Here is a 72089-nt window from a genome sequence, read left to right as displayed (position 1 = left end):
AGTTCAAAATATACATAAAATGAGGAACTTGAAAGTGCTCTTATTCCTTCCATACCTCCAATTGCTCGTAAAATTAATTAGAATCTTTCTCTAGTTTGTCTGAGTTATCTTTTTTATCTTCATAGTTTGTAAGATGATTATTTGTATCTTGACTTAGAAATTGATGACACAAAAAGTGAAATATGTAGAGACTATGTTTCCTGTGATAAGACTTTTTCTGAACATGAAAATATGTCCATTAGCTTAGCTAGAGGCATATCTCCTCAATCAAAGATTGAAGAAACATGCATGGAATGTCAAATTGGAATCTCAAATTATAAGCATTCTACTAGGCTATGTGTATACATGTTTTCAGATCCTATTAATGATAAAGTTGATCTCTAATCTAGCATGGATGTTGAGACAGTCAATGATTGAGTGCTTGATGTTTCATTCTCTGATGACATTACTAAAATGAATCCTATTCACATGTATGAAGGTTTATCTAATAATTCAGTAGTAATATCAACAACATCAAATCATTGAGATATTGAATTGCATCTCAATTTACAAAGTTTTCAATTTCCTGTGTATTATGCCTGTATTCCATCAATAGAAAATAAGTAGTTTTCATGTGACATGTTGGGAAATAAGCCAATTTATAGGTCTCATAAATAAAAGGTAGTTGGTACTGTCCTTAAAAAAAATTAAATTTATGACGTTCTCATAAAGGATATTTTCGTTGATATTCTTTAAGCTAACCTTGCTAGTGTAGGGCATTTTATTTCAGCTTCTGGGCCTTCCTCATCAAATACCCATTGCCATGAAAGATCAATAAATAAATTTAAGAAAGATGAAACTAAAATTTTTTGTTCTTGAAGAATCTTCAAATGTTAGTTTCTCTACCATGTCCCTTGCTTTCATCCTTCATTCTAGACCTCTTATGGAATCTGCTATTACTAGATTAAATAGCTTTTATAGCACTGAAATAAAGACAAGGCTCCTTGCTAATGTCCATACTGAAAGGCTTCATGTTATTCCGTCTATGAGCTCTATTGTCAATATTATCCTTGATGATCACCCCAACAAGGAATCTATCATTAAGTATTCTAGTGCTGATCTTCAAAGCCATGATCTTGATGAACAACATTGGGGCAATGCAATAGAATGGTCAATCTCAAGCCTTGGAAATATCAACACACAAGGATATGATCTATCATCTTCCTGTCAAGATACAGACAAATAGTTCCCTCTCTTAGCCTACTATAATATCCTACCCACATGTTTTCTTTTCTAGGAGTGATTATTACCCTAAAAACTTGAGTCCAAAAAGAGGTTCGTATAATATAAAATATGATGATCTATCACCTTTTTGTTGTTGCCAAAATCATTGATTCCACTTGGGAAAGAATTGGAGGGAAAAGATTATTCTTATTGTACTTCTCTCTCATCAAATAATCTTGAGAAATCCTCTTATCCTATTATATTTGAAATGCAATCCTTAAAGTTGTCATATATAGCTAATGGTTGTGAAGGTGGACATCGAAGAAGTTATATGGAAAATTCTTCAATTTCATTTAGTGACCACTTCATGGAATCTACTACTGCTATAGTGTTCCCTGAAATGACCATGAGTGGTAATGGAAAGCTTGGCTCTTTAAGGATTTTGTTAACTTCTTCATTAACAAACTCATTGAGTTCATGTGAGCCTATAAGTTCAATCTTGACAATTCTTGACACAGTTAAATCCTGATAGCAATATCACAATTTGACTTGCTATGGAAATTATCTCCTACGTATCAATTGATGAGCTTAAGGGGCTTTCTAATGAATGGTTCATAAGGCACAACACTTGGTGAAGCTTTTGCAAATGGGGTTGCAAGTTTTTGGTTTAACCATGGAGGAAACTCTGTAGTTAAGCGCACTCAGGCTGGAGTAGTACTGGGATGGGTGACCTCTCGAGAAGTCCCGATGATTCACCCCTATGAGCATCACCTAGATCCAATGAGTGCTAAGTGTTCCATTTATTCTCATGAGAGATAGATTCATGTTGAATCACTACTCATGAAACATGGGTCAATGAGTTTGACTCAATATCACACAGTTAAATCCTGATAGCAATATCACAATTTGACTTGCTATGGAAATTATCTCCAACTTATCAATTGATGAGCTTAAGGGGCTTTCTAATGAATGGTTCATAAGGCACAACACTTGGTGAAGGTTTTGCAAATGGGGTTGCAAGTTTTGGGTTTAACCATGGAGGAAACTCTGTAGTTAAGCGCACTCAGGCTGGAATAGTACTGGGATGGATGACCTCCCGAGAAGTCTCGGTGCTTCACCCCTGTGAGCATCACCTAGATCCAATGAGTGGTAAGTGTTCCATTTATTCTCATGAGAGATAGATTCATGTTGAATCACTACTCATGAAACATGGGTCAATGAGTTTGACTCAAAATCACACAGTTAAATCCTGATAACAATATCACAATGAAAATTTATGTCACTTGCGCTTGAAGTCCAATCCTTACAGCCATGAAAATTGATGTCACCTGAATTTAAGGCTTAATATCACTTTTGACCAAGCCAATCTTAACCCAATCTTCCTAGCTCATCATCTGACAAATAAAAGTCATGAATTTTAGAGTAGCATCATTTTTTGTGATAGCATGAGTCCTTTCTCACTCGATTTTATTTTTTTCTTGTATAAATTATCTTTCCTACATTCAATTAATGTTCCTTATTAAAGCCCACACTTTGTCAACGTTTTCTTCCTCTCAAAAATTTAATAGCATATTTTCTACACGAGATAAAACATTTAAACCTCATAAAGACTTCTCATCTTATTGCTATGACAGACTTTGTGTAAGAAGTCAGTGATTATTATCTATTCCCCTCATTGCTTCTAATAATTTCTTATTCTATCATTATTTACAAACAAACATGTATCATTCTTGTTTAAGATGATGTATATAGATTGGTTCTTGTAATTGTTGTATGTGCACCAACCAGTATTCTTTTCAATGTGTGATGACTTTATTTTAGCAGCAATGATTCTTTTGTCTTCTTATCATCACTACCATATGCATCATTTCTTTAGCTTTGTAAAGCTATTGTCAATAAGTGTGGTCTTGTAGTCAACTTTAGAATACATGTTAACAAAAGAAGATGTATGTTCATAGCTTATATAGATATCATTTCCTTTCTATTGACATTTAAACATATGTTTGGACAGAAACTTCTCTCTGTCTGAATGGTTTAGTATCGAAACAAATGGGAAAATAGTAAGAGCAATGTTAGTGTTTTGAAGTCCCTGAGCACACATTCCATGACCATTTGTAATGACCAGAGTAGCCTACCACTCAAATTCACCTAGACTGCAGTCCAATTCACCTTTCACTCTTGTTCGTGATGATTATTTGTAGTGTTTGACAAGCCTAATGCATCCTGAAAAGATGAGTTAATGATGCCATTTTCAACCTCAGCTCCAACATTGATGGTTGTGACTCCTATTGTGTAGCCTCCCTAATCTTTTCATGCTCCTCCATATCCATGTCTCTTGTATTTGTTAGTAGAGTAAATTAATTATAGATACATCTATGCAGACCAAAGAGTTTTGCTCACTAGTATGCAGCCATTACAAATAGTGAGTTCCTTGTCATTATTTTGGATGCCAATATCTTTGTTGATCTAAAATCTTATGCTATAACCCTTTTTTAGATACACAACTTTCCAAATCATCAGCATATAGATTCTCATATTGAAAAATTATGTTAGTATAAATTTAGGCTCCATCATACCCGTCTCCAATCTTCCTTAAGGGCTACATATACCATCCACAAATCACGTTCCTCATCTCTAACTGCTGCTTCTACACCCTCTTCTTTACCTTCTTTAATCTGCTCACTACCCTCTTCTAACAAGGTTTCTTGTGCCTTCACTACTAGTTCTAATGCATTCATTTGTCTCCTACTTTGAATCAGCTTTTGAATAGGCCATACCACTTTTTTTTAACTGTTATATTCCAACTTGTGACTTGTTTGAGCAACTGATCTAATATATCCTATAGCTCTTTTATCTCTTCCTCAAACTCTATCTGTCTCTTCTCTTCCTCTTTCCTCTCTTCTCTTCTTGTCTCCTCTTCAACTTCTCCTTTGTTGGACCCTCAACTTGCAAACAATCTCTCAATGCATTAACCAACTCTTCTCTCTCTCTCTCTCTCTCTCTCTCTCTCTCTCTCTCTCTCTCTCTCTCTCTCTCTCTCTCTCTCTCTCTCTCTCTCTCTCTCTCTCTCTCTCTCTCTCTCTCTCTCTCTCTCTCTCTCTCTCTCTCTCTGGGTTCATCTTGCCCTTGCCTTACCTAGGTCTCTCCTCTAGTCTTTTGGCAACCAATCATCAGGTTATCCTCTTCAACCTGAACCATAAAAAACTTAGCAACACAAATATTTTAGTTGGGTCTTGGTATAGATCTCGAGTGTGTAGATAGAGCATCAAAGGAGGTAGCCTACACTAGGACCTAGCAAAATGATCTAAGTTGTTCTGGTTGTAGGTTGAGGAGATAATATGATGATTGGTTGCCAAAATACTAGAGGAGGGACTTACGTGAGGCAAGGGAAAGATGAAGGAAAGTGAGAGAGAGAGAGAGTTGGTGAATGTGTTGAGGGAGTATCTGTAGAGTAAGGATTCAATAAGGAAGAAACAAGAAAAGAAAAGGAAGGAGGAAGAGATGTGGCTATTAGAGTTTGAGAGATAGTTAAGAGAATTAAGGAAAACTCTAGAGGGCTTGGAGAGAAGGATTGAGAAGTAGGAGCAAGGTTGACACCTAAAGGATACAAATAATTTTGCGTGGCCTATTTAAAGGCTACTGAAAAGAAGAAGACAAATGAAGATGGTGGAATTGAAGCACAAGAACCCTTGATAGAAGAGCTAGTGAGCAGGCTAAAGAAGGTGAAGAAAAGGGTGTAGAAGCAACAAACAGAGACAAAGAACTTGATTTTAGGATGATATATGCATCCCTTGAGGAAGAATGGAGAAGAAATGGTGAAGTTGAACAAGTCGAGGTGGTAGATGAAGAAGTGTGTAGGTATGGTGATAGTGTTGGTAACATCAATGTTGCAGATAAACAAAAGGCAGAGAATATTGAGGTGTTTGAATAATACGATGGCAGATGGAAAGGGTTCCCAAGAAACCATGAGAAGAAGAGCATCGTTCCAATTGAAGATTTTCGTTGCAACCCATTGATTTTTGTGCGTGAAGTTGATGTTACATTCGTTATTGTGCAGGAACCAAGGAAAATAAGTTGGAAAAGGTTCAAATTTTTCTTCATAGGTCCATATGCTTGAGCAAGAGGATTGACAAATCAAGAGTGAAGATGAAGGCTATAAATGGTGAAAGATCAAGATTTGTTGCATACTTCAAGTACCTAACTGACTGGAAGGGGAAACCAAATGGAGAAACTTTTGAGGACATGAAAGGTGAAGAGAAGCTTTTACACCTTTCCTTTTAAGGGACTTGGAATTCTTTTTTTTTTTAGGGGCGGGTATGATGGAGGTGTATTAGAAACACTTGGAGGCACTGTGACCAATTTTGGTCAAAATTATGTAATAAGGCCAATGTAAGGCCATTCTATTGTTTTTGGGGATAAATGAGCTTATCATGTTCATGTGAAGTCATTTTTAAGAAATCATAAGCCATTTTGCAAAAGGAAAGCATAGAAGGCCCTGAGTTGGGAAAACAGGGTCAAAGGTTGTACACCTACCCAAAAAGGATAGGAATGATGTAATATAAGTCTAAATATCATATTTGACACGTCTAAGAGGTCTTAGAAAAGATTTTAGGTAAGTTTAACATAAAATGTAAAAGTTGCAAAAAATTGTGATATGCATAAAAATCCTCACACTTTTGTCACGTGTGTTAAAATATTCCAGGACTTGGGATTCAAATATGGGGTTTTGTACACTTGAATAATCTAATATGCCTAGATTAATGATATACCAGCCTTATTATACTTTGTTTTCTTGAAATTATAGTGTTAACAACCTAGACTTCATGAACAGGGGCTATAAAAAGGCTTGATTTGATGATTCTTTGATGTCTCCTTTCAACTCAATATGTTGTCATGCCAAAATTCAAGTCCCCAACCTAGGTCTGCAAGTAATTTTTTTCTTAGGGAGGTTTTCTTTCTTCAATCATGACTATATTTCACACCTCCAAATGGATCCAACCCTGTAGAAACCTCAGCTTCGTCTCCAAATCGTGCACTTAGTCTTCAGGCTCGAGTTGCCAAGATGTAACCCTTGCCCCTTATAAACTTGATCTGCCCTGTACTTTCAAATTAGACATTATTATGGAGGAATGTCAGCATTTGAGGTCATTTCCCTGTAAATATACATAGTAAACATTCAATTTATTTTCTCAACCAATAAACAAAGAATCCCCAGATTGCATATATGATAGATTATATGGTGATAGAGCTCTAGATCATGAACCCAGATTATTCATAGAGTACAACAAAAACTAGCAAAGAGTATGTAAAATGATAAGAAAATCTTATGCATTTTCTAATCACTACATTCGACAGTTACAAAAAATACCCATATTAAAAAAGAACTTCACGTAAATTCTTCCTTAGCAAATAATTATGTAAATTGTGACTTCGAAAATAATCCAAAAGGATCAGAAATAATTTTAGACCTTCCATGTTCTCAAGAAGCCTAAAAGGATTAACAGCTTCCCCAAATTCAAAAATTATTTAAAAAAATTAAGTTCCTTCGAGTTGACTGGGACCATTCAATCTAATTGATGTCTTGGATGGCTGAAAATTTTGCCTTAATCCAAAGAAAATGAAGCAGAAAATCCCAACATCAAAAAATTGTGGACAATTGATGTACATTCATAACAAAGTAATTACCTAGTGAAATTTTGAAGGAGCGCAAATATTTTTGAGGAAAAATATAAAAGCACTTGCATTGCAAAAATTATGTGCAAGAATAAGTGATGTGTATTTAAATAAATGAAATGCAATTTACACAAGATTTGTTTAGAGGAACTTTGGTCCATCTGCTACAAATCTGAAGTCGTACATGAATGTGGAAAAGTGAAGCACATATTGACAAGAAAGCTTTTAGTTGCTCTACCACCATATTAGCTTTTTTTCCATCAAAATCTTCAACTTTTGCTCCAAATCCTGCAAAAGGCAACAACAATGGAGCTCCTTCTAAAATTGATGAAGGTGCCACCAGTAACAAGCTAGAACGGTGTGATTTTTATGCAACTCTTACAAATCACATTGCAAACTTATTAAATCAGGCTAGAGATGAAAAATGTTATAAAATTGCTTCTCAACTTTTTGACAACTTTATGAACTTAGGATAGTTTCATGTTGATGAATATTTACTATTAATTAATACAATGAACATATTTACTATTACAACTAACTAATTTTATGCTTTCTGTGTGTGTGTGTGTGTGTCTGTGTTTGTGTGTGTGTGTGTGTGTGTGTGTGTGTGTGTGTGTGTGTGTGTGTGTGTGTGTGTGTGTGTGTGTGTGTGTGTGTGTGTGTGTGTGTGTTATGTGTCTTATGATTTGAAGGTATACAATATGTGACAAACCTGAAATATATTCTTTGTTAGAGTAAGGAATTTGTTCACATTGTTGAACTTATATATCATTATTGAGTTTGAAGATTATTTTCTCAAGAAAGAGCTATTAATGGGCATATATGAGAAAGGGTTTGAAAGGCCCTCCCCAATTTAGGAAGAAAGAATTCCTATTGCTTTAACAAGGAGTGATATTCTTGCTCATGCAAAGAATGGATAGGTAAAACTGTTGCATTTTGGATTCCTCTGTGTGTGTGTGTGTGTGTGCACGTGTATGTGTGTGTTTGTGTGCGCGCGCGCGCGTGTGTGTGTGTGCATGTGCGTGTGTGTGTGTGTCTATGTGTGTGTGGGTGTGGGTGTGTGCATGTGTGTGTGTGTGTGCGTGCGTATGCGTGTGTGTGTGTCTATGTGTGTGTGGGCGTGGGTGTGTGCATGTGCGTGTGTGTGTGTGTGTGCATGGGTGTGTGGGTGTGTGCATGGGTGTGTGCATGTGCATGTGTGTGTGTGTGCGTGCGTGCGTGCGTGTGTGTGTGTGTGTGTGTGTGTGTGTGTGTGTGTGTGTTATGTGTCTTATGATTTGATGGTATACAATATGTGACAAACCTGAAATATATTCTTTGTTAGAGTAAGGAATTTGTTCACATTGTTGAACTTATATATCATTATTGAGTTTGAAGATTATTTTGTCAAGAAAGAGCTATTAATGGGCATATATGAGAAAGGGTTTGAAAGGCCCTCCCCAATTTAGGAAGAAAGAATTCCTATTGCTTTAACAAGGAGTGATATTCTTGCTCATGCAAAGAATGGGACAAGTAAAACTACTGCATTTTGGATTCCTGCAATAGAGAAGATAGAATAAAATTAAAATGTTGTTCAAGGTATCATTTAAGCCTAAACTTGTTTGTGATTAATTTTATTCTTTATATTAGTTAATCCTTGACGGTAGACTCCATCAGACTTTTTAATTCTTGCATTCTACAGTATTGATATATATTGTAGCATCTACTTCAACAAAGGATATTGGTATGCTTTTTCTTCATAAGCCCTTTTTTTTTGTGTATTCCTGTTTATAGTATCATATGATTTATCTTTCGTTTGTCTTTATATATTTACCATGAATTATTATGAGAATGTGATAATTCTTTCCTTAGCTGACTTGAATTTGATAATTCTGGTTGTAGGCATTAAATTATTTAATTTTCCAGTTGGCAATGGCTTATTTTTGGGGAGACAGGATGGTGTCACTGACATTACCCCTATGTCCCAATCATTGTTATGAACTGCTGATGTTTATCAAGCATTGAATCCTCAATCTATAGGAATTGTATCTTCTACAAAATTGAGTTTGTTTCGCCAACAATGCAAGTAGCTCGAATTCAAGCCAAAGACATAATATGCTAGACCTTCCTATTGCAATCCCAAGTGATCAGAAAAGAATGATTGATAACATCAATTCTTTGATTGAAGAGGTAATAGTTTTGTTGCTTCCCATGATATGATTGCAAATTAGGGATACCTGCGAACCTAGATATTTTAGGTATATAGAATAATTTGGCTTTGTAAGAAACAAAATATGCAACAACTATGTTACTAACTCTTCAATCAAATTTGACCTTGCTTGAAAAGTGACACATTTAATATTTAGCAAGTGAAAAATATTTCAAAATTCTAATTATTTTCTCAATGTTTAGCTACTAAGTAATCAATTTCTGTGGCCCTGAATTTTTGGACATTGTCATGTGGATTCAAGCTATATCAAAGTTAATGATTTGATAATCTCTTGAAAACTAGTTATTGAACCTTTCAAAATTCATACTAATGAATGGTTTATTTGATGCACTTGGCAATGGAAAAATAATCTCTTGCAATGGCTCTAAGAACTGAATCATGAGAAGTTGCAAAGCTAAAAGTGAGTGGCAACACAAATTATTTATTTTGTTAAGTGTGTTATGTATGAAGGTTTAGACTATTTAGAACAAAAGGATTTTTAAAGGTAAATGTTTTATAACAAAAAAAGGTTTATACTATTTTGAGCTCTTTATTAGTTCAACTGTAAAGATAAATTATGTTATGGTAAATGTGACAGAAAATGGCCAATGTTTTTCTGCAATTTATTGCTAGTTCATGGAAAATAGGTTTCTAATGCCAAATAAATGGTGCCACTTTTCCATGGTTAAACAGTTGTCTATGACTCTTCTTCAGTTGAGTCAAGCTTGAAACCTTCAAACCCCTCATACCTAGTTAATTTTTTTCCTCTCACATAAATATTAAAAAGTGAATCCTTCTTATAAATAGTTATGAAATCACCAAAACATTATAGCCTTGCTCTGGACCATCTTTCACTCAATATCGACCTCTGCTCAGTCCCCCTCTAATAATCCTCTCCATAATACAATAGCCATAGAACTAAAAATTTCACTTCAAATTGATACTTAGCGAGAATCGATGATGTGTTTGTTCAATGACTTATTTTTACTTGATTATCCTTTTGAAAGTAACTATTTTATATGTTATAAAATTCTAATTGAATTCTCCTATTTTTGGCGTGTGATGACTTGAGGTTATAAACTGTAACTAATGTCTAGTGGGTGCTTCCCCAATATTCTCATCTGATTGGGTGACCACCCTAGAAAGATATGGCTTGAGTTCTACAAACAAACAATTTGCTATCCCTCTAAATAAGGCTCATGGCAAAGAGTGCTTGGGATCGTATAAGAAGATGTTGTCTCTATTAAGGACCCTCCTTGTATTCATATAGCTACCATCTGATGATACTGGGCCTACCAAGAATACACTTGATTCTTAGATCTTCCATTATCAATATTATTCCTCAATCTTGTATTTTTTGCCTCTGCATTTGATAATGGATAAAATCATAATTTCCAAGCCTTCAAATACATTTATAAGCTTTGATAAAGCACTTATTTTTAATGTCACTTTTCCTATCAAACTTTTTGATCAGTGGCTCATATCTTTTGGGAATGGATTTAATTTTTTCCAAGGCTAATTAGGGATCAAAATAGGATGAGTCATTTTCTTCCCAAAGTTCGGTAGATACATGATCGTTAAGTAAGGTGGAAGAATGATGAATTTCTTTCAAAACTATTGGAAACCCTTATACACAAGGGTTTGAAGATAAAATACTTACCTCTTAAATTCCCACCATTCATAATTTTGATTCTCGACTATTTGCTAGCATTTTGAACAATATTTCAAATGGCATTGGTTATAGCTAAAAATATTTTGTCCATATTGAGTAAGAGGGGGTCATAGGTGGATTGCATGTTGAGATTTTTATGTTTTTGATAGTTATTGTGATGGTTTGATTATTTGTAAAGATGGTTATATTAGACCACTCTACATTACACAAAAATTTGCAATCAAAATAGTATTCATCATTGATAAAGTTAAGGCATATTTTATTGACAACAAAAATATCTATAGAAGAATGAAACACAAAAAGAAAGGAAGAAGTACTAATTTCTAAGGTGGTCTATTACTAGAGAAAGCAACATGATATAGGAAATAAATGCACCATTAAGCATCAGTCTTGGTCACCATCATTGCTTACATGATTTAGGGGTAAAAATAATGCTTTTGGTTTTCATGAATTGTTTATTTGCTCTGCTACAACTTAACAAGCATGGACTCTGGTTTAACTTTCATCCTTAAATGCTATTACATGATGACCTTGTTCCTTCTCTAAGGGAGGTGAGAGAAAAATTGTCTTAAATTATAAACCTTGCAAATTTTCAATGCCTTGGTTAAGTTGCTCAAATTTACAACTTGTGATAATACTAGAGTAGCACAGAGGAAGTGAAAAGTGAGATAGATTTTTATAAAAAGATGCTAGAAGTTTTGGAGACCCCCTTTCACTTTGAGGAATCAAGTTGATCCTCCCAATTTAAGATTTTCTTGAGAGCAACCAATCGTAGGGAGGGTGGACTGTCATGTCCCCACCAAAATAAGAAGTTGCAGTAGTCTTGATTACGTATTTAGGTTCTTAGATTCATTTTATCCAAATATGCCTTTATGGTTTTCATACTTTTAACATGCTACTATAAATTACGCATTTTGTATTTACATATTTGTAAGCTTGCATCAACAATTTTTGATAAAAGAAACCTCTTGATATGCTTTGATGAATGTTGATACTCTATTCAAAAGATCCCATCTTCAACCTCATCAAGATAATAGCCTAGTGTGTCAACTTGTAATTTCTAAAACCCTTTCAACAAGTCCATCTTATACATTTCTTACAATCCATGAGATGACATCGCTTATGGAAATGTGTAATACAATTCTTGAGTTTAGTGTATACTAATGCATTACACAGTCATACAACATAAACCATCTATTATAATGTATTCGAGTCAATATAATTTATCTATGCCATATGAGACAAGTTGCAAATGGATAATTTGTGATTTTAGATATTGCATCAACTTGTTTTATCTATTTTTATATTGTCATCTTAAGCTCAAAACTTTCTTTTATTATGCTAGCATCTGTTAAATTGATGTCTTGTTGGTATTTTGTGGATATATGAGGAAGCTAGAAAGTTTGTCTTTCAATCTAGGATCAAAGTCATGGTTGTGTATGGAGGTGCACCTATTAATCAACAGGTTTGTTAACTAAACATCTCTATTAGAAACTAATTTTTTTTTGTAAAATATGTCAAATTGCACCGATGAAAAAGAAAATTATAGTGACAATTAAACCCAGAAGTAACAACATCCTAAAATGTTGCTACCATGGGAAAAGCCCACCAACTCCTATACAGAGTCCTTCCCCCACTGCCTCACTACTGAATAGAGTCCTATTTGAAAAAATTAGTTGGGCAGCACATGTTGCATTATATGATTTGCATGCCAAATAACATATCACAAAATTGATTATCACCATCCTTATCACATCTTTGAATAGTTATCCAACAAGCCAGATGCTTTGTTGTTGTTACACAATGCCCGTTATCCAAAATACCAAACAACATGTAGCTACTTGGTATCATCCTGATATAGTTTGGCATAACAACATCTATTTCTAATTGTTGTAGATTACTTGGTTTTCTTGGAGCACAGTGTTGACCAGTTACATCCCATACCATGACATCCCCATGCATTGAGAGACTTGAAAATAGAACACTTCTATTTTGGCAAGTATATTTTGCATAACCAAAGCACCTATAATCACAAACACCATTATTGCAAATACCTCCATGCAGGTTGCATTATTCATCACAACCAATAGTTGAATAGTCTACTCCTGTTAAACCCAATACATAGTCACAAACTCTAGTTGATTTGCATGTTCAATGCCCATTGCAATGTAGAGCAAGTTCTTCTTCCATGGTCATTGCCAATAAATTCTAGAAAGCAGTAACATTTTCCACCCATGTACTCCCCATTATACTTATATGAATTTGGGCATTGACCATGTAGAACCAAAGAATTATCCCCACGAAGCTCATTATAAGGGGGGCATAACAACTCCCCATTAAAACTAGTAAAGAGTACTGCTCCTCCAACTTTAGGATTCTTTCCATATACCATCAAAAATAATCTCCAATGTTTTGCTTCAACATTAATGCTGATAACAACCATTTTCTTATATTAGAGTCCCTCAAACAAATCTTGTTCAAACCAAGTATGTTGCCATGCACCTAGAATCAATTCCACACATTTCTCCCGAAATATAGTCACCTATTGATGCACTATTTGTATCAGTGCATGAATCATCAGAATATGCTACAAAATATGTACAAAATTCTATCAATGAAGATTTCCCACTTTATTGGGCTAAGGAAAGTAGCATTCCCATTGTGGAAAATTATCACTATAGCTTACAATAAGATAGTAACCTTCAACCTCCTTATTATAAGTACAACTTGAAGAATGTGAATAATTACAATGGTAAGCCACATTCCACTGATTATAGGGAGAACTAACAAAATCAACTCCTTATGTTGGCCCCAATCAAGTTGTTCATCTAGACTATAGTTTTCTTGATACCAACCACTATCCTCCAAAATATCTAGTGTCATTGGTGAAACAACAAAGCTTGTGTCAATAGAAGCAATCACTACCTCATTTATAAAAAAAAATTCTTCTCCCAATGTGATCATGCATCATGAGCTTAGGCTTTGTATCCTTGAAGTCTTGAGAAATTCTTGACTATGCTTCAAAATTTTCATTTCTCAATTGATTGTTATAATCAACTATTTCATCATCTTGGCCAACTGAGTGGCAAAACATTTTCCTACTCCTTGAAGTATTTGTATGGAATAATTTAGATACTTTTCAAAATTACCATAAATAGCAAGAGAAATATCTCCAAAGCATGGAAATATTGGGGGTTTCACTGATCGGTGAAGTTGGGCATTGTATAGATTCTTTAGAAGTTGCATCATAATACACTCATAATAAGGAAGAACATTTTCATCTAAAGCGTGATAAATATGCCTCAGAAACTGTTGGTTATTTTTGTGATATGTATGTTAGACTATTTGTTTTGCTTCCCTTTTTTTAATAGATATTCCTTAGATATTATTGCTTTCCGTGACATTCATTCTAGTCTATGCCTTTAAATTCTTTCTCTCTACATCTTTTGTAGTGTGAGCCTTATGTATTGGTTTACAAGTCTACCATAAAATATTATCTCCAACATGTCTCTATTGTCGCCTCCTCATCCTACACATTCCTATGTTTTAGGTTCCCAACAACAAGAAGATCAACACCACCACCAGCCACATGATAGTCATAAGGAGCAACAAAATCCTCAACACTACCAGCAGAGCACTCATAGAAGACTAAGGAAGAGAAACAACATCAGAAAGAGTAGAAAAATGTATGTCAAAATCAGCAGCAAGAGCCAAACTAACCCAAATGTCAACAAAAACAACCAGTCTTTCCATACCAAGAGCATCAACAACATTGAGAACAAAATCAACAATAGAAAAATACGTATCAGGATGAGCACCAACAACAATATCACTAAAATGAATGTAAGGAAGAAAAACCAAACTCATGCCAATATCAACATGAACATGAATTATAGAAAAAAAAAAAAAGAGCAGCAGGAGGCAAATTTGAACCTTTGTCAGCCAAAGCAATATCAAATATTCTATAATGACGAGCAAGGAGAACATCAACACCAACACCAAGATCAGCAAGGGAAACATCATAAGCCATGCAAACAACAATTGGCACCTCAACATCAACACTAGAATTGTGATCATCAACATCTGCCACACCCATATCAATCTCTTCAGTACCCGCTACATAATGATCAACACACCCCACATTATTTTCATCAACATCATCAACACCTACGTGTATATCAACAGAAACCATGCCATGATCATCCCACCTCACAACGACATCATTCACAACAGCAACATCCATTTCCATATCAGCAACAACATAATAAGAGGGGATTAGTATGCATTTATTCTGAAGGCAAAATAACCATTCCTCTCACCGTGCATTATCCCACCTCTGCTCCTATGCAACTAGGTGGTACAGTTGGTTCTTCACTAGGTAACATTCAACTATCTCAAAATCAATAATATGTGCAGGGGTCTATCATTCACGAGTCTCCCGTTCCTTAACATATTTATCATGCAACACTTGCAATCCATGGAGAAATCGTGGGCAACAAGGATTTGTTTTTTACTACACTCAACAAGTTTCATGCCGCACTTGGGACCAAATTATCGTGAATATTATGAATTTTGGTTTAATGCTTCTTCTTTGTATCCCGTTAATGCATGACTACAGTGTATTTTACAATCATTTACACGTTGTTTTATACATATGTAGCTTGTTTCTTACTATATATTTGTATTTATAATATGATACCTCTAAAGTTTAAACCTATAAAAATATACACACATGTATCACAATTCCAATGGTTGGTTATATGGAAATATTTAGGAACTTTATTATTTCAAAGATGATAGTAGAGCATTGCATGGTAGATTTAAACCCAAATAAAATCTTTTTTTATTTCATTCTTTGTTGCCATTTAGGAAAATTGTGTTTCGTTCAAAGTTAAGTGAATTGAATTTTATAGCCTTATACTCACGAAAAGTATCTGAAAAAAATAATTAAATAAGAGAAATTATTAAATAAGAAGTAACAAAAGTAGTTATTTAAACATGTAATTACTTTCTCTTATATTGTAAAATGTGTCATTCTTTCTCCAAAACTTTTCATTGATTTCATAGTTTGAGCATTCCTCTTCTCTAATTGTGTGTTTGGTCCTTTATGTTGAGACTAATAACCATAGTTTGTAGATTTATATATTATGCTAAGAATCAAGACAATGTAGAAAGTTACACATTGTATGATCATTCTTTTAAGGGTGCTAGCTCAATGGAAGAGCACCTGCTTTACAAGCAGATGGATGGTGGTTCGATTCCATCGTGCTCTATTATGACCTAATACACTATTAAATATTTGATCAAATATACTACTAGTTATGCTACTAAATATACCACTAAACATGTGAGTAAATATACTAAATACGTGACCAAATATACAATTAAATATGCTACTAAATATACTATTAAATATGTGACTAAATTAACTTTCAAATATACAACTAACTATGTCATTAAATATACTACTAAATATGTGACTAGAAACATGATTAAAGACACTGCTAAATCAATTACTAAATATACTATTTAATATACCACTATATATACTACTAAATATACAACTAAATCAATGATCAAAATCAAATAGATGACTAAAATTGCTTAGTAGTAAATTTAGTAGTGTTATAAATGATTGGATATTAACTACTATTAGTCACATGACTAAGTTTAGTCACATATATACAAATTTTAGTAGTTTTTTTAGTCACATATTGCTATTTTTGTACTAGTGATAGTTGCCCATGAGGCAAACCATACAACAAAGAAAAGTAAGGATAGGAAAATAATGCTCAAATTGGACATTAGGAAAGCCAATGATAGGGTTGATAAGGGTTTTCTTTTGGAACTGTTACAAAGGTTTGGTTTTGAAGACAAATGGCTACAATGGACTAAAAGTATGATCTCATATTTTAGAGCTTCAATGCTAGTGAATGGAAATGCACAGGGTTTTTTCAAAATTGGCAGAGGAATTTGACAGGGAGATCTAATTTCTCCTTTCTTGTTTATCATTTTGGCAAAAGCCTTGGGTAGATCTATTACAAGGAAAAGGGCACAAGGATCATGGAAAGGCATCTTGATTACCCAAGGAATAGAGGCAACCACTTCCCAGTTCATTGATGACACTTATTTCTTTGGGGTTGCATCCATGGTGAAGACTAAGTGTATGCAACAAGTTTTAACCAAATACAACATGGCTTCAAGGCAATCAGTCAATTGGGAGAAATCATAAATTTATTTTTTCAACACTAAAGTGGGATATCAAAGGGCAATTGCAAAATTTTTGGGAGTCAGAATTGGCACATTAACAAGGATATTTTTAGGCACACCTCTATTTGGTGGGGTAGGCAAAGGGCACATGTGGGACAAATTTATTGAAGATTGTAGGAAAAAGATGGAAAGTTGGAAGGGACAATGGTTAACATTGGCAGGAAGAATCACAATGCTAAGAGCAATAATTTTAGCTTTGCCGATAAACTCTATGGCTTGCTTTAAAATCCTTAAGAAAAATATTTTTCAATTGCATAAAGTATGGTAAAATTCCTTTGGAATGGGGCTAAGGAAGGTGAAAGGATCCCTCTCATGGCCTGATCGAAAGTTTGCAGACCAAGAGGGCGGGGGGGTGCACGGCTCAAGGACTGGTATTTCCTTAATTTGGCTCTTGGAGCCAAACTAGTATGGTAGATCTATAGTGCTAGAAACCAAAGATAGGTAAAGCTTCTCCGAGCTAACTATCTTGATAGCATGGAAGATAATCGCATCTTGACAGTGGAAGATCCCCCAAGGGGTTCGACTATGTGGAATTTTCTGATGGAGTGCAGATTTTTAATTACATACCATTTTACATGAAAAATTGGGGATGGGAAATAGGCAAATTTTTTGAAGGATTCATGGGATGGGGACCCTCAACTAGAGAAATCAAGAGTCTCAAAGTAGCTGATAGCCACTACTAGGCAGTAGTGGGGACACAAAGTTGAAAATTTCATTGAGATCTCGACAAACAACAAAGGTTCATAAGGAAAATGGAAAGAGTTGTCATTATTAAATTTGAATCTAGCAAACAAACTTAGTTTGCAAAAAAATTTCAAGGAAAGAATTCTTGCTCTTTCTAGAAATAGGGACCATTTGATCTAGAGTAGCTCAAAGAGTGGAAAATATATTGTCAAATTAGGATATTTGATCCTTGAAGGTAATCAAAATCTTGGGAACACAATTTGTGATGGGATAGCGCATGCCTTCCCAAGGCAAGAGCCTTCACATGGCTGGTAGGAAATGGAAAGATTCTCTCAAGGGAGAGATTGCTAAAAATGGGCTTCCAAGATCCATTTCTATGCCCTCTATGTGGAAGTGAGGAAGAAACTATATACCATATTCTTCTCCATTATAGTTTTGTGCAGAAGGCTTGGGACATGGTAAAATCCAAGCTGGGATGGGCAAGCCCAATATTACCCACCTTATAAGGATGGCTAGAAGCTTGGCCAGCAAAGAAGAACAAACAAGTGTTCAGTTCAGCATGGAGAGTCATTCCGTCAACAACCACCCATTCCCAGTTTGTTGATGACACTTATTTCTTTGGGGTTTCATCCATGGTGGAGGCTAAGTGTATGAAACAAGTTTTAATTGAATACAACATGGCTTCAGGGCAATTGATCAAGTAGGAGAAATCAAAAATTTATTTTTTCAACACTGAAGTGGGATATCAGAGGGCAATTGTAGAATTTCTAGGAGTCATAATTGGCACATTACCAGGGATATTTTTAGGCACACCTCTATTTGGTGGGGTAGGAAAAGGGCACATGTGGGACAAATTAACTAAAGATTGTAGGAAAAAGATGGAAAGTTGGAAGGGACAATGGTTAACTTTAGCAGGAAGAATCACAATGCTAAGAGCAGTAATTTCAGCTTTGCTGATAAACTCTATGGCTTGCTTTAAAATCCTTAAGAAAATTATTTTTCAATTGCATAAAGTATGAGAAAATTCCATTGGAATGGGGCTGAGGAAGGTGAAAGGGTCCCCCTCAAGGCTTGGTCGAAAGTTTGTAGACCAAAAGGGCTGGGGGTGCACAACTCAGGGACTAGTCTTTCCTTAATTTGGCTCTTGGAGCCAAACTAGTCTGGTAGATCTATAGTGCTAGAAACCAAAGATGGGTCAAGCTTCTCTAAGCTAAATATCTTGATAGCATGGAAGATAATCGCATCTTGACAGTGGAAGATCCCCCAAGGGGTTCGACTATGTGGAATTTTTTGATGGAGTGCATATTTTTAATCACAGACCACTTTACATGAAAAATTGGGGATGGGAAATAGGCAAATTTTTGGAAGGATTCATGGGATCGGGACCCTCAACTAGAGAAATTAGGAGTCTCAGAGCAGTTGATAGCCACTACTAGGTAGCAGTAGGGACACAAAGTTGAAAATTTCATTGAGATTCCTACAAATGGCAAAGGTTCACAAGGAAAATGGAAAGAGTTGTCATTATTAAATTTGAATCCAATAGACAAACTTAGTTTGCAACAAATTTTCGAGGAAAGAATTCTTGCTCTTTCTAGAAATAGGGACCATTTGATCTAAAGCAGCTCGAAGAGTGGAAAATATACTATCAAATTAGGATATCAGATCCTTGAAGGCAATCAAAATCTTATACCATGGGAACAAAATTTGTGTTGGGATAGTGCATGCCTTCCCAAGGCAGGAGCCTTCACATGGCTGGTAGGAAATGGAAAGATTCTCTCAGGGGAGAGATTGCTAAAAATGGGCTTCCAAGGTCCATTTTTATTCCCTTTGTGTAAAAGTGAGGAAAAACTATAGACCATATTCTTTTCCATTACAGTTTTGTGCAGAAGGCTTGGGACATGGTAAAATCCAAGCTAGAGTGGGCAAGCCTAGTATCATCCACCTTATAAGGATGGCTAGAAGCCTAGCCAGCAAAGAAGAACAAACAAGTGTTCAAATCAACATAGAGAGTCATTTTGTCCACAACAACCCATTCCTAGTTTGCTGATGACACATATTTCTTTGGGGTTGCATCCATGGTGGAGGCTAATTGTATGCAACAAGTTTTAACCGAATACAACATGGCTTCAGGGAAATTAGTCAATTGGGAGAAATTGAAAATTTATTTTTTCAACACTAAAGTGGGATATAAGAGGGCAATTGCAGGATTTATGGGAGTTGGAATTGGCACATTACCAGGGATATTTTTAGGCACACCTCTATTTGGTGGGGTAGGAAAAGGACACATGTGGGACAAATTGACTGAAGATTGTAGGAAAAAGATGGAAAGTTGGAAGGGACAATGGTTAACTTTGGCAGGAAGAATCACAATGCTAAGAGCAATAATTTTAGCTTTGTTGATAAACTCTATAGCTTGCTTTAAAATCCTTAAGAAAAATATTTTTCAATTGCACAAAGTATGAGAAAATTCTTTTGGAATGGGGCTAAGGAATGTGAAAGGGTCCCCCTCATGGCCTAGTCGAAAGTTTGTAGACCAAGAGGGCAAGGGGGTGCACGACTTAGGGACTAGTCTTTCCTTAATTTGGCTTTTGGATCCAAACTAGTTTGGTAGATCTATAGTGCTAGAAACTAAAGATGGTTCAAGCTTCTCTCAGCTAAATATCTTGACAACATGGAAGACAATCACATCTTGACAATGGAAGATCCCCCAAGGGTTCAACTATGTGGAATTTTTTGATGGAGTGTAGATTTTTAATCACAAACCACTTTACATGAAAAATTGGGGATGAGAAATAGGTAGATTTTTGGAAGGATTCATGGGATGGGGACCCTCAACTAGAGAAATTAGGAGTCTTAAAGTAGCTGATAGCCACTACTAGGTAGCAGTGGGGACACAAAGTTGTAAATTTCATTGAGATTCCTGCAAATGGCAAAGGTTCACAAGGAAAATGGAAAGAGTTTTCATTATTAAATTTGAATCTAGTAGACAAACTTAGTTTGCAATAAATTTTCAAGGAAAGAATTCTTGCTCTTTCTAGAAATAGGGACCATTTGATCTGGAGAGACTTGAAGAGTGGTACATATACTATCAAATTAGGATATCAGATCCTTGAAGGCAATCAAAATCTTATACCATGGGAACAAAATTTGTGCTAGGATAGTGCATGCCTTCCCAAGGTAGGAGCCTTCACATGGTTGGTAGGAAATGGAAAGATTCTCTTAGGGGAGAGATTGCTAAAAATGGGCTTCCAAGGTCCATTTCTATGCCCTCTGTGTAAAAGTGAGAAAAAACTATAGACCATATTCTTCTCCATTATAGTTTTGCGCAAAAGGCTTGGGACATGGTAAAATCCACACTGGGGTGGGAAAGCCCAATATTACCCACCTTACAAGGATGGTTGGAAGCTTGGCTAGCAAAGAAGAACAAACAAGTGTTCAGATCAACATAGACAGTCATTCCGTCCATAAGCTTATGGGAGCTATGGAAAGAGAGGAATAGAAGGATCTTTCAAGATAAGGAAGAAGCTTGGTCGATGTTTGGACATAGGCTTGAAAGGGTGATAGCAAAGGTAATATCCTTTGCATCATCAACACGCAATACCCAACATTTAGTATTCACTAGATATGATGCTCACTTACAATCCAACTTCCCACTTATTAAGTACCGGCCCATTCATGGGTGTATTGGGGTTAATCCAATCTCAAAAAGGGAGAAGGCATTATGGATACCTCTAGAGGAGGGAGGGATCAAAATTAATTTTGATGGGGTAGCAAGGGGTAACCTAGGTGTATTAGGGTGTGGATGTGTGGCAAAAGATCATAAAGGAAACATAATTGTGTTTATAGCCAAATGATTGTTGGATGGTAAAAATAATATTGTAGAATGTTTTGCTATAAAGGAAGCTTTGGGGTTAGGAATAAAAATTGGATGTCAATGTATACATTTCGAAGGAGACTCAAAAATCATTATCAATGGCATTAAGAAAGGAAATATGGAGGCATGGCATTTGGATCAAAGTATATGAAAAATCAAGGATTTTCTTTTGGACTTCGAGGATTTTAAAGTTTCACACTACTTCAAGGAAGTGAATAGAGTGATGAATCAACTAGCCAATTTAGGTACCAATTCAACATTGGGTTTATTGGTGTTCTGAAATATTATGGTTTCAAATTATCTCGATGAGAAGAGAATACATCTAGGGGCAGCTACTTCCCATCTGTAACATATCCTTTCATATACCAAGCCAACTATAAGGCTAGACCCTTCTTCTACTTTAGGTTCTGCAAAACCTAGGCAAGTATACCTATAGATTCTTCATATGGTACTAGTATTCAAAGCATACATTGAATCTAAAATAAAGCATATAGAACCCTTATATATTCTATACTTTAGCAAAGATCATAGACATGAAATATCTAATGGCATGACCTAAGAAATTGATAAGCTAAGTGAGGGCATCCTTTTAGCTCTTAAATGAAAAGGGAAATGGATGGTTATAATGTTGATTTTAGCAAATCCCCAAAATATGTAATAGTAAGAATAAGTTGATCCTGTAGCTGATCAATGCCTTATCTATTGGGTAATTCCATGAATTACATACATACATCTATGATATCAGTGACATATTCCATACATCAAGATATCATATCTATCTTATCACTTTGTGAATTAGACATCGGTGTTCATAAAGACCTCATTCTCATGAAATATCATTCTCAAATAACCAATAACCCTATCAAATACATCAAGCATTTGCTTGGCCATTTGTTCCAATAGAAAAACATATCAAACATACAACATATGGAGATGCAAATGGGTATAATTTCTTTGCCCCTAAACCTCAAAAAAGTGTAGATTAAAGAGATAGGAGATGAAAATCAAAATGAAACTAAGAAGATTCTTGCTCTTTTGTATTCATTTCTTTGAAACTATACATTTAGATGCAAACAACTCATGAAAATAACTTAATAGATTAGAATTGTCTAATTTAGCATGACTAATGTTGTTCATATAAGAGAAACAATGCTGAAGAGTATGGTAGAAACACAAATTTGGATCCAATAGTGTGGTCTCATAGACAAACTGGAACCAACCCCTGGTCTCACAATGAAAACTGTCGACCCTTACAATGAATCAGAAAGAGAAAGATATAAGAAAGGAATGAAATCCCAAATCTAATCTGCAAGTGACATGTGTCCACTTGTATCTTCATTCCATGTTGTTGTAAAGCATCTCTCATCTTTCTACCCCTAAAATCTAATATGATTATCATCACTGTTATGTAACAAACTTGAAATACCTCTTCTTCAATGATAAGAACCTTTGTGTTGCTAAAATATCTAAAATATATCTAAAATTTTGATAATACCTTGATTCAACTGACTTGGAGGGAACAAAATTTGCCCCTAATTGCATTCATCCTGCCTCTTATGCTTATTCAATTAATCATTTCACTAGAAATCGAAACTGAACTGCCCTAACTAAATGAAACCAAAAAATGGACACATGAGACAAATCCTTGTATAACTTGAACCAGTGGCTTCCTATGTGAAAAAAAAACTCCAAAAATAGAAATTTCATTCTCTCCCAATTTTGGAGATATATAATAGTGTCATATCCACTTACCAGAAGCCCAAAATCTCATTTTGAATTTTAGGCTCTTGTCATGGTGCTGAGACTGCATTTTGGCACATATTGAAGTTTTTTACCTAAAGTCAAAACTATAGGTTTAAATCAAAATTTATTTAAAATTTCTCTGCATGTTCAGAAAGGGAAAATAATAAAAAATTCTTATTTTAGACATTTTGATTTTTTCCCTCTTAATTTCCATCTAGGTCAAACATGTTTGACCGAGTTGTGATACATGTCACACTCTAATTGGCATGTCTTCTGCATAGTCATCTGACACTGGGCACTACATGACACCCTCTGATTAGTCCCATCTACCACACTGCCACGTGATAGCTTCTCATTGGCTCTTTAACTGTCTGATCAATGCCATGTCATCCTCTGTTTGTACTTGCCATGTCACCGTTGACTAGGGCCCATTGCTACATGTCGACTAGGCACTTCCCCACATGTATAGTCATCAACTACCACATCACATGTGGGAATACACCTTCACAACATGTGGCACATTGTGCCACATTGGCACCTCAGAATTCATGCTAAGTTGGGTTGCCCTTGACACATGTCAGATTGTGAGTTGTCCACCGTACCACCACTTGTCATGATTTGGTTGGTTATTAGATGCCATGTCATCATCTGACATCATCATTTGTCATGCACATCCATTCAAAATTTTGTTCTGGTGTGATCTAGTTGTTTGGGTTCCACCGTGAGCTTGCCATATTCGTCATAAAGTGTGGAGCTTTAGACATATAACATTATTGTGTTTGGACTTATAAACATCCTAAAATAACATGACCCAATGAATGTGGGACTAAGATTTTAATGTATATCCTTATGGTTGTTCACCTTATTATCCTTACATAGGCACAAACAAAATCTTGTCGATATAATAGAAGTTCCTCTCACTTTAAATGGCTACTTCACCTCTTTCAAGAAGTTGGCGTTACAAGAATCTCCATGAGATGTCTGTAATAAGGTCTTTAGGCATGCGAAAGTAAAGTTTTTTAACATCTTCCACAATCTTCTCTTTGAGAACCCGTGTTTGACAATCTCCTTCAGCCATGACCAACAAAATTCCAGCTATCATCTGTGCAGAAATGATAATGAGGATGATTGGTTAATGGAAACTCCTTGATGCGACATTTGGGTCATCTCCCACTACAACAACAAGACAATCCACTCAAGACATTCATGGCATCTCTAGTATTATGTCCTTCATTTCTTCCCCATTTATTTTATTTAAAAGTTCTACTCCCTCTACATGCATTTGGCCCATTGTTCTTGCTGATTTCTATTAAGAAGCATCATCGCCATCCATAAGTAAACATGGATCATCTCTATATACAAAAGTAATCAACCTTATACTCATTGACCAAACTGTTATGCTGCAATTCGCACCCTGTAGAGTAGTGGATGAAGGGCTAGTCATAAAGAAATTATTAGGAGCAGAAGAAAAGGTGGAGGACAACATTCTTGCAGGGGAGCTTCAAATTTGAATGCTAAATCTCCCAAATGAGATCCATCGTCTCAAGCATGGGAATGCCTTCCTTGGGCATGATGCGAATTGGGAAGTGAACACTCAAGAGAGACTCTTGCAATTTATTTGATATGGTGAAAAGTTATTTTATATGTTACATGCCATGTTCATGCTTTCCTTCCAACCTAGCTGCAGAGGAGATCAGTACCTTTGTTATAGCACTCATAAATGAGGAGAAAATATGCTATGTCTAGGTTGAATTGTTTCGATCACACCAATGATCGAGTGCATCATCACTTGTCAGATTGACTTGGACAGATTGAAGGAAAGGCTTTTTCTTGCTTCTTCAAAAAAAAAACTTTAAGTGAAGTTAGTATATTTGAAGACCAACCACCATCTCATTGTTTCCATAGGCCTTGAATCTCTTTTTGCAAATGGGACTTGAATGGGCCCAAGACGTCAATGAATTGCTCCTACCAAACTTGGCAACCTCTTTCTTCTTAGGGATCTAATCCACTGATAGAAAATTTGTAATACTTTATTTTATGAGGAACAAGGTTAGAAAATGTTATGAAGAGGTTTTGTGTTAATAGCAATAACCACTGCCCAACCATAAACTTCCAACATATGATCACCAAAAGTTTGTAAATGATAATATAAATGGTAGTAGATTCACCGGTTATTCCAAGGTGATTGAAAACTAAATGTACACTGGAGGCATCTTAGCTTTGGATTAAGGTCATGAAAATAGTGACATGACTGCTACTTGGGTCTCAAGTGGTAATATGCATATTGGAAATGCCCACCATGATGACTCCCATTTAAAATTTATCAATCTGATGAAGTTAGTCCGGTCCCAAATTGGGTTCGACTAAAAAAAAATTCATTTTCAAACAACTGAATGCTCAAAATGATCCATTAATTATTTGCCACTGATTTGATCAAAATTAAATCACTGAACTGCTAATTAAGAGTCATTTTCTCATTTTCTGCAAATTATAAATTTCGTGTCAAGGGGTCCTTTGACTAACCTAAAAAACTGACAAAAAAACTTGACCGGGCTCTGAAATCAAACCTACTAATCTTTTGTTCTGCATACTATTACCCTGCCAAATATCATCTCATGAAAAATTCTCAATCAAAAGATATTGACCATTAAAGTTGCCTCTTCAGAACTGTTTGCAACAAAACAAGTCAGAAAACCAAAATATTATTTTGGATTTGGCTTTGGAAACAGGTCAAATGGACACTTGGGGGAACAAAAACTAGGAGATTGGTTCAATGTCACAAGGAAAATATAAATCTAGGATTTGGGCTCATGACCAAAAATTGGGGGCATTTGGCAAGCGGTCAAAGAGGGCTACTTAGATTTGCAGGACTAGAAGCACTGGTAGGAAAGTGATTTTTGCAAATGGAATAGACCTGGGAAAGTGTGTAGACGAATTCATCAAGGCTTGTAAACTAGCACACTCAAAGAATTTTTAGAGTAGAATGCAATGGTACAATCCATTCAATCTCACCTATCATAGATTCAGAGTTATGACATCATGAATAGGGGTACCAATCAATTTGCATTTTATGGCACCGGTAAAACTTTACAAATTGTAAATAAAATTGCATTCGAAAATTGATCAAATGGATTCGTCATAAGCTCAAAATTGAAACATAATAAGTCTCTAACCTCTAGAATATAATGCAAAAGGAATTATCTCATTTTAGTCAACTAGGTCAAAGTTATGACAAGTCAAACATGGCCTCCCAGAATTCTGAACAATTTACATCAGCGTGACAACAATAAACAACCAACTTTGAGGGAATCAAAACCTAGTCAAAACATGTTGAAACAACTTGAAATTTGAAACATAGGTTCTTTGATATGCATATTAAATGTAGGCTCCACTACCCTTCTACCACCAGGCCACCACCCCCACTCCGCTCAAACAGTGGTTGTTATTTAAAAAAGAAAATTAATTATTTTTTGATGCATTTCCAGGAGCCCTGTTAATTTTTTCGCCTTATCTTGAGCATACGGGGGTATTTTTTTCTAATTTTGATGTAGTTTGTTTTCCTATTTAGGTAGTCAAAGCTAGATATTCTATTTTTCACTCCAGAGGGGCATATTTTGAGTATTCCAACTCTATTTTTCAAAAACGTTATATTTTTGGAAAGCTTGTTCAATTATTTTTCTAGAAATACTAGTTTGTCTTCCAGATTCTACTCCAAGCTCTTTCTATTATGGGTTTTTCTTTATTACACTATGGTGGACATTTTGGGTGTTTTAGGTCCGGGGATCATTTTCATGGCATGAGATTTCTTTTTTTGGGTTGTACTATTTGTTGTAATAGCTCTTTGCACTTTTTGATTATTGTTCATATCATTTGTAAGCACATTTATGCAAACACACTGAGATAAAGTGCCACTCCTTGCATTTTCAAGAGCTTTCTCATCATTGTGACTTATTGTACTTACACTACATTATAAAGTGCCATGGGGGGATAGTTGTTTGCCTTTTAGTGCCCTCTTCTTTTGTCAAGTGTATATCCCTTCCATGACATTAACCCCATGATGTGTTGATGATACATGCCTTTATAGGTGTCTATACCTCATCCTCACTCTCGATGTTCTTGGTTCTTTCTATTTTGCAAGAGTTATTGGTCCACTTTCTCAGTTGTTTGTCACCTCACCCTTGTCTACATTAGGGGGGAGTTCTTCTATTGTTTTTTTCATGCTTCCTTGGTTTGATTGATCAACTCTTCAGGCTTTGGTGTTTCATGCCATCTGTATCTTCAAGTTTAGTTGTTTGCCTTTGTATGCCTCCTGATTCGATGTAGATTATATTCTTCTCTACCTACTCAGGTTCTATTTTAGAGGAGGTTCTATAGATCAACAATTTATTTTTGATAGAGTTTGCGACTTCTTCATGCTTCACTGATGTTTCTTCATGATCGCTCTTTGTTCCTATTTTTTGGAACATTCCTCCAATTGGAGGCTTCTACAGTCCTTCGCTACATTTTCAACTATCTCTTTTTGGAGTAGAGTTTTTCCCATTGGGATTTCTCTATTTCTCCATTTCATAGAGATTTGGTTGTGATTGGGTACCGCGGGACCCAAGTTTGCTTTTAGCATTGCTTTGTAGTTTCCTTGCTCTTTATGCATTGTTTGTAACTACATTATTGCTCATCTTAATGGGGGTGTTAGAGAAAAAGGTTAATTTAATTTCATTAATTAAATTACTTTTTATCCCTTCTTAATATTTCTCTTTATGCACTTTTGCATTCATGTTTAATAATTAATTACTAATTATTATATGGCTTTTACCTTTTAGGTTACCCTTTTCGGGTTTTGATCTCTTACTATAAGGATGGATCATTTGTAAGTATCTTGCATCTTTTCTTTTTTCGAGAATAGAATTTGCATGATTTCAAAGCAAACCCTTGTCTTTTATTGTCTTTTTCTTCTCTGTGATAGGTTTTCTACATATAGGTATTTGAGGGCTTCGTGGATTTGTTTTCCGTATTGCTCAAATCCTTTATATACACAATAAAAATGAACAACAAAACTATCATTATTGTTGATTTTCTAATGACTTAGAACTTAAATGGTTTGTATAATCAAGTGTCAGAATGTAAGAGTGGAACCTAGAGTGTCTTAAGATGACCAATGTAAGGAGTTACAATCTGTGAAGCTTCCTCTCTAGATAGTTGTAGCATTTCCTAGCTTGCAATCTCAACTCCCAAATGATTATGCCCATTATGATCCAATATAAATGGTATTTATGGAAAAAGACTATGAATAGTAAGACTAAATATATCTTGTAGTACGAGGACTCTTCCCAAGCCAAGAAAGAACACAAACATATATTCCAAGGTAGTAGACAAAACACCTAAAACTCCATTTCCCAAGTTTTTGATGATGCCAAAGTCTTTTTTCTTTTTCTTTTCAAGAATGCCTTGTAATTTTTGTCAATCCAAAAGAAATTGCATGCCATATCTAAGGGATGTGTTTGGTTGTTCTTAAAGAACCTACTATCTACTCATGTTTTTGACATTATCCCTAACTATCCGAGTGAAAGTAAATATAGATTGTTATTATATATATTTTATACCTTTCTTCTTAATAGGATAAGCCTTTGTAATAAGTTACTAATTATACAAAGAGCTCTTTAATTGCTAAATTTATAATTTCCAAGTCTTCACACCATACTTTCTTTTAAATGAATTTCTAATAAGATACACCATCACTAAATTTTGACTAAATTATAATTGATCATCCTTATATTTTCACTTTCAAACAAATAATATATATACACACAAAAAAATTATTTTAATGTAAGAAGAACCTTTAATTTAAGTGAATAATCTCTTACTCCTTCCTTAGCAAGCAATAGAGTAGACAAAATGTAACCCCTATTGAAATTTTAGGTTTGGAGATTAAGTTAGGGACAAAAATATGTATTTTAAGTGTTCACAATATGCATGAAGTGTTGTGTGCATAGGCTAGATGATTTGAATCTAACATTATCAAGGAGCTAACATCATGTACCTCAATTGCACTTTACCATCATGATTGTTGATTTTCTAATGACTTAGAACTTAAATGGTTTATCTAGTCAAGTGTTAGAATGTAAGAGTGGAACCTAGAGTTTCTCAAGATGACCAATGTAAGGAGTTACAATCCATGAAGCTTCCTCTCTAAATAGTTGTAGCATTTCCTGGCTTGCAATCTCAACTCCCAAATGGTTGTGCCCATTATGATCCAATATAAATGGTCTTTATGGAAAAAGACTATGAATAGTAAGACTGAATATATCTTGCAATATGAGGACTCTTCCCAAGCCAAGAAAGAAAACAAACATATATTCCAAGGTAGTACACAAAACACCTAAAACTCCATTTCCCAAGTTTTTGATGATGTCAAAGTCCTTTTTTTTTTTTTTCAAGAATGCCCTGTATTTTTTATCAATCCAGAAGGAATTGCATGCCATATCTAAGGGACATGGTTGGTTGTTCTTAAAGAACCTACTATCTACTCATTTTCTTGACATTATCCCTAACTATCCAAGTGAAAGTAAATATACATTGTTATTATATATTTTTATACCTTCCTTCTTAATAGGATAAGCCTTCATAATAAGTTACTAATTATACGAAGAGCTCTTTAAGTGCTAAATTTATAATTTCCAAGTCTTCACACCATACTTTCTTTTAAATGAATTTCTAATAAGATACACCATCACTAAATTTTGACTAAACTATAATTGATCATCCTTCTATTTTCACTTTCAAACAAATAATATATATACACACTAAAATTTTATTTTAATCTAAGGAGCACCTTTAATTTAAGCGAATAATCTCTTACTCCTTCCTTAGCAAGCAATAGAGCAGACAAAATGTAACCCCTATTGAAATTTTAGGTTTGGAGATTAAGTTAGGGACAAAAATATGCATTTTAAGTGTTTACAATATGCATGAATTGCCATGTGTGTAGGCTGGATGAATTGAATCTAACATTATCAAGGAGCTAACATCCTCTACCTCAATTAAACTTTCTCCTTCAACCCAATATAAACTTTGACACACACAACATATCAATGAGTCAATATCCACATAACACCAATATCCATGAATATAATAACACATGTGCAAATAAGGAACATTAGATATTCATGAAATGTCATCATAATCACCATAATTATGCAATTCATCATAATATGTCATTGTCTAATAAAGTCATCATGCATCATAGGATCATCAAAGTAAGCTAAAATGGTTAGCAATTTTGACTACCAAATCTAACACAACATGAATAAAATATATCAACTTGAAGTCGAACGATAAAGACTAAGTCAACAATAGTCAAATGTTACAAATATGTTGAAATATAAAGAAATCATGGGTTGAGTCATGAGACATATAGAAGTTGTCAATTCAACTTCATGAAGCCAACTTGCCTACATGCAAAGATAACTTGTCACTAGGAAGAATGGAATAACAAAGGAAAGGTTTGAACTTTGAAAATATGCAAGAATATATTATCAGATCAAGCAAATCAACCAATTATACAATGGTTAATCCTTATAAAGGAGATTGAGTAACCTAAAATAAGAAACCTTAAAAAACAAATATTTAATAGTTCATATAATTATTAAATGTCACTAATGTATAAAGTTCAATATGTTAAGAGTGAAGTAAATGTAACTTAATGATTAAGTCAATATAACTTAATGATTAAGTTATTACTCTTAGATTGTAATACTATGGAGTGATACTATTTTTTCATGTAGAATTTTGAGAAGTGTGATGTTATGGGTAGGATTTGTCTCCTTTTATAAGGGTGCACAACAATATTTTATATTAAAAGGGATTATGAATTCTCAACTTCTCATAATCTTCTCATTAAACAAATTGTAATTAAGATATATTAGACCACCATAGTTCATTATAATTATTGCTTTGCTTCTAAATTCTACAACGCTTAACTTTTGGTTGTACCAACTTTCAAATCACACTTGAAAAAGTTTAAGAACAAAAATCATAATAGATTATGGAACACCATATTGATACAATTAAAAAATCTTTACAATGAAATAAAAAACAAAATAATAATTGTAATTAACATGTTTATCATACTTTACTTGAACAAATAGTAAAGAATGAAATTATTCATCACACAAAAAGACTTTATAATACACATCTATCTAAAAACCCAACACTCATTTGATCCTCTTAATCCACTTTTATAGCTTTATAAAATAAAACATTCACTATTTTTTATATTTTAAATTAAAAATAGCCAAAACTATATCCTAAAATCACAACATTGGCTAATCTCTATTCATAATGTAATGTAAAAGAGTTTTTTTTTCAAATTTCAAAATGATAGTTTTTTTTTAACAAATTGATCATGAAAAACATATGTTAAAATTTGAGTAAAATGTAATTATTATTTTTTCTATTTTGAAAAGTGCATGAAATGAAACGAAAGATTTTAATAATGTTCTACAAGACCAAGGCAACCTATGGAACCCACACATAGCAACCACTCCCAAAATAAGAGGAATAAATTTTGATAATTAGGATCACTATTCTCCTCAAGTGATTCTCCTCAAATCTAAGGTCATTTTAGAGAACATGAGAGCCTTTCCCTTTCCTTGCTTTCAACCAAACCAGAATCAAATTTGTTCAAACAGTTGAGCCACCCGAGGCATTCCAATCGTTGCGGCAGCGCGTGTATAAAACCTCGGGCCCACCGCTCCATTGCAAGCCCCGTCTCGCCGGCCCTAGACAACGCCGAGAACCGTGAAGACCGCCGGGTCTTCAAAAATTGAAGAGCCCACGAAAGCCCTTTTCACATTGTGCCTTTAGCCATTGATCCTCTGTCCTTTTCCCCCTTTCTCCTCTCCTCTAATGGAGGCCGGCGTCGCCTCTTCCAATGGGCTCAGCCTGTCCTTGCCGCTCCGGAGTGCCACCGCCGGAGAAGCATTGGCGGCGGCGGCGGGAGCAACCACCGAACGGGCCGGCGGCAGAGACGATGTGTGGAGCCAGGGCGCCACAATGACACTGATCGAAGCCTGGGGCAATCGTTATCTGGAGCTGAACCGCGGTAATTTGAAGCAGAAGCACTGGAAGGAAGTGGCGGATGCTGTTAATACAAGGCCCGGAAGTAACACTAAACAGCCGAAGACTGATGTGCAGTGCAAGAATCGTCTGGATACGCTCAAGAAGAAGTATAAGGTCGAGAAAAACAGGATCTTGGGCGGCGGGGTTTCAAAATGGGGGCTTTTTAACAGAATGGATGAGCTAATTGGACCCTCCAGGAAGAGCCAACTCCAGCTTCAGAAACCCCCTAATCACCTCTCTCCAACTCCTCCGCCTCCTCTTCCCGCTCCACCACTTCTGCTCACTGCAGCTGCGCATTCTCCCGAGCTGGGTATTCCCAATGTAGGGGTTAATAATTACAACAGTCATCAGCAGCGGGTGAACAATACGGAGAGCCCTGAAATGACTGAGAGCTGGGTGAATGATCGGAGGCAGCAGCAGGTTGATCATGGGGTGGCGCTCAAGGAGGTGGCGAGTGCTATTGTGAAGTTTGGGGAAGTCTATGAGCGGATTGAGGTATTAAAGCAGCAGCAGATAATGGATCTGGAGAAGCAGCGGATGGAGTTTATGAAGGACTTGGAGTTGCAGAGGATGCATCTTTTTATGCAATCTCAGTTGGAGCTTGCCAAGATCAAGCATGGGAAGGAGGAGAACAGCACAGGTGCTCTTTTTTCCCCTGGTTTTTCTTCGCTCAAATGCTCTTGTAAGATTTAAAAATTTGATTACGCAAAAGAGAGATATACAAATTTTCTGATATACCATCTGGCAAAGTTTCGAAATTTATTTTACTCTTACACATTAGTGCTGTGTACCAATCTGGGTTACAGAATGGACCTCCTGAATTCAACCTGCCTACTAGGTCGTAACCCTCACAATCTATGGCTCTCTTCCCGAGCTTATATTGCCTTTTGACAGTCACAAGTAAGGATGTCCCTATATGGTTTTTTCCTATTAGTGTTTTGTGTTCTCTAAAATATCTTATGGTAGGGCCGTGCCGTCTTCCTGAAAACCATTGCTAATGCTCATCAAATATTGATTGCTTCCGGAAGTAAGATTGGATTAGTTTTAGAATTTTTTTTTTCATCTCTCCTAAATGGAACAATGGCGTCTTCTTTATACAGTTGTAACCCTCTCCAATTCATTTTATGATAACCTTTCTGTTTTTAGCGCTTTGCATCCTGGTAATTTCTTTGCCAAGAGGGTTCTGTTTGTATAATAAAGATAATTCCACCCATATCGCAATCTTACATCATTACAATTGCACTAGGAGATAAGAAGGTTATTTCCTTGATTCTTGGTTTGGATTTGTAGATGTAATCAGCCTCTTGGATCTGTGGTGGCCCATTATCTTGTGTTCAGGTTGATTATGATTTTACAGGTATTCTATATTGTGGTCTTATTGTTTGAAAATTTATATTCCAGTTTTAATTTTCATGCACTGAATTTATATAGTAGGGATAGTTACTTCTACATGTCGCAAGGACTCTTGCAAACGATTCGGCGACAATTACTTCTAGACATAACAAGGGCTGGTGTGTATAATATCTTTTTTTGTTTGTTTTAGATTTATTATGTAACATAATAAAGATATACAGTTACATATGAACTGATGTGAACAAAATCAGATGGCTGTTATGTTTGTTTGCCAACTGGAAAATTCTAACTGTAACTTGAAAAATTGGTGAAATTTATTTAAATATGAGTTAAGTTGAACATAATGTTATACAAACTGAATATAAATCAATTGAACTCTTGTTATCACCTTCTTGGAATGGTTCTTATCCTTTGAAGGGTAAATTATTTGCCTAATGTTGGAGCATACAATATACCTCTTTCTTGTTGGGGAATTCAGAAAGATCTGGCAATTTGATCATCTTGATACAATGACATTGCTTCATAACACATGATGCAAGGTTCAAAATCTTCCCAAGCACACATTGTCAAGCTGCAAATTCATAATTCCTCCTATTCTATGGCAACCATTTCTAATAGTCCTGGATCCTTGTTTTGTGGTGACTCAAGAAACCAAAACAATAGAGTAAATGAGTTATTAGAAGGTGAGCCGTTACACTCTTGTACTTGCCATTATGCCTCTTGTCTTCCACAATTGTATTTAATAGTATAATGATCCTTTGGATGAGCACCAAATATACGAGTATAGGCATGGACATCTTGCATAATACCTAGGACCTCTTGGATCTTTATTCACAAAACCTATGTTCTACGATGTGTTGGGGATGGGGATAGGGGGATGATGTGAGATGGGTTTGAGTCTTCATTTTTTTTTTGTATTTTAATGCTAGCGGCGTTCCCAACAAGAGACCATTAGCCATTCCTAGGAAGGCTAGATGTCCTTAAATGGCTAGGGATGTTTCTTGGTGGTTCAGAGGGTGTAATGTCCCCACTTTTGCAGTTGTCCGGTTGTGTGACCGTTAGCCTTTTATTTTATTTTATTTATCCCACGTTGCTTGTGAAAAGTGGTTGACCCTATGAAGTAGGAATAAAAGGAGAGCTTGTGGCTATTGTTAGGTAGATTGAATATGAGAAGAAATTGGATGCGTGAGTTATGGATCTGTTCTTGGCATTACATGACGTCTATCCTCTCTTTTGACATTCTAGACGTCATTCCCTTGGGGTTTGGCCTTTGGAATTCATTGCTATTAGCTTCATTAATAGGCAGCTTGGGCGCATTTTGAGCTACAAGTGGATTGGGTGTTTGCTCATACCATTCTCATTCCTTGTCCGATACTTATGTCATTGTGGAGGAATGTTTTTATGAGGGTTTTGGACTGATTGAAGGCGGTTTTTACTGTACCAACATTGTAGCGCGACACTATTCATATTACTGTAGCAGCAAATTGGGAAATCATGACTAGAACAACATGTTATAATGCTGGAGTAATTAGTGAGTTGGAAAGTTTGCAATGTATTCGATTTTATTAGCTTGAAAACTAATATTATTTCAATAGTAGTTCAATCTTCAGTTTTGCATAAATTCCTTCTTGTTCATGTTATGTGCTTTCAAATCTATGCAAAGACATTAAAATCACTATCAACGGTTGGTTCTGATTTTGGGCATTTCTAGGGTGCCCATTATAGTGGTATAAGAGCTATAAGTCCTGCCATCCTGTGGAGATCTTATAGGCAATTTGGGACAGCCAGATAGAGGGAAAAGTGTTTGACAAAATGTCAAAACACTAAAATTAGAAATTAAAAGGGCTAAGCATTTATGTTTGAGCATGCGACAGGGGCTTTATAATTTCCGCAATACCAGAGCAAGACAAAGTAAGAGTTTAGACTTGTAGAGCGAACAATCTAGTTCATCCGTGCAGAGGGACATACAATCCAATTATACAGACATAGAGGAGATATTCTTTGAACAAGACAACAATATGGGTGACCGAAATGACAGGGATATAGGACTAGGCAAAGGCAGGAATACCGATCCAGATCAGAAGGAGGTAATGTTTAGACGGTTACTGGGTATATTAGAGGAGGGGTAGCGTATGCAATAGGAGCAAAATAGGTGAATGGATATGATGTTGCAACTTATGGCTAGATAGATGGGAGTCAATATTAATCCAGGTGATGCCAACAATGGAAACAATAACAATGGGGGAAACGATAACAATAGGGGCAATGATAATAACGGAGGCCGAGGCAACAACAACAGTCTTGAGAATAATATTAATGGTAATAATGGACATGGCAACAATGGGAATGAGGTTGATAACTTTAGACATGCTGCACGCCCAACTCAAGCAGCAAGCTCGAGACCTCTTCTACCCACCTTCCCACCCAGAGATCCGATTCAACCAATTAATGAACCACAATTTACTGAGTTACAGGATCAATTTAGGAGGGACTAGGAGGCTAGTGGATCAAAGTTTCAGGCGGATATTTCCCTCAGAGATTATATGGACTCGAGGATGAGACACATGCCCAGATTAGGAGGGAGAAATCAAAACTTTGAGCTGAGAAAAAAAGTTGGGAAACTTTCTTTACCTTATTATGATGCTTTAGGGAAGACGACTGCACGAGCTTGGGTGTAGAAGGTAGATACATACTTCCAGCTGAATCCTATGCCTGAGGAGGAGGCTATCAAGTATGCGGCTATTCATTTGGATGGTCCAATGCATGAGTGGTGGCACCATGGTGTGGTAACCCTGGGACATAATCAGATCACATCTTATGAGGAGTTCACTGAGAGACTCATAGAGAGATTTGATACCAAAGATCTCGAGTTACAGTTTAAGGAGTTGGCACAACTCAAGCAGTGGGGATCAGTTGAGACGTATATCAGTGAATTTCAGAGGTTAGCTGTGTTGGTCATAGATATTTTAGAGAGGAGGTTAGTAGTGTTGTTTATGGATGGACCTTTAGATCCCTTGAGGGCTTGGGTCAAGGGGCATGACCCAACTACATTACAAGAGGCTACTAAGAAGGCTCGTGACTTAGCACCTTCTTCTTTTAGGAGTAGATTTTAGCATAGGGATTCATATATGAAAAAGGACAAGGAGAAGGACAAAAAATCTTTTCACAAGGATGCTCAGCCAAAAAGGGATAATAAGCTGGATAATGACACCTTGAATGAGTTGAGGAAGAAGCTATGTTTTCATTGCAGAGAGCCTTGGGACTTAGCTCATAAGTGTTCTCTCAAGGCTAAGGCAAATCAAATGGAGTATTTCTCAACAGAGGAGTCACAGTCAGAGAGGGAGGATTAGCACTCTGACTTAGACAAGGATGGCACTACAGAGGAGAGTAGTATTCCTGAGGATGAGAAGTCATTGGCATGATTAATGGGGGCTCAAAAGGCAATCACATTTAAGGTTAGGGGTACTATCTAGGGGTAGAAAGTGATCTCACTTATTGACATTGGGGCTACACATAATTTCATAGATGCACAGACTAAGGAGCACGTCGGGTTTAGAGTCATGATAGCTAATGGTGACAAATTATTATGCACTCGGAAGATATCTAATCTTCACATCAGGCTAGGAGATGGCTATGAGTTGGAGGATGAGTTCTATGTAGTAGACATGGGAGACTATGATGTCATCCTCGACATGACATGGATGGCCTCGCTAGTCGAGTTCACACTCAGCCTAGCAAAATTGGAGATGAGGTTTTAGCATGAGGGCAGAACTATTGTACTTAGAGGACTTTCAGATGGGAGTTGTAGAGTAATCTTCTTGAGGTGAATGCAGAGACTGTTTCGACATGATGATGTAGGGTGGGCGAGGTTGCCTACAAGATTGAGCTTCCAGAGGGTAGTCGGGTGCATAATGTGTTTCATGTGTGGAGACTTAAGAAAGCCATCAGTCAGAGAGTTGTGCCTTTTGTAGATTTGCCACCATTAGATGAGGAGGGGAAGCTCGTATTGATTCCTGAGACTATTTTGGATACTAGGGAGAGGACTGTGCAAAACAGGGTGATTAAAGAACATTTAGTCAGATGGAGAGACCTGCCAGAGGAAGATGCTACTTGGGAGAGTGAGCAGGTGTTACAGCAAACAGGATTGAGATTGCTAGAGGACAAGCAATTTCGAGGGGGGCAGATTGTAATGTCCCCACTTCAGCAGTTGTCCGGTTGTTTGACCGTTAGCCTTTTATTTTATTTTATTTATCCCATATTGCTTGTGAAAAGTGGTTGACCCTATGAAGTAGGAATAAAAGGAGAGCTTGTGGCTATTGTTAGGCATGTTGAATATGAGAAGAAATTGTTCTTGGCATTAGAGGACATCTATCCTCTCTTATGACATTGTAGACGTCATTCCATTGGGGTTTGGCTTTTGAAATTCATTGCTATTAGCTTCATTAATAGGAAGCTTCAGCGCATTTCCAGCTATAGGCGGATTGGGTGTTTGCTCATACCATTCTTATTCCTTGTCTGATATTTATGCCATTGTAGAGGAATGTTTTATGAGGGTTTTGGACTGATTGAAGGCAGTTTTTACTGTATCAGCACTGTAGCGTGGCACTATTCATATTACTGTAGCAACAAGTTGGGAAATCATGACTGGAATAGCATGTTATAATGGTGGAGTAATTAGTGAGTTGGAAAGTTTGCACTGTATTCGATTTTATTAGCTTGAAAACTAATATTATTTCAATAGTAGTTCAATCTTCAGTTTTGTATAAATTCCTTCTTGTTCATGTTATGTGCTTTCAAATCTATGCAAAGACATTAAAATCACTGTCAGTAGTTGGTTTGATTTTTGGGCATTTCAAGGGTGCCCAGTATAGAGGGTTGAATAGGTAGGTATTAGGGATAGGAGGGGGGCATCCCCTTGGCAGCTCGCTGTCCCCGAAAGGGCTAGGGGACAAAGAAGCCAAGTTTTGGGGCAGGGACTGCATCCTCGTGTTTAATATAAACATGAATTACCTTGTGCCAATACATTGTTCATTTTCTCTCTACATCTAAGCAGTTTGGGTTTTTTTTTGTGCTCATATGATTCATTCACTTGCTTCCATTCATAATAAATTTGAAACAATTTTAGGGCATTGTAAGTTGGGCATCTCTAGGCTTTGGACACGTGTCATGGATGCATTTGTTTGTATCACATTCTATGATCATTGCAATTTTCCTTGTGACTTCTCAATTATTCTTTGCATGTTGTATGTAAGATATACACTGATGCGATGTGCAAGTACAAGAAGCTTGGTCTTGAGACTTGAAAACTTCTATCTACGATGCCTTAGATCAATCCCTATGTTTCATTTCTTGTCTTAGACCAAGCTTTAGACCAAGCTTGGTTCAAGAAGCATTTGAGTTTCTATCTATGATGTGCAAGTACAAGAAGCTTGGTATAGAGGCCTAAAACTACATAGTCTAGAGCCAAGTGAACTTAGAGCAATAAAGAAAAGGATCTTCGTGTCATCACCCCAAATGAAGAACACAGTATCTAAAGTGTGAAGTAAGCAATTGAAATCTAGCAAGTGGTGCACATTACATAGTTCTATTGGTCAATTGAAGAATTCCATACTTTCAAATGCCCATTTGGATAGATGGGAGTTTAGTGTTCCACCGTAGTGGCACAAGATGAGGGAAAATACATTTTCTAATTCATATCTTGAAGAAGTAAGGAATTTTTGTAATTCTCATCTCAATTGTTGGTCATTAGACAATTGCGACATGTCATTGTTGACAATGGAAGCAAGAAGAACACGACAACTTTGGAAGCAATTTAAATATAAAATTTGCCATTGAACTTGTAACATGATTTGCGATTTGTGTCAAAGTAGTCTCATGAGAAAGAAAAATATCACTTTTGGTTAAAGTTGCTAAAGACTTATATTTCCTTGGTTAATCAGTTTCAAAGCCAAGGATGAGTTGACGTGTGGAAAATGACCTTTGTATGGAACATCTCAATTGTTGGTCATTGGACAATTGCAACATGTCATTGTTGACAATGGAAGCAAGAAGAACACGACAACTTTGTAACATGATTTGCGATTTGTGTCAAAGCAGTCTCATGAGAAAGAAAAATATCACTTTTGGTTAAAGTTGCTAAAGACTTATATTTCCTTGGTTAATTAGTTTCAAAACCAAGGATGAGTTGACGTGTGGAAAATGACCTTTGTATGGAACATCTCAATTGTTGGTCATTGGACAATTGCGACATGTCATTGTTGACAATGGAAGCAAGAAGAACACAACTTTGGAAGCAATTTAAATATAAAATTTGCCATTGAACTTGTAACATGATTTGCGATTTGTGTCAAAACAGTCTCATGAGAAAGAAAAATATCACTTTTGGTTAAAGTTGCTAAAGACTTATATTTCCTTGGTTAATCAGTTTCAAAGCCAAGGATGAGTTGACGTGTGGAAAATGACCTTTGTATGGAACATCTCAATGAAGTCAGAAAATTAGACAGCTTATGAAGAAAGCAAGTGTTTTACAATTGGTGGATCAAGTTGTTAAATATGGTAGGGTGCTTGGTAGTTTACATCGCTGTTGGTTCATGGATGGGGCAATTATTTCACCACCTTGGTTGTTTTGTACATGCCTTGATTACTTGTTTGTGGAACTAGTGGTTTAACTATTTTGTCTCTTAAGGTAGGGCAATGGCTAGAGTTGTTGTCTCTTCTACTCGTCTTTTGTTAGTCAATGGAAAACACCCGTTTTGAAGCTTGAAGGTTTTAAAATCAAATTCAAGTTTTTGTGTAAAAATGGCGATTGTGGTTTTTAATGTTATGCTTAGTTGTTTGGTACTGTAAAGCAAGGTTTTTATGGAGTTGCATACAAGATATTGATATAGAGTTAGATTGTTGAGTACCATGAGCCCATTTTAGAGACATTCTATCATCTATAATTACAGAAGTACAATGATTTAGGGCTTGGAGCAGCACTCTTGCTGGAGTTTTCACCCATAGAGGGTGGGTTTCTCTAAGGGAATTCTGCATTAAATAGTTGTCTTTCTTTCCATTTGTTTTAGTGATTTTCGAAATTTGTATGAGTTGCTATTCCATTGGATTAAATATATAATTGCCTAAAACATAGAAATTATACCTTGCAATGGAGAATTTTGTTATGCTAGTATGTGAGACTTGTAGATGTATAAATATTATAGGAGCATTCTCATTAGCTTATAATTCACTGTAATGCCTTAATCTCACCCATACACCGTGGAAGTGCATAGCTTAGTTTTTGAGAATTGTAGCATGCATTAATGTCTATTGGTGTTCGTTGTGAGGTTTCCACACCATCGCCCCCATTGCAAATGGGGATGCCCTCTTTTTGCTTTGGCAATAATAATAGTCATGGTCTTAGGTGGTTTTAGTTAGCAACATTTTCAAGTGTCCAAGTCAAGGAAGTGATTTTGAGCAATTTTGGCCTGCTGTGGAGTCAAGAGTGTTAGGGATATGCACAAAAGTTGGGCTAAGCTAGCCAAGCGGATGGAGTTGAAACCAAGGGGCTTGGGATGAAATGAGTTAAAACCTTTAGACCATCCTTGTTTTGGCTTCAATTCAACCGTAGAAAGTCAAGAAAAGTTGAGTTAGGTAACATTGCTGAAGGCATGCTGAAAATTCCCAAAATGTAGAATCTTTAGTATAACTCCTATGAAGTTGAAACCTTTCTCAAACATATACAGATATAACTTAAAGTACAAGAAAGGAAATAAATGTGACTTATGCTAAGTGTTGAGTTGCGGAGTTAGCAAATTACCCTAGATCAGTCAGAATCTGACCTTCTTTGGGCATTATTTCAGAACATAGGCAAAACTCCGCCCACCCCTTCAGTCAAGCCTTTAAGGTATATTTCGATGAAGAACTTGATGATTTTGAGCAAAGTAACATGAGTAAAGGGCATATTTAATGTTTCTCATACATAGAAATTTTTGGGTTATTGGCTGTGATTGCCTAAGTAGGGGCGAAGTCTGCGATCCTCTTTGGGCATTTATGCCCAAACTTGGCTAAATTCTGACCCTTCCATTTTAGCTTAACTCTTTGGAGCCTATGTAAAACTTAGCAAATTTGATGAAAAGTCACTTGAAATAATGAAATTTTGGTGTGGTTGTGCACTTGGAAATTTTGAGCGAAGTGGCTGGGATTTTGCGCAAAACAGCTTGGAATCTGACCTTCTTGGGGCATAAATGCCCAAAATTGCCCAGATCATAAGATTTCTGACCTTCCATTTTAGCTCATTCTTTGATATCAGCTTGGAATCACGAAAACAAATCTGATGGAAATGACTTGAACGAATGAGATTTTTAGGGGGTCTATGGACATGTTTTTTTTTTCCTGCTGATGGATGAGATTGCCCAGAACAGGTTGGAATCCGACCCTTTCTGGGCACTTTTGCCTAAAACTCCCAGATTTCAACCTCCTATTCTAGCTTTAAACATTTAGTGCCTTTCAGATCTCTGCCTTAAAAATTGGCGATTTTGGTGAGAAAACAACTTGGAGAATGAAAATTTTTGTGGTGTGAGGACTTGATTTTTTTTTGAGTTGGGCTGAAATTGCCCAAAAGTCTGAGTTTTCTGACCCTTCATTTTGAGCAATTCTTTGACTTAGGTGGTGAAACATTAAATATTTTAACAAATTTGATTGAAAATTGACTTAAAAGGCAGGAAGTTTTTGGGGAAAGATTGATTGCATGTTGCTGAAGATTGCCCAAATAGAATAGGATTCCGACCCTACTCGGGCATTAATGCGCAAAAGTTTGAAAATTCCACCCCATAGTTTTTAGCATGAAGTTTGTAGCCTGATTCAAATTGGAAAAGAAATGAAGAACTTTGAACTGAAATCAGGTTGAGGGAGTATGAACGAGTGCAGATTTGGATTCATGTTTAATGAGAAAGCCCAAGAAGGGTCGGAATCCGACCCTCGGGCAATTTTGCCCAATACTTGGTGATTTTTGACCTCCCAGTTATATCGATTTCCATCTCTAAATTCATGGCATTGCAATAATATACAGGTGTGGTATGACTTCGTTTGCAAATTGATCATTTAGGCAGACAAGTTTGATATTGAATTTGAAGAGATTGCCCAAAATTCTTAGAATTCCGCTCCCTTAATCTAGTTCATTCCATTGCGAGTGTAGGGGCATGGCATGGTATTTGTGTGCAAATTAAACATGTTGAAGGCAGATCTTATCAAAGACATTACGCAGGAGAGGGCAGGATCTGCCCTCTCCTGGACATTTTTGCCCAAATTTCAATGTTTTCACGAAGCATCAAGTGTAGACCAGTCCGCCTTCAAGAGAAATTCTAAATTTTAAAACAACTCAATGCAGTCCAAAAAGTGTTGGTTGGCCTATGAAGGGTTATGAATTAAATTCAAACCAAATTTTATTGGCTAGGAAAGGCCAAGTCGGCCTTATAGAAGATTGTGCCCATTCAACTTGGGATCGCTTGTAAAGGAGTTGTGAATTAAGTTCACTTTAACATCAGAGAATGCCATTTCTATCTCTGTAATTTAGGAGCAGCAACTTACATCCTTGTTTGGCAGTGGGCTACTGATTGACGAGCGAATTGTCAAGTTCTCAAGTTCTGGGTAGCAATGTCTTGTGGAATCAAAGAATTCATATCTTGAAATATCAAATGGCATTGGGTTTGGGTATTTAAGCAGATTTTCTCAAAATCAGAAGTAAAGGTAGCAGAAAAATGTGTAAGAATTTGCCCAAGGCAAAGAATGAATGTGCCAAGATCTAGAAGAGCTTAATTGATCGCACAAGAGAGACAAATGACTTGATTCATTGATGATCAGATGATAATGGGTTTCAGATAAAATATATGTAGATGTGCCTGAATACATAGTCAATGCATAATAATTAGGAGTGATGCTAGTGAAACCCTATCAACTAGACAAGGTGTAATCACATGGTCCACTAAAGGTGGATCATCCTCCATTGTGTAACAAAGTATGTGTAACAATGAGAGGATAATAATGTGATAAGAACACAATGGTAGAGCTCACAAACAACAAGGTGTGGTGGATTTCGCCTACACCATGTGCTCAAATAGAATACAAATTCCTAAGTGTCTACATGACAACTTATATGAAATTATCCTAAGTAAATTTAAGTAAAGTGTAATTAGTAATATTTAATTACACCAATAAAATGAAATTTGCGCATTTTATGGGTGAAAAACACTAGTTTATTTCTCAGATTTCAGCACAATTTCACTCCAAAATTTGCAAGGAGAAGGGATTTTTGATCTTGAGATTTAGGAAAATCCATTTCATTTTGATGTTGGCTACGATGAAAGTTTTCAGATTTCTTCATTTTGATTTACTTATCGATTTTACAAAGCTTAATATTTATTTGTCCTCTGTTTTTGCAAGGTCAATTTTGAAGGAGAGGCTCAGAAGGCAAGATGGTCGACAAGAAGATTCAAGCAAGATCAAATTGAACCTCAAAGCTCCAAAGGAGAAGGAAGATTTAGATCAAGTTGTTGAAATGCAAATCAAGACCAAGATATATTCCACTACATAAAGGAGAATCAAAAGGAAAAACCAAACTTCAAGCATGAAAAATGAGGATTGAAGGATTCAAGCATGCCACCTCAAATCAAAACATGGAAAAGTTTAAAAGAACTGTGAAAATTAGAGAAGATGGAAACATTTTGAAAACATTGGCCATCATAATCACCCTTTAAGAGAGTTGACAATTTGGAAGAGTTAATCAAAGTTAGAAGAATCGAGAATCAAGATTTTCTTCATTAAAGTTACTTCTTAACAATTGTGCAAGAAATATTACACAAGTTAGGATTTAAAGCACATGTTCTTGGATGCATCTACAAGATAAGGATGATGACGTGGTGTTGAGTTGTCTTCTCCAATTACAAAATTCCAAATCCTAGAACAAGCAATCACAACATGCCAAGTGTCCCATTTTCTCATTGGGTGTAAAATCATTGTGTTTTTCTTATTGTTGCTGTCATGTATTTGGTTGTAAATTTGACAACCCTAATTAGGGTTTCAAGGGTTAAATTTTGGCCCTTGATCTTTAATCAATCTTGGCCCTTCATTGTAATTGAAATTTTTTAAAAGGCCAAGGCCTTCTCATTTGTAAAGGGTTGGAAAGTGGAAAGTTAGATTCAAGAGATTAGGAGACTAGGGAGAAGCTAGATAGTTAGAGGTAGAGAAGGCTAGCTAAGGGAGATACTTGATCAAATTGTTGCTATGATCTCATCCAAGTAATGGATAGTTCATTATTGGTTCGTCATGGTGTATCACTTAATGTTGTTTGAAGTGTTTCATGGTTTTCTCAAATTTTCACTAAGAGTAGATTCCATTTCTTATTGAAGTAGTTTAGTTGAATAGAAGTAATTGTAGATGTTTATTTGCTCGACTTGAACAAATCTAGGTGACTAACCTCTTGCTTCTTACAAGTGTGCCTTGTGTGGTAAGCCAATGATTGAATGCACCTACCTTCAATTTGTGTTGATTGTTTAGTTTTCATCCATTTGATGGAATTGGAGAAGAGATATCGATTGGAAAATCATTTGAGCGTTCCTTAGATGCTTGTACTAGATGGGTGGAGTCACTGGTGAGATTACATCTAGTAGATTCTAAGTTCATCTTATTATAATGTTATAATGTTTCTTTAATGGTCCTCTTAGTTAGTCCTTAGTTTATTTGGTAGTTTCTATTTCCATCTTTAGTTCACGATTGTTTCTTTTACAAACATCATCTTTGTAAATCTATATAAGGAGCTTTCATCTCCTTTTTTTAATACAATTACAACAACATTGATCTACCATAGCATGGTACCAGAGCACGTTGATGAGTTTTCATAAAATTTGGCGACTTTTTTCAGAAAAAATTGAGCCTCTTTTGATCTAGATTTTTTTTTTCTCAATTTTTTGAGATAGAAATCATTAAGAGGTGTTTTTATGAAAAATTGTGGTTCGTCTTCGAAGATTTTTGCACAAAATTGCAAGCTTAGTTGAGGGTTTCGATTACGTGATTTCTTGGTTTGGGCAAAAGTCTATGATTTTCAAAAGTTCCATGTATTCAAATGTGAGTTGCACATCCTTGCATGTTGCTTGCATGTTACTTGCATGTTGCTTGTGCTGGTTTACCATGCAAAGCCTCATGTTTTGCCACATGACGATTTTTCTATGGGTTTTCATAAATTTTTCCCTCAAAATTTCTGATTCCATAATTTGCAAAGTTGCGTGGGATTCCTTTGTGGGTTGATAATTTTTTCCTCAAATTATCTCTTGGGTTCAAAAATTACCACACTTTAACATATGCAATAGGGATACAAGTCCTCTTTCATACATCCTCATCGCATATACACATATATGCAAATACATGCCACACCATGCCATTCCATGCCATATTATCCTTGAATGATTCATCCTTTATTTAAGCCAATTTTACATTTGCAACATCTCCCATTGTCGGCCAAGCAAGGACCAACTAAAATTTGAATTAGGTCAGCACTAAACATTCCAAGTGGACCACAACATACCTTAAGTGAGACAAAAAATAGCATCATACATGTTACATATGTTCTTGCAAACATTGAGACTAGTAATTTAAGTGTAAACACATGAGGTCGACCTACTCCGAAGTAGAAACACCATTGAATTGTGAAACCATACCTCTGAAGCCCAAAATCTTGTCCCAACTGCAATGAATGAAGCTAAGACATCTTGGTAACTCGTTCAAAAAACTGCATCATCAAAAACCGTTATATGGATAAATGTGAAGTAGGAATTTCACATATAGATTATTGTGAGTCATAATTGTTCTTGGACAAATACTAACTGTGCTTTGAACCACAAAATCTTGAATCCAACTACTCTGAACTGTGCTCAACAACGTATCAAAATCTCACCAACATAGTTAAGCCCCTATGTAGTTAAGCCTATTAATAAGGAGTAGATGTCTACATTATCAAATATTGAATTCATATATTATTATCTAATTATTGGAGGTCACCCTAGGGAAATTGCTTGCTTTATTAGTTTTACCTTTGCATTTGTTTCCAAGAAATTTCGAACATTGGATGCCATGGTCATTTGCTTCCAATGTATTTAATAGTATTCAAATTCAGAGAAATCCCAAAATGTTGAGTCATTGATCCAAATGATGATTATGTAGTGTCATGTGGACTATGTCTAAGTCTCTTTGAACGTATCATTACTATGATTAGGTTTGGTCATGTAGATTGGCCATGTTTGGGGGAAATCTATGATGACATTGATTCCATGATAGAAAAACTGAAAGTTTTGATAGCACAGAATGAGAATGACCCCAAAGAAAAATTTGTTTGTAGTGCTGAAAAAATCAATTAGATTGTAGCAACAATTTTTTTAAATTTTGTGAACCAGAATATAGAAATACAACACATGAAAACAAAGAACACAAATAATACTCCACAGTTATCATGGAAAAAAATCTCCTTCTGGAGGGAAACAACCCAGCCCACCAAAAGATTATACTTTTATTCAGATTTCAAATCACATACAGGAATTTTCCTTCCAAATAATTGATGTCTACTCACAGTCAAATAGGAATCCTTACTGCAACAATATTAGAATCTCTCATTTTTCAAGAATGCTTATGAAACATATGAATCACTTTCATAATCATCAGTCAATCACTGATTGTGCATATACTCTGCAATACAAACATCGAGATCAATATTGCGGCAGGAGACATATACAAAAAAGACAAAATTGTTAAATTAGAGGATGGCTGCAAATGTACTAACAATTGCCATCGTATTGATTGCATTCCAAATGCAAATGAAGGCTTATAAATATGAAAGGAGGAGACATGTCTCATGAAGAGACATGTCTCTATGGTTAAACAACACTAGTTAACATAGTAATATAAATAATCATAAATGTAACTCATCTTAAGCATATAAGTAATATTAATATGTTAACCATATATGTAATATATTATTAGATTATTACATATATATATAAAAGATATTTATCTTAAAGATTATTTACCATCAATAAGGTGTCTCATGTCAAAATCAATCCGACATATGCTATAACTTTAACACTCCCTCTTAGCTAGGGAGGATTTATAGAACACATTATACTCTCAAGAATATGAAGAGATCATTTTAGTATGATATTCAATTCACTATGAGACTAAATTTCTCACCTTTCATAACACACAATTGAAGCAATTTCCATAACTTTAAAACACCACCTTAAGTTTGGTCTATAGTAGTAACTATGTCATGGTGTCTAGTAAGATCCGACCCAAAGAACCATAACAAGTTGGTTATCATGGTGTTCGGCAAAATTCGGCCTAAAAAACCATGATAATAGTTCTACCATTTATAAGATTGCCAACTTACAATGGTTACCTTTTGTCTGTTCGTTATCATGACTTCCAACACTCTGGTACAACAACTTAATGAAGTTTGTCATGATAGTAGGTCTACCATTTATAAGATCGTCACCTTATAATGGTAACCTTCTGTTTATATATGTCAATGAAAGATCATCACCTTTCATTACATATCATATTTGAAATAGTAACCACCATGAATTTAGTCAGAGGGTGGCACAAAGGTTTTCACCTTAATTTCCTCTCACAGAGAAGAATGCATTATAAGGAGTTTCACTTAGAACTTCTCCTCATAGAGAAGATATCATTCACAAAGAATTGCACCGTAAAGAAAAGAAAAAATTCTCCCTCTGAACAATGATCCTAGGAAGTCAGGTCTAGTGGTTACTCCCTTAGAGGCTCTCTTCCCCCAATGATTCTTGTCATACACATGTATTTCTAGACTCCCTCTGAATATTAATCTTCTAAGCTCCCACAATGCTTTCGAAGAAGTGCCGTACTCCCTCTTAATGTAGAAGGATACTTGTAATCTCAATCATCAAAGTTATTTGCTTTTAAGAGCCTCACTTTATTTATCTTGATCATCAGGGTCTTCGGAGCTATTATAATTAGATTGAGTTAGCACAATATTTGGTAGCATATGTAAAGTACCAACCTTCTTTTCCTATAAGAATATCCTCAAACATAAAGGAAAAGATCAAAGCAAATAACCCTTGTAGTATGTATCGAATTACAAATAAGGGAAAGACTACAAGGAGTAGATAAATGTAAAAGATAAAAATACTTATTTGCACATGAAGATTCAAAAATTGCCCTTTTAGATTATTTGAGAATGGAACATCTCCCCTCTAAATAAGGTTCAAGTGAGAATGAAACATTCAAAAATTGCCCTTTTAGATTATTTGAGAATGGAACATCTCCCCTCTAAACAAGGTTCAAGTGGGAATGAAAGATTGACTATTATTCCCCCCACAATGTAAAATTTCCACTCATATTGTTTGAACAATGTTGTATCAAATGTAACAACTATTTTCTAAGTCCCAACTTGCTCTTTTCATCCAAACATTAATTTTGTTTAACAGTAGAAGCAAACATGTCCTTTCATTTTATCAAACTCATCCACAATATGTCAATATCTTGATTAAGTATGATTGTGCGACATGAATGACTACAACTCACATGTCAAGTTTCATTCATCAAGGAGAGACTTGTCGATAATTCAAATGAATTCTTAAAAACTTCATTAATGTCTCACAACTCAAATTTCCTTACAGTAACTTCTACAAATACAAGTGACACCATTTAGAATTCATCACTTCCTCATGATGTACACAGGGGTAGACTCATTAAAATCACATGGTCACGATGTATGAATCACAGTCCTCTTGATAGTGGCAATTTATTGATTGCTAGAGTAATCCATCTCAAAATTGTTTACTCCCTCTTAATCAGTAAGACCGAGATCACTGAAGATTAACTACATAACATCCTCAGTCTTCTCCCTCTCTTTCAAGGTTACGTGAAATATCAACCTCCCTCTGATTCTCAATCTCCCTCTTTTTCCTGTAATAACATTCTTGGAGGAAAAAAAGAAAAGGCAAATGCTTGCATAGAAATACAAGTAAGGGAGATATTACAATGATTAGATAAATAAAATACTCAAGGATAGTAAATTCTCATTTGTACATCAATAATCCTTTGTTTTGATCTTTCATTCCATTAGATATTAATCTAAGAATGTTCCCCATTATTTCAATATAACAGATATCTAATTTAAGTACATACATTAGACATCTAATATATTCCATTCTCTATAGATATACTTTAATCGATAGTTTCAACAAATTATTTTTCCTATAAGATCAATATAATATTTTCCTATCTATAACTTAGGATGTATGTGTTGTCTATATACCCTTATAACTTTCATGATTGATGTCATTATTCGTAATGACTAGCTTTATTGGCATACATTTTTCATAATCAAATATTAAATAACAAATCAAAAATTAAATAACAAGTCATTCATTCTAAATATGAAATAATAAAAATTTGATACATTATATGATCTACAAACCTTATTTGTATGTCTTAGGAATGTGCCGATCAAGAATAGGAGTATTGATCAATTTCCAGTACTTGAGTCCCCTTTTACTTAGGCTTTGACTTCATTGACTAGGCAATTATATTGCCATGATGTACAAGATTGAATAATGATACTTGGTGCCCGATATAGTTTTGGACAAATATTTCATTGGACAACACTGAACTCTTTGCGTAAGCTACAACCGTGGGTGTATTTGGGGTTTCCACATTAAATGACACAGATTTTCGGTCTCCATTAATCTCCTATATTACTTCCGGCTTCTATGTCATTATTTCTCAACATGTGTGATACTCCTGCTTTCTTATCTCCCTTGTTCGATAGCTTTCTATTTAATCCTCTCTTTCCTTCCACGATGCTAGGCTGGACTATGTTCAGCAGTGTTAAAGAACCATGTTGAGAAACATTTTAGCCAGTCTCGATGTCCATTCATTGCATTCAATTCTCTTCTGAATGCATTTCCACCCATATTAGATTGTAACTTCAAGTAGTATTTCTCATATCTTGTTTAATGTGGCACTCTTGATCAGATTTCTTTATCAACAGTTAGAAGGGATTGTAGAAAAGACCATAGTATTTTGAAATTGTTTCTCAACAATAATATTACTGTCTACACCAAGTGTCATAGTTCGTCTTATAATTAAGACATGTCTTCTCCTTTACATATCAGAGTTGAGGATGTATTTAAAAATGAATCACTGCCTGTTGTGAGGCCACAAAAGAATCATCGACTATGATGAGTCCCAATCAAGGATAAGACTCGTTGACTTCTAATATAACCTGGCTTTGGAGGTGCTTTTTCAGTCGATGTTTAACATGCCTGCTTCCAAATTTGGCCAATCTGTAATATGACTCAGGTACAAAATAAGAAGCTCTGAAATGCAGTGTAGCTCCTGTCATTTGTGCGTCTTTTTAAAGACCTGGCACATATTTTCTATTGATTGTTTACCGAGTATAGTCAAAAGTGCCAAACAACACTGCAGAAAAATAATAACAATCCCCATAAAGAAAAGTGATTGAATAAACATGAAACTTTAATCCTGTGCTTGGTTGGCTTGCATGATGTTATCGTGGGAGGACACTTCTTAGTATTCTAGTTATTCCCTGCGCAAACCTTATGTCTGATACTATCGTTGCTAGTGAACAAATAAAATCAATCAATATATATATATATATATATATATATATATATATATATATATATATATATATATATATATATATATATATATATATATATCATAGTTCCAAGAATCACGGCGATTCATGCGATTCACGCGATTTGGTGATTCGATTCAAGCCAAACGATTTTTTGTGAATCGGTGAATCGAATCAGCGATAAAGGGTTTATGAAATAAGTTACTCACTAAATTTCAAGGGTTTTTTAATTTTCCGATTCATGGCCGATTCGATTCCGATTCATGGCCGATTCACGATTTGATTCAGCCTTGCCGATTCCGATCCGATTCCGATTCTTGTTACTTTGATATATATATATATATATATATAAAATTATGATTGCTCGACTTACTAAACCACCACAGATAATCTGTCATTAAATTGCATTTAATTACATTCCACATGCAATGTCAACTACTTAAACTCCCCTTCTTGTAGTTCCAATCATTGAAATATTTCAGTGGGTCATTTAAACCATATTTAAATGATGTCAGGGCCTTTGTGTCCACATTTGAATCACCCCAACAAATCAAAATAGACACTGCTGATGTAAACTATGTCAACTTCCCATCTCAGAATACATACAATACAATGTAGGGCACCAGAATGGAGCATCCAAGCTTCCCACCATTTCCCTCTATGAAGAGAGACTAGAGTGCGAGTGACCCATAGAGATGTTGCAAGAGCTCATATATGACATACACTGGCATAGGCAGAGATGTAAGATGCATAGATAATTTTCTGTCCATTTTGAACACTTTTTGCCTTTGACAAGAAAATGGTCTCCAATTTTATTCCGCACAGAGAGATCTCATATAAGTGCACACATTTTGGACTTTGTCTTTTTGAACACATATCCTGGCTACAACGTTTGTTCATTTGCTTGCAGCTTCTGACTCACGATCTACAGTTTTAACATTTTAGGAACTTTCGAATATAAGGACGTCAGATTATAATAGTCCCCTCACATGATGGTAGAGAACTCTTTGAGATTGACCATGTATATTCTTTATTTATTGGGTTATTTTGGTATTGTAGATTAATTTCGAACAGTCCTGGAGTCACCTGCTCTGATACCATGTTAAATTCTAGGATGGCTGCAAATGTACTAACGATTGCCATCATTTTGATTGTGTTCCAAATGCAAATGAAGGCTTATAAATATGAGAGGAGGAGACATGTCTCATGAAGAGACATGTCTCTATGGTTAAACAACACTAGTTAACATAGTAATATAAATAACCATATATGTAACTCATTTTAAGCATATAAGTAATATTAATATGTTAACCATATATGTAATATATTATTAGAGTATTATATAATAGTGTATAATATATATATATATATATATATATTATATCTTAAAGATTATTTACCATCATAAGGTGTCTCATGTCAAAATCAATCCAACAGAAGCTACAACCTTAACAAAAATTGCCGTCCAAACATTACGACTGCCCTCTCATTCAAGCTGAACATCACTTTCACAAAAGTGCCGATGACATAACCATGCTTGAAGAGTTGAATATAAAAATGACTACTGTCATGAGACATCCGCGGCCCATAAAAGAAGAAGCCAACACCTTTAAAGAAAACCAAGAACAATAAGAAGGCCATAGGAGAAACATGGCTACTGAGTCATACAGAAGTCAAATAAAATGCCAGCAAGGAGTATGCAATCACAAGTGCCAGGAACAAGTATAATGGTGCTGCCAAGTCACCATGATTTTTTCCAGCGAATGAGAGAGATCAATATTGACACTAACCAAAGCAAACAACATGAAATAACAGTGCAGCAGCGGCAGAGATATCGTGAGCAAATTATTCCAGCCATAGTAGAAAACACAAACTGAAGGCACAAAGTAGAAATTCTGAGAAAATGACCGTAAAAGATCATAGATATGTAGTATCTGTTGCAGCTACATACTTCAACAAAAATGAACACACCATTACATCTCCGTGCATATGCATTATTTCCCAAATATTATTGCATGGAGTTACCTTCTCTGTCAGAGAAAATTGTACCAGAACTTTCTAGTGGGTACAATTTGGTATTCCAATAAACCTTCTTAGATCTCAAAGTGATGGAAGATGTTAAGAAAGAGTTTACCATATTTATCTCTGACTGAGATCATAGTATTTGTACTCTTCAAGATCAATACACACAAGATGCTCATACATATGGTACCCGATTATTTGTTCCTCCAGCCTTCCGCAATTATAATTTCATCACAAACTAAGCATTTCTTTGTTTTTAAATATTCATACTTAAAATTATTTTACATTTTGCATTTTTATGCTGTGTTGGTTTTCTCCCCAATTTCAATAGGTTGCAAGTTCTTTGGTTGAAGAGAACTGGAATGAAATACATACTCCTTTCTCCACTGAGTTAAGTGTAACTGGTTGGCTGCAAGAACACTGAAGACTTGGTTTATATCCATTTCAACATGCGTCTCCTATCACATAAGGAAGATATAGATCTTGAATCTTCCAACTTAAGTGCATCTGTTATAGAGCTTCCAGAGTTAATGCAGAGAGGTCGGGGGTCTTACATGCGATGTCTCTGACACGTGATGTACCTACTGGGAGTGTGTCACTTCATTTTCTTGTGTTTAAATGATATTGAACCAAGAAAGGACCTTGATCTAGATGCTTTTGATGACGTTTGAAGACCAATATACAAATTTTAAATTGTATTTCAAACTTTTTAATTGCAATGACTTTCATTTGAATCATCTTGGATACATATTTTCTTCATCACTATAATTAATCAACGGTGAAGTATCATACTATCAGATATTCAAATATATATATAATTTTTACATGAAACCCCGTTCAAAGTGCAGACATCGGGGGAAAAGAATGGGGAAGAAAACCCCCAGTACAGTCTGGGACGAGACGTTCTGGTCATTCACTGTATCTGACATTTGCCCCACCTTAGTATTATTGGTAAAGAAAAATGCTAAATAATTGTTTTTTCATTTTTAATAATTAATTTATGTATATGAAATACTGTACAATTTCAGCATCCTAAGAAACAAATTCAGAACTGGTACATGGCACTTGCAGATTTTGAGTATAACATGGTACCTATCATAGCCTTCATAATCTATAGGCTTGTGATCAGTAGATGTCAATGAGCTAAAACCCCGGGAGCACTGCACTCATTTTTATGTTAATACCAAGGCACACTTGACTAACTTCTGAGAATGGTGCAGGCTGTAAAAATACCCGTCTTTTGTTGAATCAGGGTTCCTTCACTCTCGCCGATTGCACATTACTTCATTGTGTTATAACTATTTACATCACTTTTTACAACATTAATATCTTTTTAATACAAGTTCACATGGTACTTTTAAGAGTTCAACTACTTTTAACAGAGATTTTTAGAATCCATGGCAAAGCCAGTTGAAGAGTGGCCTGTAACTAGGCCAGTTACTGTTTGTCTCTGAGCATAGAGGTGTTTTATTATTCTGAATTTCATTTGCCACAGTTTTCTGATCAATCTCCTTTCATTCTGAGTTTTGTTTCTGACATGCCTTTTCCTTGTAAATCTCTTCCTATTTTTATGCCAAGAGGGCAAACTATAATGGCAGCGAGGGCATGCAATAGCATTTGGTCAGAAACAAAAATGTAGGAGTTTATATTATATTGGAAGAGTGTACATGGGCGGAAGATTGAATTATTAACTTCAAAGTGAGTTAGATAACGGCATATTTTATGGAATAGACTTCTTTTCAAAAGTATTTGTAAGAGTTAATGGATAGTTAATTGGATAGTTTCATGCTAAGTTGTCATATTCGTTCACCAGACCCGGAATTTGCTAGTTGATTCAATAGTCATTTGAATTCGGTTCAAATTCGATCCAAAGTTGGCATCAGACACTGATATTCGGTCAAAATTCGCAGTTAAGGACCCTGGTTGACTTTGGGTTGAACTCTGATGGTTGTGGAAAATATAAAATGAACCTGGTGGTTTGGAGATTGCCAGTGAATGATTGATAATGGCAACATTTTAATTAAAGTTGCCATTCTTTTCTGACTCGACGGTTGGGAGCTTACTGAAAACCTGCAGGAAACAATATTTGTTAAAGATTGGAAAGGCCATAAATAAAAGCAACTGCCTCCACAACTCACACTAAAGATTGAAATTTGTTTAGTTTAGTTTAGCAGTCTTGTGAAAGGCATCATGACCGTCTGCTATATCACATGCGCTGTTGCAGAGCAGAGCAGAGATGTGTTTTTTCTCTTTCTTTTTTTTAATCTAGTAATGCGTGCAGCCCATCTACCATTCTGAGATATCATTCACTTCAACCCGAAGATGAATAGTGCATGGAGACAATGAACATGGCAAGGCTTGGAGGAGGGATGAAGATGGACATGAACTCGAGATGAATATGAATATTAAGTTGGGTTTGATGGGATGTGCTAAGGATCAGGTGGCGAAAGTGATGGCGGCAGTGACTCATCCAGTGAAGGAGATGCATTTCAGAGGTGTGCAAAAGCGGCCATGGGGGCGATTTGTGGCAGAGATCAGAGATCTGTGGAAGAAGATGAGAGTTTGGCTCGACGCTGCAGAGGAAGCTGCCAGGGCGTACAATATAATAACAGTGTGGCAAACAATATATACCTTAAAAAATATCTTTAAAACTGGGAATGTATTTATTAATTTAAAACCTGAAATCTCTTTAGAACAGTCTTTAAATATTCATAAATTTAAATTGAAAAGTCAGAAAATTCAATCTTTTAAATTTGTATATATTAATTTGTTATATAAATCAAATATATCAAATATAAAACTTTAACCATGAAATGTTAATAGTTGAGCACTAATTAAAATAAATAATAATATTAAATTAATTTTTATTAGATTTTAAATGTTAATTTTTAATTAAGAAAAATTAAAATAAAATAAAATCTTATATTTTAGATAACGTATTAATAATATTAGATTAGATTTATCAATAAATAGTTTTCTATTTTCTTGTCTTTTTAAAAATTCTTTGGAGCAGACTCAGTATAGTGGTGTATGGACTTATTTGTTATTATATATATATATATTTGTTTTTTTAAAAAAGAAAATCTTGTACACGAACCCAAACCCAATCCAATTTTATTTTGGATGAATATCAAACCTGAATCTCGAATCCGCATCTGTACCAGAATAAGAACTGGCAAATAATCACACTTGGATAATGATCCAACCATGAAGTCTACTTTTAATGGATAGTACATTTGTTGATACGTTATAGCTTGGTACTCATTAGTGGGAATTGTAACAGTGTAAGTTTTTTTTCTTCACATTATTAGTATTTGTGTTCTAGGTTACTTTACTGATTTGATTATTTATATCTTGAAAATGAAAATGTATGGTAGCATAGATATTTTAAATACATCTATTCTAAGATGCTGAGAGGTGGGAACCTATTAGATAGGTGCTTCAAGGCTAATAACTGTATTTTTTTCTTCGATAAATGCATTTAAGATATATGCTAGTGTTATTGCATTCTTAATAAATATCACACTGATGTATACACTTGGTGAGGCACAAGTCTGATGTATACATTTGATGAGGCACAAGTAATCTGATTATGGTCTTCTTTTGCAGAGCACTATTTATAAGTATGTCATATCAGAAATCTGCGTCGTTGTGACCTGTCTTGAATAGTTTCAATTAAAGAGAAACATGATTCCTGTGCACTGGTAGCGAGGATACATAGCTCCGAAAGCTCTCATGAGTTTGATATTTTTCCTAAATATTTTGATCTGCTCTTCTTTGCCCAATTCGAGTGTTACCCAGACTGTGAATCTGCAATTTTTAAAGCTAGAAACAGCAACTCCCTTGGTTAGGCAGCGATTGAGAATTCAAATTGCTTTGGCCTACAGAAGTCTGTACATTATATGCCTTAGTATACATATAATTTGTAATTGCCCAAGTCTACCTTGAATCCTCATGCTGGCACATTGAGGACTCTGCTTAGTTGTATTCAATGGTGGTTGCTGTGACCTGATCTTGCCATTTTACATGGCTTCTGTTCTCGGTATTTTCAGTTCACTTAATGTGGTTGCAGTAGGGCACTCACTTAGCAAGATGGTTGTTAAATGGACAGACTTTGAAAACTTTGCTCCAGGCTATGATCCGTGTGAAATTTTGTATTACAATTTTATCGTGGAGAAGATTCATTGTTTAGTACTTGGTCAGAGGATTCATCATCGAGTGATTGCTCACCATTAACTCGCTATGCAATGTGCAATATGGCGGCTTTACAGGTGGACCATTCTGTTCAAAAGATCATTAATGGAAATCGGCAACTCATTGTACCATACATGTTAGTATTTCTCGACTGTGCCTTGTGCTAGCCTTGAGGCCAAGCATTTTTCATAAGGCTATGCAAGCAATGCAGCATTTTCAAGGCTTTTAATTCTGTCAGCAAGAAGAGTTTTAAATCTGGTTTTGAACATGACTCTCATATCCCCACTGGAGCTCAGTAAAATAGTGTTTTTGTCCTCACTCGGGATGATATTTTTGTATTGATAAGATTTGAAGGCTGTAAGATGATAGTTCTAGCGAAGTTATATGATGAAGTCGGGAGCACCAATATGAGAAATATAGATTTTTTATTTTTGTAATGCTAAAATAGAAGTCCTCTTTCATTTTATGGCATTTTGATTATGTGTCTTAAATTTTTTGCATCCTTGATGGAATCATGGAAGTGACAAATGAACATTTTAATCAATGTTTAAGATGACCAATTCTTGGAAACTAGTTTTGTGGCCGATCCAATTCAAGGGAATCATAAAGCCAAGGTTCACCTTTTATCATTGTTTAAAACAGCACTAGTTATTTGAAAAATCGCGTGGCAGTTAGTCTATGAAAGTTTATGCAAAAGGGGTTGGGATTCTAATTGAAACTGTCCTCCAGCAAATTTAAGTTGTACGCAACTGTATGGGTCTTTGTTGAAACTTTTTTTTGAACTGGTTGAAAGATTTTTCAATATAGTTACGGTAGCAAGTCCTATTTTATTTTTTAATTAGATTCATTTTCATTTAGATATGGTCTAAGTCACAGGATTTGTAGAACATCATCCATGAAATTTGAATTTCGGCAATTTTTTATATTCTTGCTGAACTTGATCCGAATTTTATGATATTTATTAATATAATATTAAATAATATTGAGTTATTTAGTTAAATTATTTACCAACGTTAAACTATTTTGACAACATTGTGGATATCTTGTATAAAATAAATAAATAAATAAATAAATTTGTATGATCTCTTAATTGAAATTTAAATATCAACTTTGTGACTTAGGATATGGCAGATTAATTGAAAATGAAGCATTTTCCAGTAGTGCCAACTTTTAGATGTATCTGAATTGTTTGACTTTTAGGAGTACATGCTAGTTAATATTCCTTTTATTTTTATTATTATCTTGAATTTTGATCTCATTTTTTGATTGAATTATATAAAGGTATTTAGATGTTTATGAAGGAATCTAGTTGTCTGTACGTTGTAATTATAGCATCCATGAATTGTTAGGCAAGGATGGCGATTTACTTGTCTACAGAGTACTAGCATGGAAGCCTGCTTTGTATTGTATCAATGTATAATAAACCACAGGCGAATCAGAAAGAAAACTGCTAATTGCACAAACCATTCCCTTGCCTCACTTTAAAGAAGGTACTTTGTAGAGGTATTAATCACCCTTATAACATGCTTTAGTTATAAATTTCTCCTTAGATTTCGCTTTGTGTTTGAACAGGGCTGTTTTGTGTTTTGAGTGCAAATAATCTAGATCTAGCACATTTGTTTTGTGGAAAATCTAGATCTACTTTTGCATAGGGGTTTCTTGGTCTTTGACAACAAATAATCTAGATTTATTACTTTTGTATTTGGATTATCAATAGTCTAGATCATCTAGGACATAGTGACAAATGCTACGCAATTTGGTAAGCTCTAATGCGGTAATCATGTTTGTAAAAAACGCTCTCTTGTAGGCATTTTGAGCATTTTCTTACTCCACAATTCCTTTTTGATGGTTGTGCACGTGTGAATTTGGTGCAAAGAGATAAAATTCAGATTAAAATTTGATTATTATGTTTGTGTTGCCTTGACGTCTTGGTTTTATCATTCCTTCTGATTTATTTTCTGTAGATAATTCTGTCCTCATGATTGTTGCTATGCATGGTTTGGTTGTGTCATAATCTTTGTGCCCACTGACTAAGTGACATTTCCGATCTTGGATAATGATCCAACCATTACGTCTACTTTTATTATCATGCATCAAAAAACAGACGAGTACATTGAATTGCATGGTTTGATGGAATACATATATAGAGGAATGCATCAATTCGAGAGTCGATGCACTTGTATAGGAAATGATGGGGTCAAAGAAGGATGGAAAGAATTGAAGACAATTTAGTTGACTAGTAGATTTAATGAATTACTCTTCCCAATTATAATATTTTTAGTTCTAATTTTGTAGTAATTTTGTTAAAGGGTTTCATCGAGAGTGAAGTAAAGGATCTCACGAGAAACATGGTAACATGCACTTGACGAATGCAACGAGTGACTTTCTTTGTCAATATGCGAAGCATTTTGAGATTTGTATATCATGTGGTCAATGGATGCAGGAATATTGGTTGATATAGTCTTTTGATACTTATTGGTCAGGGAACTAATGTTTTTATTTGCCCCTCTTTTTGAGTAAACCATATTTCTTAAAGTCATTTCTTAAAGTTGTAGACTGAATGTTTTTAAATTTATTTATTGGAACAAAAGTCTTTTTTTCTTATTGGTTAAGGGCTATTTTTCTGGGCATTAATTTTTTTTCAAATTGAAAAAATATTTAGAAAATCAAAAGATAAGGATGTAATAGCACAACTGGCACATTTATTATAATGTCAAAATTTATAAAAAGATGTACCATCACTGGTTGGATTTCTGTCAGTTTTTTAAGATTTTGTACAGTTTTATGAATTGTGATAGCCATATTGTTGGAGAGGAAAAAATACACCATCTTTTCAGATTGGTATATAATAATATTAAATTAAATATTTAATTGTGTGATGGTGAATTGAGGATATTTACGTTCAGTGTTATGTAGTTTTGTGTTTGTGTTGATATATGTGTGAGAATATATTAAGATGGTATATCTATGTTAGATTTGATATATTTTTTATTATTGTTTTTTTTTCAAATTTTTTTTTATATATATTTGTTTCTTGTCTTAAGATCAATATAATATCACTCTATTATTTTTTGGGAGATGAGAAATTTGCATAAATGATATCAAATTCTAATATATTAAATTCAAATTCAAATTTAAAAGAGATGTCATAAATTAATGTAACATATGTTAGAGTAATTTTGCAATAATGGAGTCAAAATTAGAGTAAGTTTTTAAAACTTACAACTTAATTGCTTTTGTAATTTTATTTTTAATTCAAAATTTAATATAACATGTAAACACAAATATTAATTTATTTTCTTCACAAATCATTTATATTTATTATTCATTTCTTGAAATTTTCATTATTTCATTATCAAAATCAAATAATCAATACACTTATTAATTAATTCACATTACATTTTTAACACTGATGTATTAGATTAATTTTACGTTAATTTGCTCAAAATTATTTAACATCCAATCATTTATGTAAAAAAATCTCCTTCTACTATTAAAAATTTGTAATATGTTTCAACTATAACATAAGGCAGGGACCTAAGCTCTCCTAGAGCTCTTGTTAGCCTTTTGTTTCCCTCATAGAGATCATTGAGGTAATAAAGATCGGGATAATGGGGGTGTTTTTAAAAGTTACCAATGAGTATAGAGGGTGATTATACTCAATAATAATAATGCGAATACAATTTTCTTCCAATGGAGCCAAAAGGAAGCTTAATTCTTGGTTTACAAAGAGGGGATATCCTAGAGGAGGAATTTTAGACATGACATTAACCCCTTAAATGTATCAATTCTCTTGTTAAAGCGATTTTAGGGAGCCAAAAGGAAGCTTAATTCTTGGTTTTCAAAGAGGGGATATCCTAGAGGAGGAATTTTAGATAGGACAGTGACCCCTTAAATGTATCAATTCCCTTGTTAAAGCGATTTTAGGGTGACAACTAAAATTGAAGAATGATATGGATTTTCTAATCAGGTTGGGTAGTTTCTTGTGTATTAGAGTATGATATTTTCTAAGAAAATAATGTTGAACATTATGAAATATCTAAACATTTTGAAAATGATGTGATTGATTATTGTTGAAGAGATTTAAATTCAATGATTAGTAATACTCAAACATAATACTTCAAATTTGTTGATATACAAGATAGATAAGATAATATAAATTTATTAATGCCCAACAAGAGACCAACGAGGATCTAAGGGATTGGAAATAGTACAAAGGGAAAAACACCAATAGAGGGAGCACCAAACGGTGTCCATAGAAAGAACATGAAAGCAAAACAACAAAATAACCAAGAAAAAAGAATAACAATAGCTAAGAACTCCTCACAGGCGAGTAGTCTAGAATGGAAAGGTGGACATTAGGGCAATTAGGTACTCTAGAAGGTCACCTTTGAGGTCTACTAGAGAGACGTTGCCAAGTGTAATCTCTGCGAGGTCTCACAGATCTGGTGTCTACAAAAAAAAAAAGTTTCTTGTCATAAAGGTTTTCACGATTTGTATTGGTAAGGCTTGATGTTCACTTGAATTTTGTGATTGTGTGCATGGAACAAGGAGTGGAACAAAGAGTTCAAAAGATTGGTTAATGAAATGGAAACTGTTGGAGGCACTTTATAAGACCAATTGCTTTTTTGTATGTTGACCACATAATATGAGGAATACTATTACAATAATAGATAAGCTTCTATTATTAGTTAATGATTATCTATTTGTAATCTATCATAAATATTAGAATGTTTCTAATATTAATTAGTTTGTAGTTATCTGTTAGCTTTCTTTAGCTTTCTTTTAGCTAGAATATAATGTTTTTATTCTTTACTGTTTCGTAAGGAAACAACGTTTTACTCTTTTGTATATATTGACCTCTCAGTCTTTCTTAATATCAAGTGAGTATTTTACCAATTACTTCGTAATATGGTATCAGTGCTATCATAAGTTCTTTTACGAAATTATCAGACCCCATTTTCAAAATATATTCTTTTTCAAATATTTGTTTTGAACTAGGATTTGTTTGAAAATATTGACCATCAATACACATTTTTTCCCTAGCTGTTTTTGAAAAAAATGATTATTTTTTGGACATTTTCGTCCATCTTTTCTGTACATCTAGGGCTAGAAGTGACGTCAAGGGTTTCTTAAAACCCTTCAGTGACAGATTTGCACCCAAAATTTATTTATTTTTGCTGTAGATGCGCCATTGATTTCAAGCTTTTTTTTAGCCTTGGGTGTTTCTGTTTGAAACCCTAAATTTTGTGCATGAAATTTTTTCAATTAGAGATAATGGGTTTTTCAAGAGCTCAACTAGGTTGTCGTCAAATTTTTCTAGGTGCCTCAATTTTTGTGCCTTGATTTTTGAGCCAACAGATCCAAAAATCGACAACATATTCTTTTTAGGTTTTTGAGCTCTCTTCTGGTACCCCTTCAATTTTTTTTGGATCTTTTCATTTTTTTGCCTTGAAGTATGTGCCTTCATAGATTTTTACACCTTTTTATTGAAAATCATGTTATGACATCTCTGATTAGTATTTTTCTCGAGAGTAATTCAAAATTCAATGGTCAGAATTACAAGACTTGGAAGTAGCGGATAATAGCAATTTTTTAATATTAGAATACTGATAAGATTGTTCTAGGTTTTACACAACATTTGACTACCACTGATACTAATCAAGATACATGGGATATAAATAATCAGGAGGCGGTAATGTTTGTCAAATTATCCATAGTTGATGATCAGCTCTCTCAGATTCCATCAGACAACTGCTGAAATATGGGCACATCTCAAGAATCTTTATGAGACTTTTGATAAAAGAAGAGCTTTCTTTTTGAAGAACACTCTATTTTCTATTATCATGGATGAGCGAACATCGTTCCAGGCTCACCTAAATAGGATTGAGAAAATTCATGATCAGTTGCTTGTCATTGGTCACAAGATAGAGGCAGAGGACATTGTGGTTATCACTCTCCAAAGTTTTACCCAAGTCCTACAAGCATTTTATTGAGACTCAACATCACGTCTTTTGGTGTTGATCTAAAGTTCACAAATTTGTGCACTCCTTTGCTTCAACAAGATCAGTGGAAACAACAATTCGGTAGTAGTTCCAGCTCAACCTCCACAGAGAAAACCTTTTATGCTAAATCCTTTTAGAATGATAAAGGCAAGTCTCAATAGTCTTCTCAACATAAGTCTTATGCTCTAGCCTCAGAGGGCTCCTAGAAGAAGAGTATTCAATGCAACTATTACCACAAGTTTGGTCACATGAAGGTTGAATGTTAGAAATGCTTAGCTGCACAATCTAAGCAATCAAGTTTGCAACCCAAAGAAAAAAATGCGAATCACATTAAACAGATGGAATCTTCCTTTTACACCTTCATGGCTAAAAGAATCGCAGATCATGTGAAGTCATCTGCTTAGTACATTGATTCAGGTGCCTCTCATCATTTCACCCACTCTAGAGACTGGTTCACTAACTACCAGCCTTAGATTCTATTATTCTTAGTGGTAGAGAAGAGTGCACCATTGTCGGCAAAGGCAACATTCAAATTCAGTCTACTGGGAGGAATCTCATTTTCCTCGATGTGTGCTACGTTCTAGGGATGGAACTAAATCTACTCTCATTCCGTTAGTTACTGCGACATTCTCTACACTTGGATGTCACCTTCAGTTCACATCAGTTTACTATCACTGATAGGGCGACTTAGTCTATTGTTGCAACGAGTCTTAAGGATTATGGCCTTTTTCAACTTATTGATTCTAGTGATTCTTGAGACTTAGCTATGGCTGCTCGACGGTCTTTTGTTAACACACTTTGGCACCAATGACATGGGCACTTAAATGTGCATTATCTCTCTTAGCTAGCTTGTCCTCGATTTGCCAAAAATTCAGACTCAACAGCTTGGAGTTTGTGATGCATGCCAAGCTACGAAGCAACATTGCACTCCTCTAACCAATGGCGATTCATGGCGATCTTCTCAAGTACTTGAGATTTTTCAGTTTATATCTATGACCCTATGGCCACTCCTGTTCTTGGGTCCAAGTATTTTTTGTTGTTTGGTGATGATTTCAGTAGAAAAATGTGGGTATATTTTCTTAAAATGAAATCACATGCATTTCTTGTATTTCAAAAGTTTAAACCTTTAGTTGAAAAATAGTTTAGGAAATCTATTATTACTCTTAGGTCAGATAATGGGGAAATTTCGTTCTAATAAATTCTCTAACTTCTTGGATACTCATGGCATCAAACGCCAACTAACCACACCCCACACACCATACCAAAACAATGTAGTTCAATGTTGGAACAAAACAATTGATGGCTCACTCTATGCTTGAACATAGACATGTTTTGAAGAAGTTCTAGGCTGAAGCTATTAACACTGAATTTTATCTTTTGAACCGATCACCCATAGTGGCAGTCAAAGGCAAGACTCCGAAAGAGGCCTGGTTAGGTCGCAAGCTCAAAATCAACCACCTGAAGGCTTTTGGCTCTCTTGCTTTTGTTTGGATCCCTGATGCATCTCGCACCAAGTTGGATGCCAAGAGTTAGAAACTCATGCTTGCTAGATATAGTAGTTTTCACAAAGCCTACCACTTGATTGACACTAGACATCTCATCTCATGTACAACCGTGATGTAGTCATTGATGAGAAACGATGACCATTCATGCTCATTTCTCCCATTCCTAATCTAGCATACTAGCTTATGAAGGATCATAATTTGGGAGCTAGACTTCCATTAGGTCCACTTGAGGGGAGGGCCTTAGTAGCTCTTGCAGCTCCAATTATACGAGTGATCCTTGTATAGATACCTCCAACTTCTCCTACAAGATCACCTAAATTTGTAGATGCTACACCTGAGTTTGATCTAGACACTTACTGATCTTCGTAATGATGAGCTCATTAATGGGAGAATTGCTTGAAAAAAGAGAAAAACTACAGAGTCTATTTTCTCTCATGGCCAACATTCATAGTGTGTTTGAACCACAAACATATTCCAAGGCTAAAGTAATTCCAGAGTGGGAACAAACCATGACATCTGAAAACCAAAGCTTATTGAAGAATAATACTTAGATCCTTTTCGATCTTCCACTAGGGAAGAAACCCATTGGTTGCAAATGGGTTTACAAAATCAGATACAAATTTGATGGTACTTTGGATAAATACAAAGCTCATTTTGTTACAAAGGGCGTTTTCTAGCGTTAGGGTATTGATTATGAGGAGACCTTTGCTCCTACTCCAAAGATGAGCATAATTAGATTAGTTCTAGCCACGTCATCACAATTTGGCTAGAAGGTCAATTAGATGGATGCCAATAGTGCTTTCTTGAATGGTGATCTCCACGAAGAGGTCCACATGACGCAACCTCCTAGTTTCAAGGTTACTAGTAAAGACCATCAGGTTCTCAGATGGTGAAAGCTCTCTATGGCTTAAAGTAGGCCCCTTAGAGAGGGTACCTAAAATTTGATAAGTACCTCAGTGATCAAGGCTTCCAAAGGAGTTCTTTTGACTCAAATTTGTACATCAAGACTACTCACAATGACACCATCCTTCTGGTTATTTATGTGGATGATTTGATCATCATTGGCAGTTCAACATCTTTGATTTAGGGAATCAAACAAAATTTATGTCAGTCTTTTGATATGTGTGACTTTGGGTTCATGCATTAATGCCTAGGTGTTGAGTTTTGGCAACAATCTTCTTGTATATTCATCTCTCATTCCTAATATGCCAAGGCTCTGTTAGATAAATCTTGTATGCACGATTGCAAGCCCACATCTACACCCATATGTAAAGGTCTCAAGTTAGCAACCAAGTCTAATTTTCTTCCCGTTGATGATACTACATACAGGCAACTAGTAGACAACCTCATCTACCTCTCTGCTACTAAGCCTAATATCAGGTTCACATTCAGCTACATCTCACATTTTATGATAGCTCCTAAGGATGATCATTAGATGAGAACAAAGCGTGTGCTTCATTATGTGAAGGGAACTATGAATTTTGGACTTTTTTACCCTCAAAGTTCTAATCCTAGACTCAATGGGTTCATAGATTTAGATTGGGGAAGCTTTGATGACGATAAAAGTCAACTTCTTGATATCTGTTCAGTTTGGGATCTCATACTGTCACATGGACTAGTAAGAAGTAGCATGTAGTTTCTCTCTCCTCTATAGAGGATGAATACAAAGGGACAATCAAGGCAGGTTGTGAAGCTATTTGGCTTCGTTAGATGCTTGGGGATATGCATATGCCATCAACAGGACTAACCAATTTGTTTGTTGATAATGAAGGTGTTATCAAATTAGCATGAAATCTAGTCTTCCATGAACGAACCAAGCATGTGGATGTTCATTAGCACTACATACAATAATTGGTTAAAGACGTGACAATAGACTTGCAGTACGTTCCTACCACAAATTAGACTGTAGTCATTCTCACCAAGCCTCTTGGTCCTAATAAGTTTGTTAAATTCAAAGGACAACTTGGTGTTGTGGATAGATTAATCATTAAGTGAGGGTATTGCAATAATAGATAAGATTCTATTATTAGTTAATGGTTATCTATTTGTAATCTATTGTAAATATTAGAATGTTTCTAATCTTAGTCTATAGTTATCTATTAGCTTTCTTTTAGCTAGAATATAATGTTTCTATTCTTTACAATCCTTTCTAAGAAAACATCATTTCATTCTTTCTTACATATTGACCTCTCAATATTTGTTAATATCAAGCACACATTTTACCATTTACTTCATAATAAGTACCTTTTATCTCAACTTATGCATTATCTCAAATTTATTTTGAAAATAGTGACTCAAATGTACAAACATGCACTTGGATGGTTTAAGGTAATTACAAGACACTTTAGCCTCTAATTTTACCTAATTAACATCTCAATCTTGAGTTGCTTGTATGTGTAATTCTAACGTTTGAGTTCAAGAATGGTAAAGTTGACGTCCACACCCAGACAATCTAGTTGATCCTACTGAGTACTTTACCCAAACAATCTAGTTTATCCTACTTAGTGCTTTACTCAGACAATCTAATTGATCCTACTTAATGCTTTATCTAAACAATCTAGTTGATTGTGCTTAATGCTTCACAACACAAATTAGGAGTATTCTTAATATGGATAATTTCAATCCTTGGGATTTCTATTTTATTTTTGGTATTTTCAAGCTTGTCTTATGTCTAATTTTGTTTTTTTTTTTCCCTTATTCTTACTCCAAGAGTATGGAGGATCACAAGTAATATTTGTGTATAGTTTTGTAATATCTTAGGGAAAGGTTGTTGTATGGTAATGTATCAAAGTGTTTCTTTTATCAGAAGGATTTACATTATTTGGGTTACATTCTCTCTGCAAATGGTATTGTAGTAGATCCCATGAAGATAAAGACTATTCTAGATTGGGCAGCTCCTCAGAATATGAGCGAAGTCAGAAGTTTGATGGGACTCATTAGTTTCATTAGGAAATTTGTGGAGGGATTCTCCAAGATTATAGCTTCTATTATATCCCTTTAGTGAAAGGGAAAGATACATGAGTGGACAAACAAGTGTGAGAAAGCCTTTTAGTTGTTGAAGAAGAAACTCACTTATGCTCCTATTTTGATCATACTTGATCCCAATGGGCATTTCATAGAGATTAAAGATGCTTTTGGTGATGGACTTGATGGTGTATTGATGGAAGATGATAGAGTTGTGGCCTATGAGTCTAGGAAATCGAAGCAACATGAGGTGAACTATGCACCACATGATTTAGATTTGGCCATGATTGTTCATGCATTGTAGATGTGGAGGCATTATGATGCAGGAGCATCCTTGGTGTAAGAACAATCTTGCATCACCCAAAAATATTTCCTTTTAGTTGTTTCAATAAGGGTTCTCTTAATGTAGAGTTGCTGTCTGTGGAGGCTTGCTACTTAGTAAGTTAGTCATATGACCTCACAATGTTCTAATTTCAGTGGTCAAGGTTCATTTTAATTATATCAATTTGTCAGTAGAGTTTCATGGCAAGATTATATGTATTTGAAAAGTTATTATAGATTTATAGTGTGTAATTTTGGTATAAAATCTTTAGGCTCAATTTTGAAGGCCCTCGGATGAGACCCGAGAACTCAAAGGATGGGCACTTGTAGAGATTTGAGCCTGCAGATTAGGAGCTGAGGTTTCTGAAAAGTGGTTATAATAGCCAATCGAAGCAATGGTTCAAGAGTTATGGTCTTCCAAAGTTGGGATACCCAAAACTTCTAAAATAAATATTGAAAGTGTATTTGGATGACTCTATATGTATTGTTAATGTCTATTGGCCCTAGGTATTAAGTTTGAGTGTCTAGAACCTTCTCGAGTGGCATAAAATTTCCTATTTAAGAAAGGTGTGAACATTTTCTAGGACAACTCTAGGTGATAGTTCGTAACTATGTTTTGTAGATTATTGTAATGAAGACCCCCATGTGGGTTAGCATACTGTAATTCTAAATTCTATAATTCCACATTTGCGGCGATAATAAGAAGCCCATATTTTGTTCTTTCAATTATTTTTGTTTCTTTGTTTCTCTTATGTGTTTATGGTACTAATGGGAGCACCCTTCATCACATTATTTGTTAAGTAAGCCTTTTGAGTTGAAGACTACACTAGGGATTGCGGTACATCTTCACTCAACCAAACCTTAATGCTAGGAAGGGAAGATGGTTAGAGTTCCTGAGTGAGTATGATTTTGGTATTGAGTAAATTAAAGAGAAGGATAATTGAGTAGAAAACACTCTTAGCACGATGAGACAAATTGTTGTTATCTCTACTTCTAAGACATACTTGAGGGAGTACATCTTATAGTATCTTATAGGTGATACCCATTATGAGTGGGTCAAATCAACCTTGCACTTTGATCCATTTGATCACTACTTTGATAGTTATACTTTTTATGATTATGCTCTTTTGAGATATTAGATTGAGATCTATGTTTCCAACCTAGAAGGGTTGAGGAAAGTGGTACATGAGGATATTCCTAACACTTCATTTTCCCAAGGGAGAATAAGATGATTTTGGATGCGAGTCCACTTTACTTTTGGTCAAGGCTTAAGCTTGATGTGATAGCATATGTAGCCCAGTGTTTGGAATTTTAGTGAGTTAAGGCCAAGCATGTACATCCAGGAGGATTGTTATACTCACATGAGATCCCAGAGTATAATTGACAAGTTATCAGTATGGATTCCATCTAGGGGTTGCCTATGACTTGACATAGACACAATGCCATCTTGGTTGTTTTTGATAAACTAACCAAGGTAGCTCATTTCATTCCAGGGAGTTTGAAGGATGGATAATTAACATTGGATAAGAAATTCATATAGGAGATATTCAAAATTCACGGTGTACGAGAGACTATCATATCCGACAAAGATACTTAGATGGTATCAAGGTTTTGGACAACCTTGAATGTTGCATTGGGTACACGCTTGAATTTAAGCACCACCTATCATCCTCAAATAGATAGAAAAAATGAGAGTTAGCTAGGTGTTAGAAGATCTGCTTTGGATGTACTATATGCCTCAATAGTACAAGTGGGAAGAGTACCTTCCATTGGTGTAGTTTACCAATAATAACTCATATCATCCTTCCTTGAGTATGACATCTTTTGAGGTTCATTATGGGCATAAGTGTCTATTATAGAACAATCTGTATACTCAAGAATATCTTATTAACAAGACTCTATCACCCTATATCTGAAGATAATATAAGTTCAAAATAGTTGGGTAGTTTCAATGATTCACCTCCCTCTGAATTGTATCAGGGACAACTCCCTTTGTTGATATTTAATAAATCAACTAAATCAATACATTTGATTGCTTTTGACTAGAAAGCATAAAGGTGGCACAACTTATTCTTAGATTAGGGGCAAAAATAAATGAAGTTGAATGTATAAATATCACTTAAAACAAGAGAAGATCAAATCTTATCACATTTCCATGGACAAGTACAGTTAAAGATCACAGTATAGAAAATGAATTCATAACGATAGAATACTTCAAGCCATCAAGATAGTATAGGAAGATAAAGTAAACATTAAAAAAGGAACCCTCTTTTCCATAATACAAATAAAACACATTACACTACTACATTTGGGCCCAAATTGCGATGGCAAGACATTGCAATTGTGACAGTCACCCATTGCCCAAATGATAGTACCATGAATTGGCTCCCATCAGATGGGCATCAGACTTTTGCTATTGCAAATTGTGACTAGAGGGGTATCCATTGCAATTGTGATGGAGGAAGCTATCGTAAATTGTAACAGGCAAGGGAAAGAGTTCATCTTTTTGTCATCCTAATTGTGACAGTAGACCATTCCAATTGTGACACTAGACCATCCTAATTGCGATGGGCTAAGATTTTAGTTTACTGTTGGATCGATGGCTAGTTGTTGGAGCTATCCATCACAAGTGCGATAACCATGCTGTGAGAGTGATGACTATCCATCATAATAGTCCATCGCATTTGTGACGAGCATGTGACAACAATTTTGTAAGTGTGACTGCTATCTATTGGAAGAAGTTGTCGTAATTGCAAAAGCTTGCTGAATTATTAAAAAAATTAGTGGTAAATGTTGAATAAGTATTCGTAGATTCCCCATGAGGACATCACAAAAAAGCTCAAATTTAGTTATGATGCTTTAGGGAAGCAAGAGAAGAAGATTTTCTTGGATGCAACATGTTTCTTCATTGGAGAAAGAATAAGTGCAACCATTGCAACATAGGACACTGAGTTTTATGGAACACTTAGTTGGGGAACTCTTTTCAACAGATGTTTTGTTGAGATGGATGAAGATGGTTAGAATGCACGATCACTTGAGGGACATGGGGAGGGGCATTAAAAATGGACAACCACCATACCACCGTTGGTCACTAAATAAGGTTATCAAGATGAAGCTGGATGAATTGCCATATTCTTTTAAGAAGCTAACACTCTTAGAATATCTCAGTTTAGAAGGGTTTCATAATTGTTAAACACTAATCTAATACAAGTGACAAATATTTGACACATCTTTCAAATGTTTTTAAATGGCTCTTTGTAATCATTTTTCATTTGAACTATGGTATCCTTCTGTATTACCTGACACCAATAGATTCACATAGTTAGTTGTCATGCAATCATAGTTTAATATTGAGCTTCACTTGGTTTTGAGAATAGTTTAATATTATCTGCTAATAAGGGCCAACCACGTGAAGGTGGAAGCTCATTTGGACCCACCCCCCAACTTCTAAATTTCCCATTAACATCTAAATATTTAAGAAAGGATCAATCTTTAAAGTACAAAGAAAGGTTCCAGACTTGCAAACACGATATCATTTTCCCATCTTCAAGTGCATGCCATTTTTTCGTCGCATCCAAAATAAGATTCTGCCACTCTAAATCGAGAATTCACATGCAACTATGTTCGATATGCATGGACAAT

General features: G+C 35.2%; 1 protein-coding gene across 4 annotated transcripts; it reads left to right on the top strand.

The window, feature by feature from the left end:
- The first annotated feature begins 31968 nt into the window (after positions 1–31968).
- Positions 31969–58118, top strand: LOC149574831 (trihelix transcription factor ENAP1-like). 4 transcript variants are annotated; one of them, XM_089814667.1, is made up of 2 exons: positions 31969–33061; positions 33712–33825. In XM_089814667.1, the coding sequence occupies exons 1-2, from the start codon at positions 32209–32211 to the stop codon at positions 33762–33764; spliced, it is 906 nt and encodes a 301-aa protein (XP_089670793.1). In that variant the 5' UTR covers positions 31969–32208; the 3' UTR covers positions 33765–33825. The 4 variants fall into 4 exon arrangements, with proteins under 4 accessions (XP_089670793.1, XP_089670796.1, XP_089670795.1 ...); XM_089814670.1 differs by lacking the exon at positions 33712–33825 and adding an exon at positions 44191–45073 and having other exon boundaries at positions 31971–33061; XM_089814669.1 differs by lacking the exon at positions 33712–33825 and adding an exon at positions 33228–33316 and having other exon boundaries at positions 31971–33061.
- The last annotated feature ends 13971 nt before the right edge of the window (positions 58119–72089 follow it).

Source organism: Cupressus sempervirens, chromosome 2, assembly GCF_028749045.1.
Source record: "Cupressus sempervirens isolate cs-2001-9-10 chromosome 2, ASM2874904v1, whole genome shotgun sequence".
NCBI classification, from domain to species: Eukaryota; Viridiplantae; Streptophyta; class Pinopsida; order Cupressales; family Cupressaceae; genus Cupressus; species Cupressus sempervirens.
Note: the sequence above shows the minus strand (reverse complement) of the source record. Positions and strands in the feature narration are given on the sequence as shown.

Excerpts from the sequence above, each read along its gene's own strand:
- LOC149574831 (XM_089814667.1), top strand. The coding sequence starts at position 32,209 with ATGGAGGCCGGCGTCGCCTCTTCCAATGGGCTCAGCCTGTCCTTGCCG. Across the intron at positions 33,062-33,711 it reads GAAGGAGGAGAACAGCACAG|ATGTAATCAGCCTCTTGGAT; the intron begins GTGCTCTTTTTT and ends TTGGATTTGTAG.